Raw genomic sequence first — 72,089 nt, forward strand, 5'->3', positions numbered from 1 at the left:
GAACATTCATTCACCAGATCTTGCTCCCCATTGGTCATCAGTTGCCTCATGGAACATTAACACCTTCGTTTTTCCAGGTTGTGCATAAGCCTGAGGAGTCCTAGTGCAGAAAGGGAGAGATGCACAGTGCTGTCAGTTTGCACTTGTGTGAAGCTTGTTGCCATAGCAATAGCTAGAGTAAAAGGTGTGCTGAGATGATGAAAGGCAGTGCACAAGAGGTCACTTTCCTAACATGCACAGAGTTAACTGTGCCCCATAAGACCTCCATGCTGCCAAGTACAGACCTCTCTCACACAGCACTTGTCTTGTTGCATTGATGATAAATAGTTTATATATTGAGTATGAACTCCTTAGCACTGATGACAGGGTCTTGTTCACCTCAGTGGCATAGTAACTAACACACAGCTATAGTCTTAGGATCTCTCAATGGAATGAAAATTCAAGTTTTAAATGAGTGGGTAATGTTATAGCAGTGAGTCTATTTCTCAAGCAGTTGATTGACTGTTCAAATGAAACCTTATAATAGAAAGGAATGCAGTACAAATAAAAGGAAAATAAGTCAGACAGCTGAAAACAGTTGACATTGATAAAGATGTGATCATTCGTGATCATGCGGAAAAGGAACTATTTTAATAAAATTATCGGTTGTAGTTGGTGGGATTTTTTTCTTAAAAAACCAGACCTCCCCCCAAAATCACATATATATTACTGACCTCTCCATATATACAGCAATCCTAAGTAAATTTCAGTGAACTCACATTGCTAAAATCTATATTTAATCTCACTAGATACCTACAATAACTCCCCAGTTCACTCAGAACAAAAGCTAATTGTCTTTACAATGACAGTAAACCCCTACCACATATGACCCTGTTGCCTGTCTGTCTTCCTCTACTACTGCCCCCGCTGTTGCACACTTCTCTCCACTTCCCTGGCCTCCAATAGGCACATTCCAGCTTGCAGTCTTTGCACTGGCGGTTTTTTTTTTCACTTGGAGCTCTTTCTTCCATTATCAGCTTGGCAAACTCCTTCACCTTTTCTTTCCTTTCTTTTCTTTTCTTTCCTTTCCTTTCGTTTTCTTTCTTTTCTTTTCTTTTTTTTTTTTTTTTTTTTTTGAGACAGATTTCACTCCATTGGCTTGGCAACCTTCTTCATCTTTTCTTTTTTGTGACAGAATCTCACTACATTGTCCAGGCTGGAGTGCAGTGGTGCAATCTCGGCTCACTGCGACCTCCGCCTCCTGGGTTCAAGCAATTCTCCTGCCTCAGCCTCCCAAGTAGCTGGGACTACAGGTGTGTGACACCATACCCAGCTAATTTTTGTGTTTTTTTTTTTTGAGACGGAGTCTCGCTCTGTCCCCCAGGCTGGAGTGCAGTGGCTGGATCTCAGCTCACTGCAAGCTCCACCTCCTGGGTTTATGCCATTCTCCTGCCTTAGCCTCCTGAGTAGCTGGGACTACAGGTGCCCGCCACCTCGCCCAGCTAGTTTTTTGTACTTTTTAGTAGAGACAGGGTTTCACCGTGTTAGCCAGGATGGTCTCGATCTCCTGACCTCGTGATCTGCCCGTCTCGGCCTCCCAAAGTGCTGGGATTACAGGTGTGAGCCACTGCGCCTGGCCTAATTTTTGTATTTTTAGTAGACACCGGGTTTCACCATGTTGGCCAGGCTGGTCACAAACTCCTGACCTCAAGTGATCCACCAGCCTCGGCCTGCCAAAGTGCTGGGATTACAGCATGAGTCACTGTGCCCGGTCACTCCTTCACCTTTTCCAGACTGACCTTATGTCACCTTTCCAATAAGGCCTACCCTGAATCCCCTATTTAGAACCTATAGCCCTCAACCACCACACCAAACTCCTCCTCTCTTTAGCCTGTTCTTTTTCTTTCTTTTTTTTTTTTTTTCCTGGCACTCAATCACCTCTAATAAATGTATAATTAATGTTTTTATGTCTCTTTTTTATTTTCTTTCCCCTCTGCTAGGAATGTGTGTTTCCACCAGGGTAGGAAACTTTGTCATTTTTATTCATTTATTCATTGGTGTATCCCAAACATTCATAGCAGTGTCTGGCACAGAGCGGGTGCTCAATAAACACTTATGACATTGACTTGCGTATCTTGACGCTCTGGAGGTAACAATGTGCTTCATAATGTAGAGGGTGTGTCAGTCATCCATTCCCCAAACACTGACTGGGCACCTACAAAGGGCCAGCATGAATAACTTAGACACAGTCTTTGTTTTCAAGGAGCTCCCAGGCAAGTGTGGACACAGGCAGGGCCACCGATGATTATAGTTCAGAGTGATGAGCACTCTGACACAAGCATGCACAGTGGCTGTAGGGTCACAGAGGAGGGAGGGGTATGCATGGTTAGAAAGATAGTAAGTGAGGAGACTACTCCAAAGCTGACTTTTCTTGCAGAAAGGGAGCTACCTAGACAATAAAGAGAAGGGCTAGACTAGGTTTTGTGCTCATGCATTCTTTTTGTGTTTGTATATACATATATTCTACCATGCATGAGCTATAGAAATGGGAGACAGCACAGGTTTACATTGTTCAAAAGTCTTTTAGAATCAATACAGAATGAGCTGTTTTCCTAAGCTTAGTTATTTGCTTTCTGCCTCCCTTCATTTCCCCTAAAAATATAGGCTTTAAATAGGCACTAGAACTTCAGAGCTCTCTCCCTCATCCATGGGAAGGGGCTTTGGGACTCTATTTATGTTAACAATTTTCCCCTTCTCCATCAGGTTTTGTATTTTTATCAAAATCATGCTCCAATTTCTTGTCTTTATTTTTACTTGTTTTTTAAAAAATTATAGTAAAATACTCATAACATAAAATATATCAACTTTATCCATTTTAAGTATACAGTTCAGCGGCATTAAGCACATTTACATTGTTGTATTACCATCACCACCATCCACAGGACTCTTTTCATCTTACAAAACTGAAGCTCTGTAACCATTAAAACTAACTCTGCATTTCTCTCTACTCCAGCCTCTGAACTATAATTCTATTTTCTGTCTCTAGGAGTTTGACAACACTAGGTACCTTATATAAGTGGAACCACACGTTACTTGTCCTTTTGTGACTACACTGTTTCACTTAGCACAGTGTTCTCAGGGTTTATTCACGCTGAAGCGTATGTCAGAATTCCCTTTCAAGACTAAATAATATTCAATTGTATGTATATGCCACATTTCGTTTATCCCTTCATCCATTAAGAGGTAATTGGATTGCTTCCACCTTTTGGCTACTGTGAATAATGCTGCTGTGAACACTGGTGCACAAATATCTCTTTAAGTTCTTGCTTTCCATTTTTTGGACATATACCCAGAAGTGGAATTGCTGGATTATAAGGTAATTCTATTTTTAATTTTTTTGAGGAACCACGATACTATTTTCCATAGCAGCTGCATTATTTTACATTGCCACTGATGCACAAAAGTTGTAATCTCTTCAGAGTCTATCCAACACTTGCTCTGTTTTGTTTTTTTGAGAGTAGCCATCCTAATGGATATAAGCTGTCAGTTGCTTTTAAAATCTTATCTATCCATAGTTTTTCTCATTTAAAGTATCCATTGATTGTCTGTTTATAAAATAAGGTTTCTGTTTTTAATGTTTAAAATCCTGGCCTTATTCTTTCCAGTTGATTCCTTCACTCATTCAACAAACAATTATTAAGTGACTACTGTGTGTCATGCTAGGTGCTGTGGATACAATGAACAGAGGTGTGTTCCCTGCCCTTAAGAAGCTCATGGCTGGGTGTGGTAGCTCACACCTGTAATCCCAGCACTTTGGGAGGCCGAGGCAGGTGGATCACCTGAGGTCAGGAGTTCAAGACCAGCCTGACCAACGTGGTGAAACTCTGTCTCTACTAAAACTACAAAAATTAGCTAGGTGTGATGGCCGGCACCTGTAATCCCAGCCACTTGGGAGGCTGAGACAGGAAGAATCACTTGAATGTGGGAGGCAGAGGTTGCAGTGAGCCGAGGTTGCACCACTGTACTCCAGCCTGAATGACAGAGTGAAACTGTCTCCAAAAAAAAAAAAAAAAGAAAGAAAGAAAGAAGCTGGTAACTGGGGCCAGACAGATCTATCAGAAAATAAGAACACAGAAGCATTACCCGTGGAACTAAGGGAGGAGACCACCCTTCATATCGTCTTATGCCCAATTTCTGCCTCCAAAGAAAGAAGAAGTGAAAACTAAATGGCAGAAATGAAATCCACAGGTAGACAGCCGGTGCCGCACCCTGGGCCTGGTAGTTAAAGATCGACCCCTGACCTAATCGGTTGTGTTTTCTATAGATTACAGACATTGTATAGAAATGCACTGTGAAAATCCCTATCTTGTTTTGTTCCAATCTAATGACCGGTGCATGCAGCCCCCAGTCACGTACCCCCTGCTTGCTCAATCAATCACGACCCTCTCACATGCACGCCCTTAGAGTTGTGAGCCCTTAAAAGGGACAGGAATGGCCCACTCGGGGAGCTCAGCGCTTGAGACAGTTGTCTTGCCGATGCCGGGGCCGAATAAACCCCTTCCTTCTTTAACTCAGTGTCTGAGGAGTTTTGTCGGCGGCTCCTCCTCCTACAAAACGAGAGAAGGACACAGACCAATCGGCACAAACTGCAGGTCAGATGTAGCCCATGTAAGTGTTTGTTTGATTCGACAGTGTCTTTAAAAAATTTAAATTGGTTTTTACAAATTAATTTTTATTTCTGACTTCTCTTAAAAAACTCAGAAGATCCAGCAACTCTGAGCCAGAGTTCCAGAATGGCAACAGTAGGCCAGAGCTGAGTCAGAACCAGCCCTTTTAGCAGGAGAGAGGAAGCCCTGTGAATGGGGACGGGCTGCAAGTAGGGGAAGTGGTAGGGATGTCAGGCAGAGGGTATATTTTGATGGTGGTACATGCTTAACTAACCAGCCAACCATATATAAACCCATATGCATTCCAACAGACCCATTCTTCTGTTTTGCCTATAACAATGTTCAATAAATGTCTGTGAAATGAATAAAAACATGATCAAAGAATTTTACTCCTGGAAGAGATCATTTTATAGGTCATTTAACCATCAGAAGTCTAAAGAGGCTGAGTAATTTGCCCGATGTAACACTAACATGAGTCTGCAGTGGTTAACAGATTGTACTAAAGGCTTCGGGGAACACAGGGTAATTATACAACACAGAACAGTATAGTGGGCTTCTGTCATTCTGCCTGCTTGACATCCTTTTCTCCTCTCTGAAAATAGCACTCTTATTTTGCTTAGAGGGCTACAATTCCTTCTTTTTTCATGTGGCCCTGGTGGAACTGAGTCCATCTGGCATCAGGAATGGCATGAGATCCAGGCCCAGTCAACCATACCCATCCACCTGGAGCTATTGGGAAAGAGGTATAATTTTTCCATGGGGGTTGCTGAGAAGAAAAGATTAAGTCTGAATGATGCTGTTGGTACCCAATCTAAGACAGCATGATGTAAATGAAAAGATGATAAGTTACATTACCTTGGGTAAATTGCTTAACTATTCTGAGCCTTGGTTACCACATCTGTAAATGGAAATAACAATATCTACTTCAAAGGGCTGTTGTCTGGCTGGAAAGAAATAATGTATGTAAAATGCCTGGCACACAGTAGGAGCTCATTAATGCTGGCATTCTTTCTTTCCCTTCCAGATAATGTCAGATGGATATAGCATTACTGTAATTAAAATGTAAGAAGTGCATTGGCAGACTTTCCTTACAACATATTGAGAACAGCTTTTTCAGTAGCTACCTTATGTGATTTCAGGGAATTGGGGAGGGAAAAGAAAATAAAATGCAGCTTGCTTTCCTGGAACAATTCAAGCCATACCCAATGCCTGCCAAGTGTAACCCATAAGTTTATGTCTGCATCCATCTATTATCTCACCTCTATATAGATAAAGTGGTTTTCCTCCCTACCCACTAGCTATTGTATTTTTAAAATGGAAACGCTTTTGAATCCCTGGCAATCATGTAGCTGACAGTTTGGATCATAACATAATAATAACATTAGGAGCAGTTGTATGACACTTCCTGCTTTGAAAGCATGTTACAAATCTGAGCTAATTAGCATGAATGCTAACATGCCAGCTTTTTATGGATTAATATTGCAATTATACTTTGCTTTTTCAATAAAAATACAGTGATTTTTTTTTTTTTACTCAAAATGGGAGAAAACAAGAAATAAATAAGCGGCCTTCCCAATGGATTCAAACACAATGTAGTAGAAATATGAGACAGACCCTTTATTGACTGAATGTTCCTCTAACAACATCCGTGAGGATTTACAGGTATGGCATCTCCTGTTAATTTTGTTTTAGGATCAACAAAGGAAATAGAAGGTATTGATGGTGGCAGAAAAGGAACTTGTAAAACTGAAGACAAAGTTCCAACCTTTAAAATATACTTTCTACTTATTTCTAGACGAAGCGCCTTGAACGAATCAGAAAATTGCCTACTTATAATTTATTCTTAAACAAAATGAGAAAATACCAGCTCATATGATATTGCGAAATATCGTATTCTTTCCATTGTAATATGAAAATATAATGCAGTAAATGTAGAGTCAGAAAGACTTGGGTAGGAGTCCCAGCTCTGATAGTTACCAGCTGTGGTGACTCTCTGAATCTTGTTATCCTCACCTCTAAAATGGGGGCAATACTACTTACTTGGCAGGATTCCTGGGAGATCCAAGGAAGATTCTGCCTTATACAATATCTGGGATATGACAGGTGATTATATTAGTCCTGACCCACCCTTTCTGTTTATAACTCTTCTTCCTCCTCTTCCAGTCTAAAATTATTCTGACATTAATTCAGTTTGCAGGAAAGCAGAGTACCATAATGCATAAAAATGTTCTTTCCTATGTAAGTGTTATGTATTTTAAAATATACAATTCTCTTTTTAAGGGGACTAGGAATAAAAAGTTCATTTTGATGAGAAAATGTATGATCATCTGAAAACGTTCCTTTTAACATAATGTTAAACTGAAGAGATACCTCACTTGGATTTGGCAAGTGTACCAAATCCCTTGGTTCTGTGTACAAAATTAGTAAAAAGTGATGTGACTAGGTATAAAGTAGAAAGGTTGCCTGGAGCATACTTAAAAAGCCTATAGACAGATGTGTGGCGCAGGGAGATGAAGAGAGGTTGGTCAATAGGTTCAAACATCCAGTTAGACAAAGGGAATAAACTCTAATGTTCAATAGCAGAGTAGGTAGCTATAGTTAACAATAATGTTTATTTCAAAATAGCTGGAAGAAAGGACTTGAAAAGTTCCCAGCACATAGAAATAGTGAATACTCAAGGTAATGGATAGCCTAAACACCCTAACTTGATCATCACACATTCTATGCAGGTAACAAAATATTACATGTCCCCACAAATATGTCCAAATATTATGTATCAATACTTTTTTAATTGAAAAAAAGCCTGGCTTATTCTCTCAATGTATAAAGTGGTCAGATGTCAGGAGGCTGACTCACTCTACCTAAAATGCTTGCAAGACTGATGTAGGCACCAGCTTGTCAAATTTTTCCTTGCTTTTAGAATCTTAACTGCCACATGTCTATAAAGCTCACATCAGTATGAACAGTCCATTCTCTTGTTTTATTTATTTATTTATTTTTTGAGGCAGAGTCTCGCTCTGTCGTCCCGGGCTGGAGTGCAATGGCGCGATCTCGGCTCACTGCAGCCTCCGCCTCCTGGGTTCAAGTGATTCTCCTGCCTCAGCCTCCCAAGTAGTTGGGATTACAGGCACCCATCAGCATGCCCAGCTAGTTTTTGTATTTTTAGTAGAGATGGGGTTTCGCCATGTTGGTCAGGCTGGTCTCAAACTCCTGACCTCAGATGATCCGCCCACCTCGGCCTCCCAAAGTGCTGGGATTACAGGTGTGAGCCACCAAGCCTGGCCATTCTCTTGTTTAGTGAGAAAATAAATCACAAAATCTGAAGGTTGCTTTTTGAGTGTGGAATCAGAACAAGGAGAGTTAGAAATGCTTCCAGTGTAATGGATTCATGCCGTTAGTCATGGCCTTCTGGAACCATTTATTCAACAAATATTTATTGAGTGCCCACTATACAGCCATCACTGCTGTGGGCCATAGGAATGAAGTAATAAACAAAACAAAGTCCATCCTTTCACAGAGTTTATCTTGTCATAATATAGGTGGTCTGGCTAATGGGATGGAAAATATTAGAATCTTCCTCCACACTAGAACCAGAAATTTGTAACACTATAGCTTCCTATTCCTTGGACATTGCTTGGAAGTGCGTTGACAGCATTTACTACTGTGAACTTAGATGTGTGAATTCATTTGGGCCTGAATGTCTTTCCATTTATTTGTTTACTTGGATAGCTCTGCTCTGATGAGGTGATCTCACCTTTTAACTCTGAAGACAATCTGTTGTTTTTTATTCACAAGTTCTGAGGGTCAACTATCTATAGATCCAAGAGCTGAAAAATTGTTTATACACACACACACACACACACACACACACACACACGACAGTCTAGTGTGGGAAAAAATAACATTAGCTTTGAAATTGGCTTTGGTTTGAATTCCTGCTCCATTAATTCCTAGTTCTATGTCCTTCAGCAAGTTAGCAACCCCTCACAACCCCTTTTTATTGCTTTAAAAAATAATAATAGAATTAATATATTAATATGTTTTTATGGTTAACGTTCAAACTTCGTTTTATTTTACTGATTGTATTAGGGTTTATACTACATTTTTTTTTTTTTTTTTTGAGATGGGGTCTTGCTCTGTCTCCCAGGCTGGAGTGCAGTGGCACAATCTCGACTCACTGCAAGCTCCGCCTCCCGGGTTCACGCCATTCTCCTGACTCAGCCTCCTGAGTAGCTGGGACTACAGGCACCCGCCACCATGCCTAAATTTTTGTATTTTTAGTAGAGACAGGGTTTTACCGTGTTAGCCAGGATGGTCTTGATCTCCTGACCTCGTGATTCGTCCACCTCGGCCTCCCAAAGTGCTGGGATTACAGGCATGAGCCACTGTGCCTGGCTATACTACATATTTTTAACATATAACAGTAATAGCACTTTCAAGTGATATTATATCACTACTTGTAGAGTATATGAACTTTACAATATAGCGTTGTAATTTCTTCCTTGCAATTTCTTTTTTTTTTTTTTTTTGAGACGGAGTCTCGCTCTCTCACCCAGGCTGGAGTGCAGTGGCCGGATCTCAGCTCACTGCAAGCTCCGCCTCCCTGGTTTACGCCATTCTCCTGCCTCAGCCTCCCGAGTAGCTGGGACTACAGGCGCCCGCCACCTCGCCCGGCTAATTTTTTGTATTTTTAGTAGAGACGGGGTTTCACTGTGTTAGCCCGGATGGTCTCGATCTCCTGACCTCGTGATCCGCCCGTCTCGGCCTCCCAAAGTGCTGGGATTACAGGCTTGAGCCACCACGCCCGGCCTCTTCCTTGCAATTTCTTCCCTCCTGGACTTTACATTACTGTTGCATGTAGTCAAATTGTTCCTTGCTTTTAGAATCTTAACTGTCACAAAGCTCACATCAGTATGAACAGTCCATATAAGTACATATATATAACATATATATGTTATAAATCTCACACTATGTTATTTTTGTTTAAACAGACAATTCTCTTTTAAAGAGATTTAAATATTAGGAAAAAAATCTTACATATGTACTCATGTAGTTACCTAATTCCCTATTCTCTTCTTTCTTTTATGTAGATCTGGATTTCCATCTCATATCATTTCCTTCTGCCTGAAAGATGTCCTTCAACATTTCTTGTAGTATAGGTAGATTGAGAACGAATTCTTTCAGATGTTGCATATCTTTAAGAAGCCCTTACTTTGTCTTCATTTTTGAAAGGTATTTTTAATGAGGTATAGAATTCTCAGTTGGCTGATTTTTTTTTTTTCCTTTCAGTACTTTAAAGACGTTGCTTTACCCTCTTCTTCCTTCCATTCTTCTCAACATGAAATTTGCTGTCACTCTTATCTTTTTCTCTCTGTAGGTAATGTGCCTTTTTTTCTTTTCTTTTTTTTTTTTTTTTTTTGAGATGGAGCCTGGCTCTGTCACCCAGGCTGGAGTGCAGTGGCGCGATCTTGGTTCACTGCAACCTCGGGTTCAAGTGATTCTCCTGCCTCAGCCTCCCAAGTAGCTGGGACTACAGGCATGCACCACCACGCCCAGCTAATTTTTGTATTTTTAGTAGAGACGGGGTTTCACCATATTGACCAGGATGGTCTCGATCTCTTGACCTCATGATCCGCCAGCCTTGGCCTCCCAAAGTGCTGGGATTGCAGGCGTCAGCCACGGTGCCCGGTTACCTTTTTTTCTCTGGTAAGGTTTTCTCTTTGTTACTGGTTTTGAGAATTTGATTATGATAGGCCATAGTACGGTTTTCTTTGTTTTTATTTTTTTCCTGCTTGGGGTTCCTTAAGTTTTCAGGATCTGTGAATTTATAGTTTTCCTCAAACTTGAAAATGTTTTCAGTCATTTCTTCAAACACATTTCCTGACCTCCCCACCCTCTGCTTTTCAGAGACTCCAACTGCATATATACTAGGAAGCCTGAATTTATCCTATAGCTCAGTGATTCTCTGTTTATTTGTAATATTCTTCATTTCTCCATGTGTTTAATTTTGGCTTGCTAATTTTGTTATGTGTTCAAGTCCACGAATCCTTTCTTCTACAATGTCTAACCTGCCATTAATCCCATCCAGTGTATTTTCATCTCAGGCATTGTAGTTTTCATGTCTAGAAGAACAATTTCATTCTTTTTGTATTTTCCATGTCTCTATTTAACTTTTTGAACATGTAGAATACAGTTATAGTAAGTATTTTAGGCTGGGTGAGGTGGTTTATGCCTATAATCCCAGCACTTTGGGAGCCTGAGGCAGGCGATCACCTGAGGTCAGGAGTTCAAGACCAGTGAAACCCCACCTCTACTAAAAGTATAAAAATTAGCTGGGCGTGGTGGCGGGCACCTATAGTCCCAGCTACTCCGGAGGCTGAGGTAGGAGAATTGCTTGAATCTCGGAATCAGAGGTTGCAGTGAGCCAAGATCACGCCACTGCACTCCAGCCTGGGCACAGAGTGCGACTCCATCTAAAAAACAACAACAACAACAACAAAAACTGTCTTGATGTCCCAGTGTAGTAATTCTAACATCTGTGCCACTACTGGGTGGGTTTCAGTGGATTTTTTTCCCCTCATTATGGGTCATATTTTCCTACTTCTTTGCATGTCTGGTAATGGGATGCCAGGCATTGTGAATTTTACCTTGTTTAGTGCTAGCTATTTTTGTATTCCTATAAATATCCGTGTACTTTTAGAAGAAGAGGTGTATGCAGTGAAGTTACCAGGAAACAATTTGATCCTTTTAGGTCTTGTCTTTAAGATTTGTTCAGCAGTGCCGGAACAGTGCTTTACCCAGAGCTGAGCATTCTCCACTACTTGGGCGATACCTTTGTGAACTCAACATACCTGAGACAAGTCTCAATCAATTTAGAAGATTTATATTGCTGAGTTTAAGGACGCACCCATGACACAGCCTCAGGATGTCCTGACAACATGTGCCCAAGGTGGTTGGGGTACAGCTTGCTTTTATACATTTAGGGAGACAGGAGACATCGATCAATATGTGTCTGGAAGTTGGGACAGCGATGGTGGGGTAGGGGGTTTCCAGGTCTTAGGTAGATAAGAAACAAAAGGTTGCATTCTTTTGAATGAGCTCAATTCCCACTTTTAAATGAGCTCAGCCTCTCACTGAATACAGTTTAGACTGGCTCAGCGAATCTGCATTTTTATATAGACTGGCTCAGTGAACCTGCATTTTTACATTAACAATAGGGCAGAGGAAGCAGTCAGATATGCATTTGTCTCAGGTGAGCAGAGGGTGACTTTCTGTCCCACCTGTGAAGAGGAGCTATCAATTTACATTGCCAGGGTGAAATTCAACAGAACTGTTTTGGATAAACATCTTGAGGTCCACAAGGAATTTCCTTGTGGGCAAATTGTGAAGGAGATATGTAGCTTTTTTTTTTTTTTTTTCTAATATTTGCAGCTATCTTATTTAGGAATAAAGTGGGAGGCAGGTTTGCCTGACATAGTTCCCAGCTTGACTTTTCCCTGGGCTTAGTGATTTTGGGGTCCCGAGGTTTATTTTCCTTTCACACCCTTCAGATTGTCTACCTGAATCATGAGGATTTTTCAGTCTGGCCAGTGGGAATAGATACTATTCCTGGCTCTGTGTGAGTGCCCAGCATTGCACTATGCCCTCTAGTATTTTTCCATTGCTTCTTTCTTTAAGTTAGAAACAGGGGTTTTTATTTTGTATTCCCCAAGGTCTAAAGTGGTACTTTCAAATTTTGACTGACCCATGTTTTCTTCAGAAGTACAGTAAAGGAAAGGGTTCATTCTGGGCTAAGTGCCCCTATTCCGAGATCCCACAGCAGTTTGTAGGTTCTCCATCATGAAGCTTATTATTATGATTATTACTATTTTAGCAGACATCTGTAGCAGACAGACACGGAGCTTGTTACATTGTTGTGGAATTGTTTTTTTTTTTTTTTTTTTTTTTAAGACAGGGTTTCACTCTTGCCGGTGCTAGAGAGCAGTACTTCCCAGGCTCAAGTGATCTGTTTTATTTCATTTTGTTTGTAGAAACAGGGTCTCACTATGCTGCTCAGGCTGGTCTTAAATTCCTGGGCTCAAGCAATCCTCCCACCTCAGCCTTCCAAAGTGTTGAGATTGTAGGAATAAGCCACAGTGCCCAGCCTGAAATTGCACATTTGATTGACTTTATGAGGGCAGAGACTGAGTCAATCTCATTCAGTGCATCAGTACCAAGCACAGTAGGAATGCTACAAGTTTAATGCAACACTAATTCTGAATTGTTCATTCTGCTTTCAAACTCCTTGGTGAGAAATGAGTCTTTCGACAAGTCCTAGGGTTGCAGGGTTATGGGGAATTTTAAACAGTAGACCAGGCCTCTGGAGTTCATCTGCATGTGAGCTCATAGCTCTATCCTGTTGGAAGGAGTTAGACCTAGACCCTTATGAGCCATTTTCACATAAAACCAATGGACCCAGTACATGGTGTGGGGTGTGTACGGGAAAGCTTTATGCCAGTGTCTCTGTTCAGGGGTGTTTTGAGATGAATTGGGCAAATCTGAATTCTGTACAGGTCTTTCCTTCCACATATATTTTAATGCCTACTGATACCTGGCAGTGGACCAGAAACATCTTTGCTTCTGCATTGCCAGAGATGCTGTTCACATGGTATTCTGCATTATGCTCTAGAAAGCACCATTCTCATTTGATGTGATGTATATCCAGATAGCCCTGCCAGGGTCCCCATCCCTGCCTGCTATGTAAAATCAGTGAAAAGCATATCCATTTTACATTTGTTTTGATGATTTAGCCCATTACGTCTTTTTAAGAAACCCTAACCCTGCTCTAAATTAAATTTAACAGACATCTTCAAGTGCCTACTCTGTGTCAGGCATGGTGTTACCAGAGGGACTGGTTACTGGATAAGCCCACTGACAACAGAAGTAACACCCCCATGGTGGCCTGAGAATGGGCCCTAGCAGTGTTTGGTTTCTGAAGTGGGCTCTCCCTCTTTACAATTCTTTCTCTCCATCTTTTGCCATCATATTCAGAGTACAGCCTGAGAACAAAGGTGAGATGGGACAAATTGGGAAAAGTGTGAGAAGTGAGGTCATTTAATTAATTAATTCATTCATTCCTCTGTTCAATATTTATTGAGCATCTGCTATGTGTCATACACTATGCTGAATATTGGTAGCAGAAGGACTAGCAGACATGGTCTTTGTCCTTAAGGAATTCACAGTCCAGGGCAGGAGGCAGACGAATGAAAAATTACAAGGTGTGAGTGGCAGATGCTAAGGCAGGGGAATGCAGAAGGGCAGAATCTAATTTCTTTTTTTTTCTTTTTTTTGAGACGGAGTCTCGCTTTGTCACCCAGGCTGGCATGCAATGGCGTGATCTCGACTCACTGCAACCTCCTCCGCCTCCCCAGTTCAAGCGATTCTCATGCCTCAGCCTTCTGAGTAGCTGGGACTACAGGCCCCCGCCACCACGCCCAGCTAATTTTTGTATTTTTAGTAGAAACGGGTTTTCATCATGTTGGTCAGGATGGTCTCGAACTCCTGACCTTGTGATTCGCCCTCCCCGGCCTCCCAAAGTGCTAGGATTACAGGCGTGAGCCACCGCATCTGGCCGTCAGTATCTACTTTCTTGAGAAACTTTAAACTAGACAGAAGTGGGGTTTATCCTCCAATTTCTAACAACGTGATTTCTACATGGTGAGCACTCAGTAGAGAGTCAACAAAGCCTGGATTCTGTTCCTAGCTGTCTTTGAAGCTACGTGTCCTTGGGCAGTCATTTCAGCTTTCCAGGCCTCAGTTACCTCACCCTGTAAAGTATTAATTGGTGATATTAGCTTTGCCTGCCTCACTGGAATATTGTAAGGATTAATGGTCATGAGCGTGATTTTTAAATTGCAAAGACATCTACAAAATAAATTACACAATCATAAGTTATATTCTTAAATATTTGTTGAATTTTAAAATAAAAGTTGTTCAGCACTTAGGTGAAATGCTGAACGACTTCACATAAGGGCTGCACGGCCCTTTTCTTTAAAAAACAGAGAGACAGAGACTTAAATAACCAGCAGGTATGCAACCTTCACAGTTCACAAAGCAGGTCTGGCTTGACTTTTTCATCAGCCCAGAAAGATGTTGCTGTTATCCCCATTTTATCAATGAGAGCAGTGAGATCCCAAAGAATTTGTGCAAGAGCGGAAGCTCTTAAAAGCCCAAGCGGGCCCGGGCCTGGTGGCTCACGCCTGTAATCCCAGCACTTTGGGAGGCCGAGGCGGGCGGATCACCTGAGGTCGCGAGTACGAGACCAGCTGGGCAACATGGTGTAACCCCGTATCTACTAAAAATACAAAAATTAGCCGGGCGTGGTGGCCCGTAATCCCAGCTACTTGGGAGGCTGAGGCAGGATAATCGCTTGAACCCGGGAGGTGGAGATTGCAGTGAGCCGAGATCGCGCCACTGCACCCTAGCCTGGGCAAAAAGAGTGAAACTCCGTCTCAGAAAAAAAAAAAGCTCAGGCGTAGGCCACTTCCCAAGGTCTCTACATGTCAACAAATTAGAAAAGACGAAGCCCCAGGCCTCTGGGGGCGCCTTTGCTCTGGAAACCCCGCCTCCCGGCAAGGGAGGGGCTGGACGACGCTTCAACCCCGCCCCGTGACGCGTTAGGCCCTGCCCCCGGGCCATTTTCGTCTCGCGGGATCTCTCGGGAGGATAGACGGGGTCAGGTCCCATCATGGCGGCGGAAGAGGCCGATGTGGATATCGAAGGGGACGTGGTAGCGGCGGCGGGGGCACAGCCAGGGTGAGGCTTACAGACCGGGTCTTTCTGGGGCGGAAAGGGGACTGGATTCAAGGAGAGGGCCCTGGGAAAACTGCAGGTACGGCAAGGGAAAAGGGAACAGAAGACTATCGCCTGGGCCAGGGTCTCCTGTGGGCCTGGGAGGCGCCGCGCCCGCCGGCTTGTCCCGAGCCCAGCTGGCAGGGGGGTTACCTGGAGCTCAGGTACTCCTGTGTCGCTTTCACCTTTTGCCGGATGCTGTGAGGGCACCGATTTCGCCTACCACATTGCGTTTGTTTTACATTTAGATTCCTTCTTCCGTTCCCTCCTTTTCAGGATCTCCTCAACTGTAACTAGAACAAGAGCGGCCACGGACGAGACCTGAGCACAGGGACTCTTACTCTGTGGCTCGCTAGGCGTGTGACTTTGGGCGAGTCGTTTCATCCCTTCCACATGGGGATAGTTGTAAAACTTCTGAGAGGCAGCTTGACTTAAAGGGGCCAGGTTTTAGAGTTGGACAGTTGTGGGTTTTCCTTCTGCATTTGCTCGCCCTACCAGTTAATAGCAATGTGACCTTGGGCAAGATACTTAACTTGTCTGAGCCCCAGACTGCTCGTATTTAAACTGAGAGTCATGATATGTGCCTCATGAAATTGTGAGGATCAAATGAAATGATTGTGAGATATGCTTAAGCATACAGTAGGTGCCCTCTAAATGTATTCTTTACCATCCTGTTACCCTCGGGGACAGTACTGTGAGAATCCAGTGAGGGATCACATTTTTTAAAAATACCTCTTCCAGCAGAACAAACAGCCCAGTGTGATTTGACACGGAACCTCCTTTGACTCCTTGCTTTCTGAATGAAAAATGAGTCTCCTTTTTTTTTTTTTTTTTTTTGTATTTTTAGTATCGATGGGGTTTCACCATGTTGGCCAGGCTGGTCTCGAACTCCTGACCTTGTGATCCGCCCACCTCGGCCTCCCAAAGTGCTGGGATTACAGTCGTGAGCCACCGCGCCCGGCCATGAGCCTCCTTTTAAGTCATGGAGTCTAGCCATGGAGTCTAGTCATTTAGTCTAGCCATGACTATACTAGCCAGGAATCAGAAGACCTGAGTTCTAAAGTCAACCATCTATGTCTATAATTGTGTACAATTTCCTTAGAATTGTATTAGCTTGAACCATATGAAATTGCCAATATTTAGACCATTTTTTTTCTATAAAGTGGCAATTTCATGTAGTTCAGCTTAATATCAGGGCCTCTGTGAACTGGGGAGAAGTGCTAACCCAGCGCTTGAGGTACTAACATAGTGTGTTTAGAAGTGTATCATGAACTCTAAAGCCCTATAAAGACGTGAGGGGTAATTAAACTCATATGGTCATTGTCCCTCAAAGCTTTGCAAATGAGTAAGGAGCCCTTAATAACAATACTTGTTGACATTCATGCAATGTTTAAATCTTCACCAAGTGCTTTTGCATGCTTGATTTAATTTACTTTTCACAACAAGTTAATGAAATAGGTTGGCAGGGATACTTATCTGCAGTCTAGAAAGAAATGGGCTGGCCTTAGAAACACTAAACATTGATCACCTGAGGGCGTTGGTGGTATGCTTCTTCCATAGATTTATCTTAATTTTTCTGATTGTGTTTAATTTTTCCCACTTTTCTTTTTCTTCCTATTTTAGTTGAGGCCTAGGTCTACTCACCAGTAGCACTCGTGGTAACAAGCAGGATTACAAAGGTTATTGGTTCCTGGTGATGGTTACAACCATTGTCTTATACAACCCCAGGGAGTATCATTAATATTATATTCTGGTAAATAGTGCCCAGTGGTGTTGGAGCTCCAATCATATGGAATTTAGTGTAATGGTACTCTCTGAAGTATGTAGTTACAGTTGATGATAGCATCTGTGAAACCCTTGAGGATTAATTTAATAGACACTTGTAAGCACTTGGTAAGTGCTAGATGTCAAAGTTAGAAGGTGGCATTGAAACTTTTTGGTTTCTCTTCTACTTCTACCATTCTTTCTCATCCTTCTTTTCTTAATGTTCTTTACATCCTGGTGTTGCAAGGAGTTTTCTCATCGGACTTTTATTCACTGACCACACAGTCCTTCTCAAGACTTCAACTTCTCTTTGTTAGGTTGAATGATACGAAGTTTTACCAGTGTTCAACCATTTTTGACTTGCCAGCTGATGTTTCCCAAATCTGTTACCAACCCAGATCTCTCTTAAGTGACAGATCCATTTATCCAGTTCTCTGAATCTATCTGTACTTGGATGTCCCACAGGCACCTCAGTTTCACCTTATAAGTTTTCCCCACCAAATCTGCCTCTTCACTGTACCCTAGTATAGTAAATGTCACGTACACACACCCAGTCACCCAAAGCACAGACCTAAACTTCACCATTCCTTCCCTCCTTCTACTCCTCTACCCTATCAGTTATTTAGGGCTGTTGATTCTGTCTAAATATCTTCTTAACTGTATTCACTTCTTCCTGTTCTCACTGTCCCATAGCTCTAAGTTATTGTCACTTTTCTCTAGTATTTTTATAATCTCTCCCTCTTAACTGCTCCTTGTCTTCTTGGCCCCCTTCTGTTCTATTCTGAAGTTAGAGTAATCTTTCTTATATCCAAATCAGATCATGTTACTCTCTTCACTCCCCAGTTGGTTTTTTGATAAAAATCTTCATTTTTTAACTTCCAGAGATCTGACTGATCCACGCCCCACCTACCTTGTTCATTCAGTCCAACAAATATTGATTGAGTACTTTCTACATGCCATGCACTGATATATAACAAAACCAAGTCTGTGCTCTCATAGAACTAACGTTCTTGTTAGATGACATAAACAGCAGTCTTATACGTATGTCAGATGGAGATGGATGGAGAAAGATAAAGGAGGGGAGGTGAATGGTTTGTCAGCTTTATCTTTTACATTTATCCAGGAAAAGTATATAAGATTGGAAGCTACAGGACCTCAGAGGCAGTATGAATATACTAGAAGGACTGGATTTGGAAAGTGGGAGAAACAACAGAATTGGGGCAGATTAAATGGGGGTTGTGAAGAAAAAAGGGCAGGCTTGGATTTTTGGCTTGGATAACTAGGGAGATGGTAGTGCCACTGAGTGAGATGGTGAACAATGGAAGAGTAGCAGATTTGGGAGGAAAGGTGATTTCAAGCTTTAAACATGCTAATATGTGGTAATCAGGCAGATATCCAGAAGTAGCTACCAGAGTATGAGTGTTGCTGATTCTTCTTATTGAGGAATAAAAAGATTTCTACAGTGAACTTGAAATGATAGTGGTTCTACTTTCTGAACTCTTGGCAGACCTAGTTATTTGAGCAAAGGTTTCCTTGAGCTAATACAAGTCTCAGAATCCTTTATTTAGCCTTCCTGGTAGTCTCTTCCAGGTCATAGTTGGCATTTAAGATTAAGCCTATTTGCCATCAACAATTGAGAGAAATGATTGCTTTTAGAGAATAGTTCATTAGTCCCACAATTTATTATAACTACTGCCTAATTAAAGATTCAAATTTATAAGCCTGTTGAAAGGTTTTTGCAGTCTTAGAGATGGAAAATTCTTACAACTAGACTAGGTCTAGAAAAAGTCAATAAGCAAAATATTAAATTTATATCATGGATTGAGCCCCCCAAAACTTATTCAGCCTTTTCAAATATGGGGTAAACAATGTAACTTTAAAGAGTTCTTATGAGCTTAATGAAAAGAGTGAGATAATTAACAAAGTTTGATCTCCCGTGGACATTGAAAAGCCTCCAAATAAAATTAATTTTTTTTTTTTTTTTTTTTTTTTTTTTTGAGACGGAGTCTCGCTCTGTGGCCCAGGCTGGAGTGCAGTGGCCAGATCTCAGCTCACTGCAAGCTCCGCCTCCCGGGTTCACGCCATTCTCCTGCCTCAGCCTCCCCAGTAGCTGGGACTACAGGCACCCGCCACCTCGCCCGGCTAGTTTTTTGTATTTTTTAGTAGAGACGGGGTTTCACCGTGTCAGCCAGGATGGTCTCGATCTCCTGACCTCGTGATCCGCCCATCTTGGCCTCCCAAAGTGCTGAAATTACAGGCTTGAGCCACCGCGCCTGGCCAAATTAATTTTTTAAATTGTATGAGTTGTTATTAAAACCACGTTTTTCTTATCTATTCACTGTACTGCCCTTTGAGTATTTTCTGTTTTGGTTCTGTCATCTAGTTTTTGTTTTTTTTTTTTTTCCCATTTTATGAGTGGTGCTATTGATGGTGATTTTTATAATTTAGATACAGCTAAAAGGTTTAATCACAAAGTTGAATTCCTGTATACACATGGGTACTGGTACTAATCAACTGAAACTGCATTGTTGGTTCATAGTCACAGAGCACGTTGCGATTGCTGCTTTGGGGTATTGTTTTCCTCATGAGATTGTTTATTCTTGAGAACCAAAAGAAGTGAGCAGTCAGACTTGATGTTTCACAGTTGAGATGGGGTAGCTTAGCGCTACCATGTATTTCACAGGCCAAAGAGGTAGAGCAGGCATTTCCACGATGTTAAATCTGTTTGTTAAGGGGAGAAGGGAACTAAGCAAATGCTTAGTTCTGTGCCTAAGCTTCTGTGCTGTGTGAGTTACATTCATTAACCAGTATGATTTTCACTTATATACTCATTTTCTTAATTATTACAGAGGTGACAAAAATACAGCATCAGTTTTACAAAAAGATCACTATCTTGATTCATCTTGGAGAACAGAGAATGGCCTTATTGTAAGTATTTTATAAAAATATCAGGTGCATTAAGCTGTTATTTATTGCCTAGAGTGCTGCTTTTTTTTTTTTTTAAACTTAGTGCTAGTTCTCAACTATCACAGATGTAATATTTTTCTTTTTTAGAAATTTAGAATTTTTCTTACTTTAGAAATAGAAACCTCCTCTTTTGACATTGAAAAATGGCCTGTTGAGGAACAGGATTGGAGCCCGCTAGATTTAGGTACAGATCCTTGCTGTACCACTTCTCAAATTTGTGACCTTCAGTTTCTTTACACCTAAAAAAGTGGTAGGTGGGCAAGGTGGCTCCTGCCTGTAATCCCAGTGCTTTGAGAAACCAAGGCAGGAGAATTCCTTGAGCCCAGGAGTTTGAGTTTGCAGTGAACTCTGATTGTGCCACTGCTCTCCAACCTCGGCAACAGTGTGAGACCCGGTCTCAAAGAGAAAAAAAAAATGGGATTATCACAGGGCTTATTTCTTGTAGTAATTACTTATTGAGTACTTATTGTGTGCCAGTCAGTAGGTCAGGCTTGGAGAATATGACTATAATGAAGACAGACATGTTCCTGCTCCCAAGAAGCTTATATTCTAAAAGGGAGTTAGATAATAAACAGGCAGACAGACTAGTAATAGATTTTGAAGGAAATAAGCAAGATGCTGACTGAGAGTACCAGAGTGGGAAACCTAGTTTAGATTTAATTGTCAGTGCGGGAATCTCAGAGGAGGTGAGATTTAAGTTGAAATTGATGGGAAAAAGGGCAGATGTGTGAACAGTTAAAATAAAAAATTCTAGGCAGAAGGAACAGCAACTACAGAAGCTCTGGTTGAAGGCCAGTGTCTAGAATATGGTGGGAAAGGGAGGAGTGGCAGCATGTGGCAAAGTTGGAGAGGCAGGCTAGAGTTCTGTCATGCGGGACTTATGAGTCAGATTATGCTAAAGGGTTTACGTTTTGTTTTAAAGGAACTGGGATATCATTGAAACATTTCTTATAGATTTAATAGAGATTAGCAATACATTTTTATAAAATTAATTTTGGGTACTGTGGTAAAGATTGGAGGGAAGTAAGAGTGGAGTTAAAGGGACCAGTTAGGAAACATTCACAGTAATTGAAGCAAGATTTGATGATTGGGACTTGGCCTGAGGTAGTAGCAGAAGAGATAGAATAGATGGATTTGAATTATATTTTGGAGGTAGAACTGGTTGATAGATTGGATATGGGCATCAAAGGAAAAGGAAAGAATCCACAGTGATTCCTGAATTTCTACATGGAATAACTTAGTGAGCAACAGGGCGTTTTGTAGAGTTGGGAATGCAGAGGGAGAAGCAGGTGGCGATAAGTGATGGTGAGTTCTGTTTTAGATATGTTGAGTTCTAGAAGCCAATTAGATATCCAAGTACAAATATTGGATGGGCTGTTGTATATTATGGTCTAGAGGTTGAAGAAGAGATATGAGCTGAAAATATTTAACCTGGAGCATTGAAAATGAGTAGGATCATGGAGATTGTAACTGAGGAAAAAGGAGAGTTAGTGGCGAGTTTTGGAAAGAGGTTAAGTGTCTAACAGAGCATCTGATGCCTAACAAATAATTCCTTTTTTGGGTGGCGATTATTACCTCATCCTGGGCAGGAGCATGAGTCTGGGAATCCAACAGACTCGGGTGTAAAGTCTCTGCTCTTCCACTTAAAATGCGAGTAGTGCTATAGTCGCTCCGGTAAAGTATTAATGCCTATCTGAGTGTTACTGTGGTAATCAAAAATATGTCTGTGTGCTCAGTAAATGGTGGCTGTCATTTGTAATCATTATATCATGTATTTTTCTTTAACAAAACAGAAGATAATTTCAAAAAGCAATAATAAAAAGAAAAATATATTCTCCTTTTTAATAGCCTTGGACCTTGGATAACACCATCAGTGAAGAGAACAGAGCTGTTATTGAGAAAATGTTGTTGGAAGAAGAGTATCCTTTAATGATGATGAGGAAAGTACAGGTTTCAGGGTGAAAAATCTATAAATGCAAAAATTACAAGAGGCCACTGTTTACTAGATGGATTTTATTCAGCCCCAGACTGCTATTATATAATATCATGTTGCCTATGTATGCAAAAAGCAGCATTTTATTCCTTGGGTTCTGTTTTACTGCTACATCTGAGATCTGATTGCATATTTTGAGTTTCACTAGCCAACTGTTTATGATATCTGAATATTGAGTAGAAATGATAGAATATTTAAGTCACTTTGAACCTTAAGTCCAAGCTTGCATTTTTAAAGTTATATAAGCTGAAACCCAGAGATGTTAATTTGTCCAAGGACACAGAGTTGGAACATGTAAAAGTTCTTCTCGCTTCATAATTTACAGGTGTTACGTGGGAGGAATCTAAATAAAAAGCACAAAACAAATACTATAGAACGAATATTTTTTTTCCCTACATTTGTGGATCCTTATTTATAGCTCAGTTTTTGTACACATAAAAGGAGAGGATTGAACAAAATGATTTCTGATTTTATGATTTATAAAGATAGCTAGTCATAGTCTAATAAGTAGTGGTTTATTAACCTCTTTCATCTTCATTTTATGGAGTTCTCCTCACTAAGCCAGAATTTCTCTGTTCCCACGATTTCCACTTATTGCCATGTTGATTTTAGAGTGTCTCTGTACCTTTAATTATCATAGGTTAACCCCATTTAGGCTTTCTTATTCTCTAATTCTCCCTAGACATTGCAGTTGTAGCCTAGATTATTGCTCTTCAGAGAAAGTCACATATAATTTAAAATTCTCCGACATCCTCATTTAACACAAAGGAAATTAATTTTAACTATATATTATATAACCTAAAATATTTTAAATATTCTCATTTTAACATTTAATCAAGATAAACACATGAGATAATTTTACATTCTTTTTTTTTTTTTTTTTTTTTTTGAGACGGAGTCTCGCTCTGTCGCCCAGGCTGGAGTGCAGTGGCCAGATCTCAGCTCACTGCAAGCTCCTCCTCCCGGGTTCACGCCATTCTCCTGCCTCAGCCTCCCCAGTAGCTGGGACTACAGGCACCCGCCACCTTGCCCAGCTAGTTTTTTGTATTTTTTTAGTAGAGACGGGGTTTCACCGTGTCAGCCAGGATGGTCTCAATCTCCTGACCTCATGATCCGCCCGCCTTGGCCTCCCAAAGTGCTGGGATTACAGGCTTGAGCCACCGCACCCGGCCAATTTTACATTCTTTGTTTTGTGCTAAGTCTTTGAAATCCACTGTGTTTTTGTTTTGTTTTGTTTGTTTTGTTTTTTGAGACAGAGTCTCGCCCTGTAACCCAGGCTGGAGTGCGATCTTGGCTTACTGAACCTCTGCCTCCCTGGTTCAAGCGATTCTCCTGCCTCAGCCTCCCAAGTAGCTGGGATTACGGGCGCACACCACCACACCTGGCTATTTTTTTCTATCTTTTTTTTTTTTTTGAGACAGAATCTCGCTCTGTCGCCCAGGCTGGAGTGCAGTGGCCGGATCTCAGCTCACTGCAAGCTCCGCCTTCCGGATTCACGCCATTCTCCTGCCTCAGCCTCCCGAGCAGCTGGGACTACAGGCGCCCGCCACCTCGCCCAGCTAGTTTTTTGTATTTTTTTTTAGTAGAGACGGGTTTCACCGTGTTAGCCAGGATGGTCTCGATCTCCTGACCTCGTGATCCGCCCGTCTCAGACTCCCAAAGTGCTGGGTTTACAGGCTTGAGCCATTTTTTTGTATCTTTAGTAGAGATGGGGTTCCACCATGTTGGCCAGGCTGGTCTGGAACTCCTGACCTTGTGATCCACCTGTGTCGGCCTCCCAAAGTGCTGGGATTACAGGCGTGAGCCTCAGCGCCCAGCCAAAATCCACTGTGTTTTATACTTAGAGTACATCCTAGTTCATGCAAATAGTGTTTCCACTATTTGCTTAGAAGTCACACATGTGATTGGTGGCCACTGTGCAAGTCTAGATAAAACACAAGTAGTCAGTGGTTCACTTCTAGATATGGAAACAAATAACGAGAGTATCTGTTCTCAGCACCTATTCCTAGCATGGTACCTGACATATACAGTATACAGCCAATAAATACTTGTTAAGTGAAGAATATCTCAGGCTAATCTTAAAGTATTTCATCAGACTAGTTTTAAGAACTTTAAGAGAGAAGTTCCCTGGTAGATTTGATCTAAATGTTTACTATTTTTATTAAGGTAGAGAAGATCCTTGGATTCTTTTCTGTAGGCTTTAGAAATGTGAAAAATTATTCCAAAATTGCCTTGGACAACCAACCAAATTTATCTTTTACATTCTCCATATGCTTTGGAAGAAAATATTTAAACCAGGGTGTCCAATCTTTTGGCTTCCCTGGACCACACTGGAAGAAGAATTTTCTTGGGCCCCACATAAAGTACACTAGCGATAGCTGATGAGCTAAAAAAAAAAAATCGCAAAATAATCTCATAATATTTAAAGAAAGTTTACGAATTTCTATTGGGCCACATTCGAAGATTCTGTTCTGGGCCACATGTGGCCTGCAGGCAGAGGGTTGGACAAGCTTGATTCAAATGTGGAGGCTGTTTCTTCTTGTAGTCACTTCTAATTGCGAAGACAAGGGAACTATTAATAACATTTATGTAGCACACCTTTTGTATGAGTGATGTAAAAATTACATGACTGTAATATTGTTTAAAAAGTTTCCTTAATAATTACACAGATATTATTTATCTAAAAAATCACTACCGGAAAAAGTCTGGCTTGATCAAAAGGAAGATGATAAAAAATACATGAAGAGGTAAAATCAATTTATAATATTTCTAAAAGTGTGGATTGTATTTTTTGAAACCTCACATGCTTCCTTATTTTCTTTTTTCATGTGATGCAGTCTGCAGAAAACAGCAAAAATCATGTATGTACTTGTATTTTATATTTCTAAATCTGTTTTCATTAGTTAAAAATTATGGAAGAATTTTTTTTTTTTTTTTTTTTTTAATTATAGTTGGCCTGTGGAAAAGCCCTCTTGACCTTGGGTTATACAAAAACATAAAGTAGATATAAAAACAGGTTTTTTGATAAAGATGTTGGAATGGCACAAGTATAATTTTATCATGTTATTTATTTGCCAGAATTTCTTTTACGGCCCTACATAGGCAGTTCTATCATATTGTGAAAAATATGGTTGTCTAGGGATTTATGGGGAAATTTTGAGAAGCTGTTATGTAATATATTGGAATTGACTTGATTTCTTTTATTCTGTCAGTTAATTTTCACTTATTTTCAACAAAATTTTCATTTGGATTTGTGACTTTCAAAAATTATCTGGAGAAATTAACTATTTTAAAAATATCCTTTCCCTATAATTGAAAAAATGTTATTTAGCATTTATGAATTTGGAAGTTTATGGTCCCTTAAAGGGTGGGTTTGCATATTTGCAATTGCCCAAGAGGTTGAGTACTGAGCAGCCTTTTGCTTTTGTATTTTGCTGAATAAACAACGAAATGAAATTAACAAAAGGATTAATGGCTTGCTTAAATTAAATTAGTGAGCTTCATCAGTTTTATTTTCAATTCCTTGAGATAATGAATTTTAAAAACAGTAAATATAATGCTGTAGTTTTTTACTTCTTTCCTATCTTAATATTTACATGGATTTACATGAAAGAACTAAAGAGAGTATTTGTGGAACCGATTTAAACTCTTACATGCCTTTCAGGATTTGGGAATATATTAACACCTGCTGCTTTGTATCCAGTCTAAGGGAGCCTGTTTGTTTGTTATCACATTGACTTCCTTTAATGTCTTTTAGTGTTATCCTCACTCAGACCCAAGGATTATGTCTTTTGGGGCTCCCATCATCCTGAGCTAGAGACACGTGACAGGGTAAATCTCTGCCCCCAGGTAGAGGCTGTAGCCTTCTTGTTTTGTTTGTTTATTTTTAATTCCTAGACTCAAAGTATTGAATTTAGCCCATGGCAATCTATAACCTTTAGTTACATAAATATGGAATGTTCCATTTCAGAAATTTTTTTTGCAATTCCTTTTTTTCCCCTCAGGGTACATTCTCCTACAAAACCAGCCAGTTACTCAGTAAAGTGGACGATAGAAGAAAAAGAGCTGTTTGAACAAGGGCTGGTAAATAGAGCAATTTTAAATTTTTAGTAAAATAATTCTAGAAGCAAATATTGGTAAAGTTATAAGGTTAAATTAATTTATAGAGACCTGAATTTTCTTTTTAATTACAGTTTTAACACCTTTAGTTCTTCTGTAGTTAGAGTAATGATGTTTATAGTGTAGTGCAAGAGAATTCCTTTTAACTTAGATCTAAGGTACTAAAATACTAAAATAGATTTAGATCTGTAGTTTTCATTCTTTTGGTATTTAAAAAAATCCAAGAAATTGAGGTATATCTGTATACATGACACCAACTACCTGGATTAAAAGGCAGAATTATTTAGTAGTCTCTTTTTTTTGAAACAAAACAAAAACTTGTATATTTGACACTGTTGGGGGTGATCAGCTGAGTTTTTATTCAAATTCGGCATTGTATACACTGTCTAAATATTTCAGCAACTGTAAATGAAGACCAGAAACTTTTGTGTGTGAATGTCTATTACACTGAAATCCATTTAAATGTTCACAAGTTGCATAATGCAAAAGATATGTATTCTGGTTTCTAATTCTGAAAATACCCCTTAATATGAAGAAACTTAAAAAAAAATACTTAGGATTTTTTTTTTTTTTAATTATTTTACTGTCGAGATTAGTTTATATCTTTTCCTTTAAGGTGCATGTTACCTAGTAGTGTTCTAAGTAATTTTGAAATTATGTGTATTTATACATTACATATATAGAATATTTGTATATATTAAATTTATGTATGCTAATCGAAGTATCATTAACGTTTCTACAGATGATGAGAATAAAATGTTTGTATTTGTATTTTAGTCAACACCATGACATCTATATACTGTATGATATTCTTATATAAATATATAAACGATCTTGAGGTTTTTATCTCTTCAAGACTTTTTCCTGTACTGATGATTTTTTTAATATTGATATTTCAGTCTGTTGTGTGATTATCATTTATATGATCTAACTTTAATTAATCATTTATTTAAGATTCCTGACAACTTTGGTGTTTTGCCTCTTATCAAAGAGCAGATACATAATGTTAGGTTTTAAAGGGAAGATGAGGGTTAAAGAAGGACACACACATACAGAAGGAGGGCAGCTCAACAGCAAATACAGGCTTTATGTCCAGCATAAAACCTACAGAAGTGGGGGACCAACCTAATGCCAGAGCCTGCTGCTGCTTATAGCCTGGGGCAATTTATAGGTATGGGCAGAAGAGGTCTGGGCAGCAGGATATTGATAAGATATTCCCGTCATGAGGCAGATCTGGCCCTTGTTCCAGCAGGATGTCATCGTGGTATTCTGGGTGTATTTTGGACCTTTGTCGAGCAAGATAGGATAGGGACGTTTCTTTAGTTGGGCCTTTGTTTGTCTCGTGGTCAGGTGGTTAGGCAGGATATTTCTCATGGCCTGAATACCTGTGAAATGTTTCACTTTGACAAAGGTCTGCAAAATAGCAGAGAGCTTACAACATGGTGCAGTTTGTGCTAACACATACACACATACATACGCAAACAGATTGAGTTTAAGGTTCATTTTTTTAGGTTGTTATTTTTTATGTTGGTGGTACTTATGGGGACTACATTTGCATGGTTTAAAATTCAAAAGGTTCCTAAAGTTATAGGGTATTAAGTCTTCTCACACTCATCTTAGCCTTCAGTTCTCTTTGCCTGGGGTAAGCAGTGTCTTCTTTGTGTTTTCCTCCAGAGATGTTTGTCCATATATAAGTAAATATGTGTTTATTTATATAGTGATATAGAGACGTCTGTTTACATTAAGGGAGATTTTAAACTTGGAATGTTTGCTTACACAACAAGCATGGAATTATTGGTTGTATTCTCAGCTTTTTTTAACCCATTGATAAAGTTTGCTTACAGACTGAATTCTCTCAGGCTTGGGAGTAGGAAATTGGGTGGTACTGAATGATGAGGAAAGGCTTTTTTCCTTCCCTTTTTTGGGCATGGGACTCTCCCTTTGCTCTATTTTGAAACTGGTGAATTTTTCTTTGCTCTTTTTTTTTTTAACCTTTTTTTTTTTTTTTTTTTTTAAGAAACAGGGTCTCGCTATGCTGCCCAGGCTTTGAACTCCTGAGTTCAGGTGATCCTGTTGCCTCAGTCTCCTGAGTAGCTAGGACCACAGACACATGCCACCATGCCTGGCTTCTTTGCTCCTCTTGTTCGTGTTCTTTCCCCAATTTTTCTAGTACCCAAGTCCCTACTCTTCTACTAATCATACCTTAATCCAGATCTGTCCTGTCTCCACAAATGTTCCATGCTACCTACCAGTGTTACCTATTTGTCTTCATCCCACAATAAAGATAAGTAGTTCTTCAGTAAAATTGATCTCAGCTAGGTGTTAAGAGCAATCTTAATTAATTAATTTATATTTACTAATAATTTTCAGAAGTTCTTTAAGAAATTGTCCAAATGTCATGTTTTCTAATGAATATCAGAAATTTACTTAAATTAAGGTTTATCATTTGGGCCAGATCTTTGAAAATGATTTGCTGCTGTAAGGCATGACTGCCTGGGCTGTAAATCTGACCCTAGGGCCAACTTTCCTAAGTTGTGGCTAGTTTTTTGTTTTTTGTAGTTTTAAGAATTCTAAAAATTTAGAATTATTGAGCTACGTTAGGAAGTAGAGAATATCTTAAGTTGGGGATATTGCAAAGAGGCTTTACATATTAAATTATAGTTAGACTTGATACCCAACAATCCCTTTTAGCTGTCAAATTATGTGTTCCTTTCTGTACTTGAGAACACTCAGGAGCTCCCTCACATTCTCATTTTTTTCCCTCCACAGCTTCAGTGTTATGAGGTACATAGCCTTTGACACCAAGATGTGGGAGGTGTCAGAAGACATTAGTTGGAGGGTAGGCAACATAGTGAGACCCCATCTCTACAAAAAATAAAAAATTAGCCAGGCAAGGTGGTGCGTACCTGTAGTCCCAGCTACTGGAAAGGCTGAGGTGGGAGGATTGCTTAAGCCCAGGAGGTTGAGGCTGCATGAGCCGTGATCACACCACTGCACTCAGCCTGGGCAACAGAGTGAGACCCTGTCTCAAAAATGAAATAAAAACCGACAAATACATTAACAGGGAAAACTAGAGTTTATTAATGTGTGCAACATATACACATGCAAGAGAAACTCTGATGAGTAATGAAACGGGTAGTTAGAACTTTGGGGCTTATAGCATCTTAACAAAGAAGACATTTGTTGCAGGACTTCCTCATTTGTGATTTAGTCTTTTAGGTCAGTTCACTGTGATACCTGACAGAGTAAAATCTGCTGCAAGACACCTAATGGATATTGCAAAATAGGGAATCTGGGTTAAAAAAAAAGTGTTGAAATTAGCACAGAACATGTTCAGTCGATCATATAAATGGAAAATGTAACCTATCCCCCTTTCAGGCACTTATTTATTTTAAAAAGTTATTTTAGATTTGGAACATCATAACTTACAATATGAATTCGTACAGTTAGGTGATATCTTCATTTAGATAGGTATTCTTTTTAAAAAGTAGTTTCTAAATCATTTCCATCAGTTTTCAGTAGTTCAGATTCCAAAAGAAGAATGTAGGCTTTGATTTTAAGAGCATAGTCTATATAGAAGACTTTATCGTGTGCTTCAGAAAATAAAGATGTATTTTTTTAATTTTTATTTTTTAATGTGGTAGGTGCTTGGACTATTCATAAGTAAATCAAAAGCAATTTTTTTTTCAATTTTAATAATACAGGCTAAATTTGGCCGAAGATGGACCAAAATTTCAAAGCTAATTGGAAGCCGCACTGTTTTACAAGTGAAGAGCTATGCAAGACAGTATTTTAAAAATAAGGTAAGCAGAATATCAATATCCTAGTTAATAATGATAGTATTTAGAAAAAACAAAGTAAGCAGAAGTATTTCTTTCATTCAGGCATTAAGGTCTTACTGTTAAAAGTTTTTAAAGTATTTTATACCCACATAGTACTATACAAAACCTCAGAACATATCTCAGTGTTTTGAGTATTACCATTAAATAGATATCATGGTACTCTATTTAATTTTATAAAGTTAAATGGACAAAATAGTTATTGCTCAAAAATATCCTATAAAGCAAATTGTATTTCAAAGAGAAAACCTTAGAGATCTTATCTTAATGTTTCCTCTAGAAAATAACTTTTCCTTTTGAAATATTTGCATTGTAGAAACTTTTAAGAATTATTAGAGCTTAGAGGAGGTAAATGCTATCCTGATTCTAAAATCTGTTAAATAGCAATGAAATTTTTACAGTTGTTATGAAGAATCGTCTGAAACTTTAATAAACTGCAGTGTTAAGAAAGGTTTGTGATCTGGTTCCTTAATGTTTCAAGTAATTTGTGCTATATGCAACCATGTCGTTTTGATATTTATAAGTTTTTAATATATCCTCTTTGAAGCCTAGGAACATAATTATATAAAATTGGTGAGTGACTTGAGTGAAATTTGATATTATCTTTTCATGTAGATGATGAGTTCTACCCTGTATGTAAGATTTGTTTCAGTGTTATCTAGACATAGGTGGTAACTAATGGAATGGATTCATCATACATCGATTGTATGCTCCATTTTTCAGCAAGACAGAAGCATTTTCAAGGCAGCTCACCAAGGTTTAGTCAATACCTCAGAACAGAATAAAGCTTAACTTGGTTATTCTTACTCTTAGGCTTCCAAGATACATGCTGTGTATCTTGGAGTGCCAGTTTCACTCAAAGAACTGGGGTAGAAGGATACATTTTTCATGTTGTAACAGAGATTAGTATATTATGAAATCAGTGCAAAATTTCATCTGAATTTTTGAAATTATAGACAGGATACTTAAACAGCAGGGATGTGAAAAGCTGTTTCAGGCAATATGTCCAAATCTCTTTTTCCCTCCTGCTACCCTTTTATACTCTACATAATAAGCCAGTTAACCTCAAGTATTTAATCCTGGAATTCCGTTGCGCTACAGGATCTATAAATAACCTCTTTCTGAGAGCTGTCATATCCTTTATGTATGTTAGTCATTTATAAGACTTTTTAAAAACTTTGTATATAAGGATTTTATTTCATGTTATATTTGCTCATTCACTTTCATTATCTTTTATTGTTGTTGTTACATTACCAGATATTTATATCTGTAATAGCAGGTATGGGAGATAATTTTATGGCTTAAAATATAATCTCTCTTTTTTTTCAAGTATCACATTAAAATATCATCTCTATATTATAAGCTCATTAAATAAGCCTGCAAAAGACGGTTTGTTTCTGTTGTCCCTTGTTTAAATGAAAGGTAGTTTTAATGTACTCAGTGAAGATGTCAGATTAAGGATTATTTTAGCATTGTAAGAAACAATCAGCTATGGTATCAGATATTCTGAGAAATAAGCCTTTAAATATATTTCAATATATTGTACAATACCTTAGTATGATAGTTAATTTGTTTAGTCCATATGGTTGATCTGAGCCAGGCTGCTGTTTTCAACTTAATATTGAAAAATAAGTAGTAGTTAAATATAGGTCATGATTATTTGATTAATACAAATCACCAGACCCATGAATTAGTTATATAGTTATAGAAATTTTAAATGGTGATCCTTTACATTTGAAATGCGGTTATAGTCTCCAGTCATACCACCCTGAATACACCTGACCTTGTCTAAAATGCACTTGTAAACCCTTTAAAGAAAAGCACATTGAAGGTATAATGTACCATTTACACGTACTCAGTTTAATAACACTGTATTTATCCTTTTTTTGTGTGTGCCAGTGATTAAATTTTTAAATCTTAATATTATGGGGATTTTATTTTGATATTTAATAAGGTCAAATGCGGTCTGGAGAAAGAAACACCCAATCAGAAGAACGGCCATAATCTTCAAGTTAAAAATGAAGATAAAGGGACAAAGGCATGGACACCATCATGTTTAAGGGGACGTGCTGATCCCAATTTGAATGCTGTAAAAATTGAAAAGTTATCTGATGATGAAGAAGTAGACATCACAGATGAGGTGGACGAGTTGTCTTCTCAAACACCCCAAAATAATTCTAGCAGTGATCTCTTCTTAGACTTTCCTAATAGTAAAATGCATGAAACCAATCAAGAATTCATTGCTTCTGACAGCCAGGAAGCTCTCTTTTCCAAGCCTTCCAGGGACTGTCTTCAAAATGAAAAGCAAGATGAAATACTTTCAAGCTCAGAAATTACACTGTGGACTGAGAAACAGAGCAACAGTGACAAAAAATCAGTCGAATTAAATGACCAGAAATTTAATGAATTGATTAAAAACTGCAACAAGCAAGATGGAAGGGGAATAATAGTTGATGCCAGGCAGTTGCCTTCTCCAGAGCCTTGTGAAATTCAGAAAGATTTGAATGATAATGGAATGCTTTTTCCTTCTTCTTGCCAAGTGGTAGAGGAAAGTCATGAGGAAGAAGAGCTTAAGCCACCAGAACAGGAAATAGAAATAGATAGAAATATCATTCAAGAAGAAGAAAAACAAGCAATTCCTGAGTTTTTTGAGGGGCGCCAAGCTAAAACACCAGAACGCTATTTGAAAATTAGAAATTACATTTTGGATCAATGGTAAATAAATTATATTTTATATGTTATTTTAAAACCTGATATTTTGAAGTATTTTAATTAAGCCTATACAGAATTTAGAATTTTGCTAGTAAATCTAGAGATCACTACAGTAGGGAAGATTTAAGATTTCTCGTAATGAATAAAAAGTTTTGGTAAACATTATCACCTATAACTCTTATAACCCATCTTTTTGCCTATTCATTAGATTGTGGGCCTGGAATAAAAGGGATAGATTATTGCTTTTTGAAGCAGTCTCCTAGAACAGTGTTAGGAAGATATAGAGAGAACACCACTGCATGGGAAAAGGGAAATAATTCCTTCAGGTTTATCATGTGCTTTGAGTACAAAGAAAGAAAAATTTGATGACAGCAATAGTATTAAATGTGGCCAGATTGCAGAAACATTTCTCCTAAATAGTGATCTTAAAGTGCTTTTAACTTTGAACTTGTGGCAATAATGTGCTATTAATTTCTTCATCCAGCTTTATCAGGATACAGTTTTCTGATAGTTGAAGCTTATTCTCTAAATTGTCAGTACTATTTATTTGAATTATTTAATGAGGGATAGGGAACAAACCCCAAAATTTCCCCCCTTATTAGCCTAATTTGAATTTTTAAAAATAGCTTAATTAAACCATCATTAAACATTTATAATTGCTGGCTGGGCACAGTGGCTCATTCCTGTAAATCCCAGCACTTTGGGAGGCTGAGGCAGGCAGGTCACTTGAGGTCAGGAGTTTGAGACCAGCTTGGCCAACATGGTGAAACCCTGTCTCTTCTTAAAAAAAAAAAAAATATATATATATATATACACACACACACACACACACACACACACACACACACACACACACACACACAGCCGGGCATCGTGGCAGGTGCCTGTAATCCCAGTTACTCAGGATGCTGAGGCAGGAGAATCTCTTGAACCTGGGAGGCAGAGGTTACAGTGAGCCAAGATGGTGCCATTGCACTCCAGCCTGGGCAACAGAGCGAGACTTCATCTCAAAAAAAAAAAAATCGTAATTGTTAATACTGTTTCAAAAGCTATCAGATTGTACAGGGCCATCTTTACAGAGAGCTTCCTAGTTCCTTGAGCAGGGGTTCTGCTTTGTCCCTTGTTCTCTTTTGTATCAAAAGCCTTCCTGTCCTACTGCAGTAACTTTCTGCTATAACCTAGAAGGGTTACCAAAGGAAAGCAACTTGCTATAATAAATCAGTAACCTTCATTTTACCCACACAATATAAGTCTTTGGTTTTTAAAGAGGGCTGTATTCTAAAAGGAGGAGGTTTGTTCTTTTTCTTGACTCTTAGTTATCTTACAGATGGCGGAGGTGCTGAAAGTACAACATGTGGGTCAGTGTGGCATCATAGTATAAAGAATACTTGTAAGGAACAACTCCTGACTTTACGTAGTGCTTTACAGTTTTTAAAGAGCTTTCCTACATCATCTTACTTGTTTTTTTGAAACAATCCTGTAAAATATGCAGATGGTATTATGTTTATTTGCTAGAGAATGATTCTGAGATCAGGAGAGGTTTAGGGACCTGCCTTTGATTATACAACCAGTTATTGACACATGAGGACTAAAGTCCTTCATGTGTCTGTAAATCACTCTTTTATTCTACATGGCCTAATTCACACTATTGATAAAGACTAGTTAAATTAGATTTCTATTGGTATCTACTTTTGTTTTTGGAAATAAGAGGGCAAATGGCCAAAATTTAAGGACCTTGAAATAATAACTAACTCAAAAATGTCCATATTGGCCAGAAGCAGTGACTCACAACTTTCATCCACGTACTTTTGGAGGCTGAGACAGGAGGATTACTTGAGGCCAGGAGTTCAAGACTAGTTTGGGCAACATAGCAAGACCCTGTCTCTATAAAAAATTTAAAAAAACTCAGGCGCGGTGTTGTGTGCCTGTAGTCCTTAGCTACTCAGGAGGCTGAAGCAGAAGAATCACTTGAGCCCAGGAGTTCGAGGCTGCGTTGAGCTGGGATCATGCCACTGTATACTAGCCTGGGCAACAGAGCAAGATCCTGTCTCTTAAAAATGTCCATATGAATGATCACTGTATTCTTGTTACTTTAATCAAATTCTATATTTGTTACTTTGAATTTTGAATTCCAAATGAGGCAGATTAATTTATATAGGTACTATAAATTATATGGCAGTAGTTTCCTTAGTCATTTGCCTTGGTTCATGAAACTGGTTAGGTATTGCTGTTTCATTATGGTTATTTAGCAGAACACTGTGAAAGCAAAATTGTTTTGAACAGGAACTCACATTTGTTCAGAAATAGAAGAGAGTGAGTGGTTAGGCACTGGAGGTGGTGTTTAAAAAAAATAGAAGAGTTAAAGTTTTAAAATAAGAAGCCTGCCAGATTTGTTTATAGATAAAGATCCTTTTCATAAAAGCAGATGCAGTTGATTCCCTGGTTAGGGGAATATTTTTATTAAAATAGTAACCAGTACCATTACTGAATGCCTCCCGAATACCATGTACTATATTTAAATCATCTCCAATCTTTTTGACAACCTCGTTCTCACTTTATAGATAAGAAAAAGGAGGTTCACAGAGGATAAAAAACTTGTTCCAGGTCACACTAGGTAAAGGGGATATTGGAGTCTGCAGTCTTGACTCATTATTTTCACACTTCCATCTCATGGCCTTGACCCTGACTTTTCACTCTGCCTTGGATGTTCTTCCCCCATATTTTGGCAAGTGTTGCTTTCTTGTCTCGTTGAAGTGCGGGCAAGGGAAATTAGAGGCTTATCTAAAATATCTCACATATCTCCTCCGTTTCATTCTCTTGCTCTGTATTTTATTTTCTTCATAGAACTTGCTACTACCAAAAATACTACATTTTTATTTGTGTACTGTCTCTTCTCCCCTCAACCCCCATGATAATGCAGGCAACATGAGGGCAGATATTTATCTGTTTTGTTTGTTGTTGAATCTAGTTCTTAAACAATGCTCAGAATATAGAAGGTACTCTGTTAGGGGGAAAAGATTGAACATATGAACCATCATTATTCCATGAACAGATATTTTTAGAGTCCTTACCATTTGTTCAGTACTGCTAGATTACTGAGTTCTGTTTAAAGCCTTTTACTTTGAGTAGTCTTCAGTTAGCTCAGTCTAGTTTTTTTCAGACTCCTTTGGTTTCTTGGTAGCCATACTCTTGCCTGCTTTATTGCCTTCATTTGTACAATTTTGTTTCCTTTTCTTGCAAGACACCCTGAAATCTCAACATTTCTATGAAGTTGTGATACACTCCCACATCACAAATTATTTTTACCCTCTATTCTGCTTAGTGAGGCCTACCCTAAACACCCTATCTAAAGGAGTCTATGCCTGTTTGTCCCAGTCTGTCCCCTTGACCTTCTTACTTAGCCCTGTTGCTACCTGAAAGTGTAATATATATTGTTCATCGATTGTTGACAATCCCTCCCTTTAGAATGTAAGATCTGTAAGGTTAGAAATTTTACATTGTTTATCTGTGTATCTCTAGTGCTTAGAACAATATATTTATGGAATAAAATAATGATCACGTGAGAAATACCCATGTTATATGAGATATCTGAATACCTAAATTTATAGTATCTATACTTGAATCCTGATTCTTTCCCTTCCTTAAGTAAGTGCCTTACTCTGACCCTCTTGTTTCCTTATTTCCAAAATGAGAATCTACCTTGTATAGTCATAAAGATTAAGGATATGTAACTCAGCACAGTAATCTGGCATAAGCACTCAGTAATTTGTTTCTACTAAGTTTTTTATTACTCTAATTTTATGTTGTACCATCTAGCAAGGCACATTAAGTATATTCAATAAATACATGTTTTATTATATAAACCTCTTGTTTCTTTCATAATCTTTGGGAGTTTCTTGATTCCCCTTTGGAATCCCTTATAGTGTCTGTTTCTGTTTTCCACTGAGAGTAAGCACTTAATATTTGTTGTCATCATAATTAAAAACAAATATAAAACGTTTAAACATTTATAAAATAGCTGATAATTGAAAGACACTGTTAAGTAAAATAAGAGTAGATGAACCTAAGTAATGTATTACAAATTGGAAACTTCTAATACTAAATCTTTTCTATATATTATCAAAATGCTCTTTGTAATTAAAGATTCAGTTTGTATCTACATAAATAAATTTCTGACTTCAAGGTCCTGGGATAACTGGAATCTATGAATTTACCATTGGGGAAGAAATATTGCTTGTAAAAAATTACACTAATAAGTTATTGTATTATTTAAGGACATTTTATTTCAGAAAAAAAGTACATGGGTATTATATATTAGTATTGTATTTGTTACACATTTATACATTGAAAGGGGTTAAAATGTAAAGATATTTCAATATTTAAAATTTTCCCCAGAAATCTTTTTTCATGTTTTTATTTATCCAAAATAATTGTACTTCCATCTCTTAATTAGGGAGATATGCAAACCGAAATACTTAAATAAGACCTCAGTACGTCCTGGCCTGAAGAACTGTGGGGATGTTAATTGTATTGGACGGATTCATACATACCTCGAATTGATAGGAGCAATCAATTTTGGATGTGGTAAAAATAAAAACTCAACATCTTTTACTTGATATTTTTTATCCTTATAGCACCTATTCATTTCTATGATGGTTAGAATTCAAGTAGTTCTAGGTATATAGAATTCAGAGATGCTTTAACATTATGAAATAAATGTTTTACTAAGATTTTACTGTTGGTTAAACTGTACTTTCATTTGACCTACAACGAAAATTGAGAGTATAATTTTAAAGCTAAAATATTCAATCTAAGTAATAGAAATAATTTAAGAATACAGTTCTTTAGCAGATAAAAGTAAAATTATTTTATGAAAAGTCTAAAAATAGCCCATTTAATTTGCAAATACTGTATTCATGCTAGAAATACTGCCTAGCAATGTTTAAATAAAGGAAATAATTTGTGAGCCTCTACACTTAAATGTAATAAAAGCGTCAAAATATTTTTCATGGAAGACAATTTCTTGTACCTTAGTTTTTTCAAATTGAAAGTTAATGAATATACATATTTTAAGATATATTTTACTCTTTTTTTTTTTGCTCTGTTGCCCAGGCTGGAGTGCAGTGGTGCAATCTCTGCTCACTGCAACCTCCACCTCCTGGGTTCAAGTGATTCTTTTGCTTCAGTCTCCAGGGTAACTGGGACTACAGGCGTGTGCCACCATGCCGGGCTAATTTTTGTATTATTAGTAGAGATGGGGTTTCACCATATTGGCCAGACTGGTCTCGAACTCCTGACCTTGTGATTCACCTGCCACAGCCTCCCAAAGTGCTGGGATCACAGGTGTGAACCACCGTGCCTGACCTCTACTCTTTTCTTGAATTAACATGACACAACCATTCATAGCTACAAAGTTATAAGGTACATAAAACCTTGTAACCCATGGTTTAAGAATAATATATTCTGTGTTTGTCTATGGAAGTGAGACCACTAATCAGAAAATTTTTTGTCAGATATGATTTTCTTTTATATTGAGCTAGACAGAATTTAATTTGGCCTGGAATATGTCCTTCATTTTAGTGTCTTTGTTTTCCCAAAGCCTTGAATATTGAGACTAGCTTTTCAGGAAAACTAAAGGATTTTTGCTTCCTCAGCCACCAAAAGAAAAATTATATCATGTTTTCTGTATTGGACTGCCAAAGTTAGTAAAAATTAAATTACCCATTTTCCAAATATTCCATGTTATTGAGATTTTCTTATAACAGCATTACTTTTAATTTGAGGGCTGCTCAGTAGCACATCAAATATATGATTGTGAAATAAGAGTCATAGAAGCTCCACTATAGTCAGTGTACATGTGTCTTTCTATTTAACAAATGAGTTTCACAAAATAATAGATGGTTTTGTCTTTCCTGAATTCCAATAGAACAGGCTGTGTATAATAGGCCACAAACAGTTGACAAAGTACGAATCAGAGACAGAAAAGATGCAGTAGAAGCATACCAACTTGCCCAGCGTCTGCAGTCTATGGTAAGCAGTCATCTCTCTCAGTGATCTCTCCACATTGCTGCTTACTAACTATTTAGTGCGGTTTACCTACTTCTCTTGAGCTGTTTAATAAATGGCCATTTAGTAGAAAAACATGTTTCCTCTTGTATTTCACCTTAGCAATTTGCTTTTCTTTGTTTCATTCAATTTCATGTTGCTTTCTAAGGCAAAAACAAACCTAAAAACCCTTAAAACGTGCTAGCAAACTTGATGCAGAAGCATGTTTTCCTAAAGTGGTCTTGGGATGCTTTGTTTTAATTTATAAATCTAATGTGTCTTTTAAAAGTATATAGTTCAGTTTTTTTTTTCTCTCATTTATTTTTCTTTTAAAATTCTTAAGAATCACCTTTTTGGAATAACTAGCCTTTTTTTTTTTAATTCTTAGAGTCAGTTTTATAATATTTTAAAATTTGTAAATCATACTTTAAAAATAAAGTGACCTGCTAGGAGAAAAAGAAACATCTTGTGAGAAAAAACAAAAAAAAATGTGATCCAACACTCTTTTTTTTTTTGAGACGGAGTCTCGCTCTGTCGCCCAGGCTGGAGTGCAGTGGTGCGATCTCAACTCACTGCAAGCTCCGCCTCCCGGGTTCACGCCATTCTCATGCCTCAGCCTCCCGAGTAGCTGGGACTACAGGTGCCCGCCACCATGCTGAGCTGATTTTCTTTGTATTTTTAGCAGAGACAGGGTTTCACTGTGTTAGCCAGGACTTAATGATCCGCCCGTCTCGGCCTCCGAAAGTGCTGGGATTAGAGGTGTGAGCCACCGCGCCCTGCGGATCCAACACTCTATAAGGCAGAGTCATAATATGATCTTGTTAGTTTTACTAATGGATTAAATTAGTAATAGGTAAGATATGAAAAAGAAAGTATAGGTGCTAAAATAGCTGTTTTTTCGCATTTAGGCTATAAAACATTTCTATCTAAATTTACTGTCTTAAAGGATGTTATCAATTAGAGTTGCTGGATATGGTGCTAGTCATACACTATCCTTTGGGAACTGGTCCATTTTACAGGCGTCACTATTGAGATTTGCAAAACTGGATTTTAGTAATGTAGTCAACCAACTTTGTAATTTTTCTTTTTTTTTTTTTTTTCTGAGGCAGAGTCTTGCTCTGTCGCCCAGGTTGGAGTGCAGTGGCGTGATCTCGGCTCACTGCAAGCTCTGCCTCCTGGGTTCATGCCATTATCCTGCCTCAGCCTCCCGAGTAGCTGGGACTACAGGCGCCCACCACCACGCCCCAGCTAGTTTTTTGTATTTTTAGTAGAGACGGGGTTTCACCATGTTAGCCAGGATGGTCTCAATCTCCTGACCTCATGATCCAACCGCCTCAGCCTCTCAAAGTTCTAGGATTACGGGTGTGAGCCACCATGCCCGGCCCAACCTTGTAATTTTTCATTATTTGATCAATTAGGCCATCTCCTTTCTAAAGCTGGAGATAGAATTATTTTGCTTCTAGTTTTCAATATTACACCTCTTGCTGTGTGTTCTTGCAGATTTTCTACCAGAAGTGGTTGAAAAGGAAGCCATTTTCTTGGTGGTTCTTTTTGATCTTAAAAAGATTTTTGTTCCTACTCGGGAGTCTGAGACAGGAGAATCACTCAAACCTGGGAGGGGGAGGCTGCGGTGAGCCGAGATCACACTGCTGCACTCCAGCCTGGGTGACAGAGTGAGACTCCGTCTCAAAAAAAAGAAAATTTGTCATAGTGTTTTAGCTCCTACATGATGAAAGGAAATATAAAAGCTAAGAAGAAATGCTAGCAAAATATAGAAAATCATTACTGATTTTATTTTTTAAATAGCCCTCTGCTGCCAACACCCGGCCCACACCCTACCCACCTGGTACTGGTGCTCCTGCCCTTACCTCGCCATCACTGATTTATGATATTTGTAACCAGAGTGCTAACTATTGAACATAAATTAATAAAATTTAGTCAGGCATAGCCAGAGATTACACTATTTAAATTGATAGATTAATTGACTTTTAGATAATTATTGTTTTCATTTTGTGTGTTAATGTGCTATGATTTCTCCATATTAATCTTGCTACCTTTTGCTTTACTTTAATCTCATCGCAGCGTACAAGGAGACGTAGGGTCCGAGACCCATGGGGAAACTGGTGTGACGCAAAGGACTTAGAAGGACAAACGTTTGAGGTAACTTTGACCTTTCAAATGGCTCATCAATGAAAACTGGTTTTTAAATATGTATTTGTACATCTTAATGTCATATGTGTTGTACTTGTTTCATACATTAACATGTATGCCTTCATTCCCATGTTAATTTGTCTAAAAGTCACCCGTAAACACCAAAGTAGAAGGCATTGGTGGTGCAGTTAACTAGGAGTTTAACTCATTTCAGAACTTTGGTTCTCTGTCTCTGTATTCTTGTCTCTAACTCAAGATAAGAGTGTCAGGAAGTTGGTATGCCCAATTCGTTTCATTAAACATTTATTGGAAGAGGTTCTGATATACCAATTAAAATATTGTTCTAAACATTATAACAGCTAGTGCAGTAGAGTGAATAGAATGTGTGAATGTGTACATACTGGCTTTGTTACTTTGAGCAACTACTTAACCTCACAGAATCTCGTGCTTTTTTAACTTATGAATTGTGAGTAATAATAATACCTCCCTCAAAGGATTGTTGTCAGAAAAAAATGAGGTAGACTATATAAAGGTCCTAGTACTAGGTATTCAGTAAGCCTTGTGTGCACAAGGTGCTCCACAAACTTGAGTTGTCTGTCTTTCCTCCTCCGCATTTCCTGTCCCCAATTTCTCACCTGAGTACTATTCTAGGCACAGTAATTACTAATTATCCTTCCCATAAGGGGCTTGTATTTCTAATAGGAAAGACAAAACCTATGGTAAGTTCAATAAGGTTGGTCCCAAGAATTGTAAGTTTCTCCCAAAGGGTGTGATCAGGGCAGGTTTCATAGAGTATGTGGGGTATAATCTGATCTGAAGGATCTGCAGAAGAATCTCAAAATGGAGATGAAAACACTTTAGGCTGAGGGAACAAAGCTGGAGACATGGGAAAATACCAGATATACTCTGGAAAAGGTGCATAGTTCATTTGGACTAGGATGTAAGGCTGATCATAGAAATGGAATAAATAGAGATTTACTTTATTTTATAAACACTCATAAAGGGCTTCCTGTGTGTCAGACACTGTCAGTATTTTATAAACATTAACTCAATCTTCAAAATAATACCATGATAGTGGTATTATTGTTTACTTTTTATTATTACTTTTGTTGTTCCCATTTTTAAAGATGAGGTAGCTGAAGCATGAAAGCTTTAGAATTTGCCTAGGGTCACCAAGCTAGTAAATAACTGGGCCAGACATTCTAGATCCAGAATCTGTTCTTAATCATTACTCTGTACTGTCTCTCAGTTGTGAAAGAAAACTCAACACAGTAGAATATGGTAAGTATAAATGGGAAATGAAAGACTCAGGTGATTCTGAGGTTTTTGAACCTGGGTGACTGGTACCATTGACTGAAATGGGAAAATCAAGAGGAGTAAATTTTCAGTTTGGGATGGCCGTATCTTCTGAAACGATTTTTAAAAAATACAGTCCAGCCTTTCTACATGTTGGTAGCAAAAAGGAAACCCATCTATATCAGTTTAGTCTCTGTTGTCCTCACATGCCCTTAAATTTGGTTTTAAAGGACTATTTTTATTCTGCCTCTTAGTAGTTGATGGACTCCTTAATCAGTTGGCATTTTGTTTTAGCATCTCTCTGCTGAGGAGTTGGCAAAAAGAAGAGAAGAGGAAAAAAGCAGACCTGTTAAATCTTTAAAAGTGCCAAGACCAACAAAAAGGTATAGTGTTATATAAATGTGGTTTTTAAAAATTTGTCACAAATGGCTAGATAATGTATGAAAAAATATTCAATAGCTGCATTATATTGTTCACGTTAAGTTAAAAAAATACTGCTACAATTTTTTGGATTTTTTTGTTTCACTGATTATGAATTTGGGAGACCTTGAACAAACATTCTAAATTTGTTCAGATTCATTGAACGTATGATCCAGCATATGTTGTAAAGGGGCCTTGTTTAGAACAGGTTGGTCATTCAACTCTAGACACTATGGACAGGAAACTTCATGAAATGACCGAGTTTTCTTTGGGTGGTACTAATTGTTAGCAAGTTGTTGGCATGGTGGTTGTTTTCTAATGCATGTATAATCTAAAATTTGAACCTTTTAAAATTAAGGGTCACCAAATAAGTTAAATGCCCCAATTTTCTATTCCCTCTTCCTGCAGATGTGCCATTGAATAGACTGTAGTTTTGTCAGTGTACCTTTTTAAAAAGATACCCAGGAATGCCACTAGATTATATTTTTGCCTGATAAATGTCCTTGGGTAAACCTTAGGTTCTCATTTATAAAACAGTAATTAAAATAACACTGTTAGCTGTGTTTTAAGCACTTTATTAGCTCATATAATCTTCATGACAACCCTGTGCATTAGTTAATATTCTCACTCCCATTTTATAGGTGAGGAAACTGAGAGGCGTAGAGAGGTTTAATAACTTGCTCACACTGTTAAGTAGTGGAGCTGTTGATTTTAAACCCAAGTGTTAAGCTAGTCATACCCCTAGTCATTACATTATATATTCATACCCCTACCCCTAGTCATTACATTATATATTACCTCTTTAAAATAAAAATTTAAACTTACACAGTTGTCGTGAGACTAAATTAGATAAGCTATGTGAAAAATAGTCATCCATAAGCTGGGACTCCTCATCCAGTATCCAGATAATTGATTTTCTGCCTCTATATGTGAGACTTACATTTATTGTGATTTTCAAGTCGCTGTCCAAGGTCTTCAGGATCTTTTTGAGTCCAGATCCACTTTTCTTGTTTTAGCCTTTGTAGCACTGCATCATTAACATTTCAATAAGCTTGCCTTGCCTGCCATTAATCACTGATAGAAATGTTTAATTGGAAATGTAAACCTCATTGCATATATTTAAACAATGAAGACATTCATTCTTCAATCAGCTATATAGATTACCACAATTAACCCATATATCTTTATCTTATGCAGAAGGATAATCATAACAGATGTCTTGTTTAATTTCAGATAAAATATATTTTAAGTCTTTAGTTTCTAACAGATCATTCCTATGAATAGTGTCTATAATAAGGTCTACTGATCATGACTTTTCATGAACTCATTATTTTGCTTAGTCACCTCTTCACTTGGTTAAGGATCACAAATCAGCTGTTTCATAATTTTTTCTAGAATTTTACTACTATTCAACATCTAATTCGTCCTTTTCTGCAGTCTGCTTTTTTGTATTGTGAAACAAGCTCAATAATTGTCCATTTCTAGTCCTTCAATAACTTTCCCATTCTCTGCAGTTCCTCAACAAACATTGACAGCGGTTCCATATCCGTGGTTCTTAAGTACTCCAGGATGTTCTTTCTGTGCTATTTTCTCATCTATCTTGGCCTTCAGTTTCTTTTTTGTTGATTAAACACTTTCTAATTTAAAGGTCTTTCTTTATCCAACAAGTATCTTTGAATGTCTACAGTATATGTCAGGCACGGTTCTGATCACTTGGGATACATTATTAAGCAAAACAAAATGTTCTCTTGAAGCTAACCATCTGTGGTTGAATGAGAACGGAATTGCCCTGCTCTCTTCCAGTTGTGTTAATGCGAATGTATTCCTGTGTGTTTTTCTTTCCCTGAAGATAGCCTAAAAAACCTTTTTATTGTTCTTAATATAGTTTTCAAGCCTCAATTCTTTACTCGTCAAAGACTTTCTGATATTTCTCAGATTTATGTGTGCTTTTGACTTCGCTTAGGTTCTCCCTTTTTCACCTCTTTTTACTTTTTCACTTCTTGTTTTTTGGAGACAGGGTCTCACCCTGTCACCAAGGCTAGAGTGGAGTAGAGTGGAATGGTGAAATCATGGCTCACTGCAGCCTCCACCTCCTGGGCTTAAGTGATCCTCTCACCTCAGCCTCCCGAGTGGCTGGGACTATAGGCACACGCCACCATGCTCAGCTAATTTTTAAATTTTTTTGTAGAGATGGGGTTTCACCATGTTGTCCAGGCTGGTTGTGAACTCCTAGGCTCAAGGAGTCCACCCACCTCGGCCTCCCGAAATATTGGGATTACAGATGTCAGCCACAGCACCTGGCCACTTTTTCACTTTAATACAAGAGTTTATCATAGGACTAATACATTAATATCTTTACCAGAACCGTTTGTCATTCATTCATTCAAAAAAAGTTTTAAGTTCCTACTCTATTGTTGGCACATTATTGAACTGACAAGTGTTTTTGATAAACTTCCATCTTTCTTGAACTTTTTTGGGGGTCTCATAACAGATAATTATATTTTCATTGAACTTTTTGAAATCTCCTTTTAGTGTGGGACATATGTCTGATAGTTTATAGTGTCCTCTTTGAGTGTAATAGGAAATTAAGACAATGGAGTAACTTTATCTCAAAGTTCTTGGGTTTTTTTTTTGTTCTTGTTAAATCTAAAAGAACAGTGCTTCTTTCAAAAGGGTTTATGGAATCTCCTACAAAACTCTCCTAGTTTAATATTTTTCTCATTTAGACAGAATTTGGGTTCAGATTATTGATATACACTTTCAAATTTGCAAATGTTATTTTCCTAATCTTGTTGATATTGAAAATAATTTTTTTTCTTTTTCAGCTCATTTGATCCCTTCCAACTGATACCTTGTAATTTTTTTAGTGAAGAAAAGCAGGTACTATTTATGCATTAATGAATGACCCTAGACAATCCCCGCTTCCCCCTGTCAAACAGGAAATACTTACTCTTTTTCCATATGTGCAAGGCATGACTGAATCTGAGAGACAATTTCTCCCTGCTGGGGTTTTAAATCATAATGTTTTTTAAAAATCTAGTTTGTGCTGAGCTTTGGTTAGTGCTGAGAACTTGGTGGGGTGGATGAAGGAGAACAGGGTGGGCATTCCAGGTGGGGAGAACAAAATCTCTGTTTTTATGGTCCCCCGTTTTGTTTTGTTTTTTATATTTCAGGAGCCATTTCAGGTGAAAGTGGCTTCAGAAGCACTTTTAATAATGGATTTGGTAAGGATAATCTATTGTGTTTACTTAGTTATTCTGATTTCTACTCTTGTGTATTTTTATTGCAGGCGTAAGACAGAGTATGGAAGACGTGTATTTTGGATCTTAACTATCCTCTTTTACAAGGAATCTAAAAATAAGTCTTTTCTTTTGGAGAAAAGCCAAACAATTGCATGTTTCCATATTTTAGAGAAAATAAATTAATGTGAGTTTTTGCAGACTGTTTACCATCATTAACCCTACTTTAATTTTCTAATATCTGTGTCTGCCACCTTTTAGATCACTGAAACAAAGTACAACTCCTGTAATTTGGAGGGTTTTTTTGTTTATACTAAACTACCAGTACCTCCAACAGTTTTTGTGTTTGTGATGTCTTTGTGTAGAAGGATTTAGAGTGATTTTTACTTTGTATCCTTACATAGTACCTTCCTTGAATAGGAAGAGTGTATCTTCATTTTGCAATTGCAAAAGTAGAGTCTGAGAATTTTTAAGTGTTTGGTTGAAAGCTTCTCAGCCAGCAGTGAAGATAGACCTGAAATAGTTTCTGTGCACTGATCCTAGCATCTAGTTCCTCTCCTATGCTACTTTATTTTATAAAAGCATGATGACTGTACTTACAAATGACTTTCTTACAATAAGTGAGTTTTGTTATTTTTTTTGTCAGGTGGGTTTGTGCGTTTGGGCTAAGTCTGTCTTGTATTTTTTTTAGCATGCTCATGTTTCTATGGCAGAAGTGATTGGTCTGTTAGGAGGAAGATACTCAGAAGTTGATAAAGTAGTTGAAGTAAGTTCTCTCTTTTAAAAAATGTTTTAGTTATTTAGTCCTACTACCATACCAAATATTTTTATAGAATTCAGTGAATATAATTAAAATATATACTTTACCTATGATATATATGAGAATATGCAAATGTAGCAAGTTATCTATTCCCAGGAGTAACTTAACATTCCATATGCCGAGCACCTTTTCCTTTTTACCACCAAGAGAGAACATTGCCAGGCCTTGGGTCCTCATTACCTTTATTAGCAAAAAACTACAACTTTTAAGAGGCCAGAAATATGTACTAACACTTGTAGTTGAAAGTTTGTATGCATCATTCTGTTGAAATTGTTGTCATAAGTAACAGGAGTCATTGAAAGAATACCTTTGTACGGGTATTATGTGGGCTGACCTGGAAAACTAACCATTATTATGACCTTGTTTGAGTAGAAAAATGCATGCTAAGTTCCTAGCATATAATCAGACTTTTGGAGTATAAGTCATTTGCAAGTTAAAGGCGCCTATGATATTGTCAAATAAAAGTCTTGGCCTTGAAAAGTTTCTGTATCTCTGAAAGAATTAGAGTAATAGAATTAACAGGATTTTAGTATAATCATTTGAGGATCAATCGTTTATAGGTCTGTGCAGCAGAACCATGTAACAGTCTGAGTACAGGACTACAGTGTGAGATGGATCCTGTATCACAAACACAGGCCTCAGAAACCTTGGCTGTTAGAGGCTACAGTGTTATTGGATGGTATCATTCTCATCCTGCTTTTGATCCTAATCCTTCCTTACGAGATATTGACACACAAGCTAAATACCAGGTATTACCTGTATATTTATATTCTGTAAATGGTTGCACACCCCCTCAGTGCTCCCTTTTAAATAGATAAACTTTAAACATTTTTTGTATTTCATTTCTAATTTTCTTTATAATGGGGGTTTTATCTATTTATTTTTCTTTTTGTTTTTTTGTGTTTTTTTTGAGACAGAGTTTCACTCTTGTTGCCCAAGCTGAAGTGCAATGGTGCAATCTCGGCTCACTGCAACCTCTGCCTCCCAGGTTCAAGCAATTCTTGTGTCTCAGCCTCCCAAGTAGCTGGGATTACAGGCATGTGCCACCACACCCAGCTAATTTTTTGTATTTTTAGTACAAATGGGGTTTCACCATGTTAGCCACGCTCGTCTCAAACTCCTGACCTCGGGTGATCTGCCCGCCTCGGCCTCCCAAAGTGCCGAGATTATAGGCATAAGCCACCACACCCAACCAAAAAAAGAAAAAATTATGTATACTGGGGGTTTTAAAAGAACATACATTTTTTTTTTTCTGATTGAGAGATTGATAATTGTTTATGTAAACATTTAGAAAGTCAGTTATTTTATTAAGTACAGACAAGCCATGAATGTTACAGTGATAAATACTCCCAGAGCCTTTAAAAATTGATGGGAACAACTAGGACAGGTACTAAATATAACTGAAATAATAAGAGACATAATGTATTTTTTAATAGCTGGAGAAAAAGTTTTATTTTAATCTGGGATTTTACATTTGATATGTGACTGGGTTTGCTGTAGGGTATTTGTAAATTATTACTGTGTTGATAAGAATTACAGATGCAGGGTGGTGAATATAATTAGTGAATATATTCATGGCAAATACAGATTGTGTAGGCCATTTTTTTATTTTTAAGGGTCATTTTGGATTTGGTTGAACACATTTTTGCCTGAAAAATGTACAATGTGAAATGAATATTTAAGGCATTTGATTTAGTTTCAGTTGGGATGTGAACTTTTTTTGTTGTTTTTTTTTTAGAGACAGAGTCTTCTTACTCTGTCACCCAGACTGGAGTGCAGGTGGTGCGATCTCGACTCACTGCAACCTCCACCTCCCAGGTTTAAGGGATTCTCCTGCCTCAGCCTTCTGAGTACCTGGGGTTACAGGAATGTGCCACCACACCCAGCTAATTTTTGTATTTTTAGGAGAGATGAGGTTTCACCATGTTGGCCAGGCTGGTCTCAAGCCTGATCAGGCTGACCTGACCTCAGGCAATCCACCTGCCTCAGTCTCCCAAAGTTCTGGGATTACAGGCGTGAGCCACCGCTCTGGGCCAGATGTGAACTTTTTAATGCACCTTTTTGTTCCTGCTTTTCCTCATTAGATGTTTAAAATGTTAGTATGGATAAATATTGGCTTTTGAGTTTATGCAGTTGAAACTAATTATATTTTTCTTGTAATTGTAGAGCTACTTCTCCAGAGGAGGTGCAAAGTTCATTGGAATGATTGTTAGTCCCTATAATCGAAATAATCCCTTACCATATTCTCAGATTACCTGCCTGGTTATAAGTGAGGAAATTAGCGCAGATGGCTCTTACCGTAAGTTTTCAACAAAAATAACTTTATCCTATTTCTGCTCTCATTTATTTGACTCATACAAATCAAAAGATTTGCAACTGTGCAAAAGTATTTAATGCAAGAGTTTGTGCCCTCAACTAGGGAATCATTATTTGGGTGCCACCCTAGTGCAGCCACCCTCTTCCCTTTCTTAATCTCCTGCTATATTCAAGTCCCCACTTTTGTTACCATGGCCACTGGGCAAAAGGATTGAAATATGGGGAAAAGTTATGGCCAGGCAGTGTGTATGCTAGGCACTGGAGATACTGCAGTAAACAAAACAGTCTCTGTTCTCATGAAAATTTTTTTATAAATGCAGACTGGCTTTCTCTGTGATGGTATGCAAATGAAAAAAAAAATGACCACCAACTCCCTGTCACTTCCCAGTTTAGGGGTTAACAATGACTAACTCAATTTGTATATTTCGTTGCTCCCATTGTATCTCAGGAAAGAATTTGATTGGCATAGACCATCATTTGACTTGATTCCTCCGAGGTTTATGTCCACTTGTAGTCCAGTCATTTCTGGGTGGATAGGGAATTAGTATAGCAGACTAGGAAAAGGAAGGGAGTGTGGCTAGAAAGCAAATAATCAGAGGAAACAATAGGCTAAATAACTCTAGGATATTCTGTCATTACTACCACTGCTCTAGGTCAGGTCCCCTGGACGCTGCCACTACAGTTACCCCACATTGTACTCTTTCCCATTAGATCATGAGATCTTTGAGAATAAATACTGTATTGTACCCATTTTTCTATCCAGTTTCTAGCACAAGGCCTGGCATAAAGTAGATACTAAATGAATGAATGTTTAATAATTAATTTCTCTTCATTCTTAATGATCTCACTTGGATGCCTTATATTTTATAAAGACTTACCAGCACTGCCCCTATGTTATTTAGTATTAGTTGCTCTATTTTTTATGTATCTGCAACACTTTATTCCTCCCTTCATGGTCACTTTGTCTTTTAATGCAATTTATCTATTTAGCAAGTCCTAAACAAATTGTATGCCCGAAGAGCAGGGACTATGTCTTATTTGTCTTTTTCTCCAGTAGCACCTAATAAATTGCTTTGCATCTAGGAGGTGGTCAACACTATGTGGGTTTTTATTGAGTTAATAATATTGGCATTAACTTTAGTCTGGAATGTCCATTTTGAGCATAGCACGTAATACATAATACTCTTAAGCTCAGTACAGTTTTATAAAAAGAATCGCAATTGTTCTCTCTTTAATCATTTTATAATCTCACAGACTGCTAGGTTTTGATAATGAACCTCAATTCTGGTGGTGTCCAATACAATAGCAGTACATGTGACTTTAAATGTATGTTGATTAGAATTACATGAAACTTAAAATTTAATTCATGGAATTCTACTCTGGCCAAATGAAGTAACAAGAACTTGTCTGAAACTACCAAAACACTGGACAAAGTATATAAAATAATGGTATTTAAACACAACGTTGAGCAGCAAAGGAATGCAGTTGCTAAGATATGGGAAACAAATGAAAAGAGCCCGAAATTACCCTAGCTTACTGTTTAAGAGGGTTTTCAGATATGGCACAAGAAGGAGAAACCCACCCAGAGTCAGGCAGACTCAGTTAAGGTGATGGAGATAAGGAGACCAAGACAGCTGAGTTTGTGAGACAGCGCCCCAAGAGAACAGAAAACAGAATGGAGAGTGAACTCTGGAGATTTGTAGAAGGGTATCCCTGGAGTATTTGGCAAAATACAGATCAGCACATGCATGTGAAGAAACTAGCCCAGATGGGAAAGAACCACTTGAAAGCATTAGAGGGAACTATCCATGATGCTCCCGTGAGCTACCATTGGACACAGCTGTCTTGTAAATGACTTGTCCACGCTTAACGCTGCATATTAGATCTTAATCCTGGGTCTTTTGCTTTGCCCTTAGAAATCCTCTGGTGCAAGAATTAAGGTTTTCTAGAAGCCATGGGATACCTTGTGCTACAGTACTTTTAACTCAGGTCATATCTTTATAATATCTCTAATGGTTTAATGTTTTCTTTACTTGTGACAGGGAGGAAATATATTTAGTGATTAGTTTTCTTATATTTTAGTGGATAAAAATATTCTCTATAAAAGGAAACTTTTATTGACTTTAAAAGTACCTTTTTTTAAATTAAAAAATATTCTAAAAATACCAAATAGACCTGTATATGATTTGTGTGTGTGTTTTCATGTTTTTGCATCAGCATAGATTGGAAATGCATTATTTACCTTTCTTTATTTTCATTTTCAACTTTCACTGAGAGCAGGAGTCACTCTACTGGAATCAGATCCCAGCTCTGACATTTATTGCTTATTTTACCTTGGGCAGTTTACTCTCTCATTCTCCTTTGCCACATCTGTAAAATGAGAAAAAATTACTACCTTGCTTACAGTAGGTATATGGTTGTAAGGTGTGTCAGTAATATATGTAAAGTGCTTAGAAATAATAAGTTTTCAATGGATAGTTATGATTATATAGCTGGTATCCGTATTTAGTAAGTAATCAAAGCATGTCAAGTAAGTGATCGTTATCACCAAAAGGAGTTTGCTTAGTACTCCACGTACTATAATGTGTCACTCTTTAAGTTTTTGGAGAAGAGGAAAATTGAGCAATTAAATAAAAAAGATCAGTCATCATCATCAGGCTTGCTGTCCGCTGTCCTTCTTCTAAACACCTGAAAAAATACCTTTTTAGAGCATATTGACAGTTAAGCTATGCTTTATTTCATTATGAGGAAACAGTTGTATTTTTCCCTTTTTTTTTCCATGACTTCGGATTTGCTGGCATTTTATTTATTTGAAAAGCCTTATCATGGTAGAAACCCAGTTGAGAGGCAGTATTATGTAAAAGTTAAAAGCAGAACTCTCGAGTCTTACTGCCTGGGTTCAAATCCTGCCTATGCCTTTGTATCTGATTATGAGCAGGCTAACTTTTCTATGATGTAGTGTCCTCATCAAAAAAAAAAAAAAAAAGGGCAGGGGGCTGGGCGGGAATAATGGCAGCTACTTCATTTAAGTGATTTCACATAAAGTTTTAGGTGGCACATAGTACACATTGTAAGTGTTACTATGATGGTATCAGCCTTTGGTAATGAATCAGCTGAGCTTTTAAAAAAATGCTACAGATACATTTGCATGGGGCTCTTGAAGGATATGTGAAAAATTGCTAAGATAGCTCATTGTTTCGTATTTTTTCCTTTCTAGATGAATATATGATGTCCACCCCTTGGGCTTCTTTCTTTCCTCCAGAGTTTAGTGTAACAACTTTGACTCAAAGCAGTTGCTGCCTCCCTAGAGTTCATCCTATCCTCTTGTCTAGTCTTAGATTAGCTCTTCTAGGGAGGTGGAATGAGTTTGGGCTCAGAAGTGAGGCGAACCTGCTGGGTTTTAACATCTATGTCCTGCCACTTTGCTAGCCTAAATATGTTTTTTAATGTATCTCAGCTTCAGTTTTCTCACCTGTTAAAAAAAAAAAAAAGATATGGCATTGTTGTAAGCTTAATAACCTGTATATATGTGTTTTTTAAATTATCACTTGGATGGCAATGTGTCTCAGTTTGTCTAGGATAATCCTAATTTAAACCTGTGGTTCAGGCATAATTATTCATAGTACCTTCTTTCATTCAAAAAGTCTCTTGGTTTAGGTGATAAATTACATGATCATCCTATCATAGTGCCATGCATAGAGCTGTCATGTAAATGGCACTTCTACTCTTCTTTATTATTATTAATAGCTTGGCATTAATATGCTTAGTGGACCAAGTACAGTCAGGCAATAAATATTTAATGAATGCCCACTATGTTTAAAGTGCTGTTCAGCTGGTCTACGAAGCTGTGGTTGTAAAAACACTGAAGGGAATTTTAATTATAATTAAAAGGAGATTGGCGAGTTAAGAAATAGTTGATGAAAATGTGCTTCTTTATGCTTTCTAGGCTTACCTTACAAATTTGAAGTACAGCAGATGTTAGAAGAACCTCAGTGGGGATTAGTATTTGAAAAGACAAGATGGATAATAGAAAAATACAGGCTCTCCCATAGGTATGTACTGTAGTTTGAGATGGTTGCACATCTGCAGTGTTGCTCATTAAATTATGTTTCAGAGAAAACCCAAGTTAAATATAAAATTGTGATGTATGGCATCTGTGATAGTTTATTACGAAACTGATTAGTTTATAGTATTCGTTTCATCAGTTTGTTTTCATATTTCTTCCTACAGCAGCGTCCCCATGGATAAAATCTTTCGCCGGGATTCTGACCTGACTTGTTTGCAGAAAGTAAGCTGCCTTCATTTTAATTGGTTCCATTGTTCACAGATTCTAAAGCTATTTATCTCAATGTGTTTTCCCATGATGCCTGATACTTTGTGGATAATTTTCTGTATATTTTATTACTTTTTCCTTTGGAAAATTAATTTCTAGGAGATAATTAGTAATGTGTTTTGTTGCCCAAGCTTGCACATAGAAAAAAATACTATTTTAGAATAAATTTGTCAGTGTCAGCTGATAAATTTCTTAGCAGATTATTATTGTACACAATGGAGAACATTTTTCTCATTTTATTAAATTTGAAAGTGCCATGTTTCCATTTTAGCCTTAACAATTGATCATTTTTAAGAATGATGGTATAACTCTAACAATTACATTTAAATAGTCATTTTATTTAACTTTCTAGTAGGAAATAAGAGTTTTGAATTCTATCAGTTCACTTCTAGGTTTTGCTTCTGTAATGACTGAAGGCTAGTAGATTTGTAACATTTGTCTTATTTTTTTAAATAGCAGTTGGGGATAGAAAATTTAAACGTTAAGTTTCTTTTTAATATTTTTTACTCCTCTGTTATATCCACTTTTTTTCTGTGTTGTTGAAAAAGTATATGCACATTTCCAAGGAAGTAGACTCTAACTAGCATCCTCATTTTGAAATGGTAGAATCCTATGTTTTTATGTTCATAGAGTTGTGTGTGTGTGTATGCTCAGGATTATTTTGCTTTGTAAGTGTGACTACAAATGAAGAAAAGTCACAAATATGTCCAAAGTAGAAAGTGTCACATAAACAATCTCAGGTTTGTCTCCTTATGTAAAATCATAAAGGTACTAAGCTGAGTGTTCCTCAGCAGCAATTTCCTACATTCCAGCTCTATGACTATTAAACACAAGTTAATCTTCAGCCATTTTTAAGGAGAGTGTTTCTCATTTGAGCATTAGGAAATGTGAGGTCTGGAAAGGGAAAAAATCGTGATAGTAATGCAAACCCTCATACTTTTTCTGTATTTAAATATAAAACTTTTCTTTTCAACTAGCTTTTGGAGTGTATGAGGAAGACTCTGAGCAAAGTGACCAATTGCTTTATGGCTGAAGAATTCTTGACTGAAATAGAAAATTTGTTCCTTTCCAATTATAAAAGCAACCAAGAGAATGGAGTAACCGAAGAGAACTGTACAAAGGAATTGTTAATGTGATTATTTTAAAGTTAAGACATTTTAATCTTGACACAGTAGATCTTACTTTCAAAGTTATAACCTTGAAGTGATTGTGGTTAACATTGGCACAGCTTTGGTATTTTTTCTCTATTTCACAAAATTCAAACTTTGCCACATAAATCATGTGAAAAGGAAGAGATACAGATTTGCTTTTATACAGTGATGATCAGAGTGTTCTGCAAACCAGGGTCCACCACGGTGTTCTAGACCTTTACTGAGCGATGCTGTAGGCTGTGAAACTTAGGAGCCTGGTCGGCTTTACTGTTGTGTTCAGCTTGGGATTTGGACTATGTCTCTAAGTCATTTCTTCCCTGAACTAGTCACTTATGTTCCACTGTGGTATCTCATATTTCATTTAGAAGCACTTCGATTCTTTCCATATGTTCTGGTGAGATGTGTTGATGGTTATAAATGAGATATGGATGGGTGGTCACTGAGATAATTAATGTGGTTTAGAACTACTGATTAATAAATCTAACAACAGGAGGCCAAGAGAGGCATGACAAGAAAATCTTAAAAACAGGAAAAACCCAAAGGAGAAATGACCAGTTTTTAATCATGGACACTTGCTTCCATTTCATTGTATAGCAAATGCCATTTTCTCAGCTGTCTGAAAAATTTTAACTAATTTTACACACATAAAATAATTAGCTTCAATTGTGTGTCCACTTACATTAGTAGGTTTGATAAAACCTCATTTAACTGGAACATAGGTAATCATAACTCTCAAACTGTTTTTTTCTACTACCTACTATTAGGAGAAAGAGGCAAATGATAATAAAGCTGGAATAAATCAGAGATTTAATTTTTAGAACAAGCCTTTCAGGACATACTACATATTCAGCCCAGTTTCATATGCTTTCTGAATCTATAATGGAGGTCAGGGAACTTTTTTAATGTAAAGGGCCAGTTTGTAAGTAATGTTGGCTTTTCAGGCTGCATGTGATCTCTACAAGACATTCTTCTTTGTCTTTTTTTTTTCAGCCCTTTAAAACTATAAAAACCATTGTTAACTCACAGGCCTCATAAAACATAGGTTGCTGGCTATTATTCTCCAACTCCTGATCTAGAAAATTTTAAACATTAGAATTTTGTTTTACATTTGTTAAGCCTTACATCACCTTTAAATGACACCAAAACTCAGAATTGTGATCTGCATTTAAGCCCATTTTAAAATAAAATAAGCAGTCATGCTGCCTCATTTATTGAAATTCAATAGATTTCAGTTTATTTCTTAGTAGTCAGAGAATTGATTTATACCTATTCACCAAGCATTCTTACTAATGTTTCCTTATATCTAAACCAGATTCATTCTATATTTTTGCTTTGTTTGTAATCAGTAGCCAATGAAGAATAAGGAGTATTGGAAGAAGCAGTGAGCCAGGTTTAGGTGACCTGGTTCTTGTCTCAACTTTGTGATTTGGGGATGTCAACACAGTTTACTTTCCCTGAGCCTTAATTCTTGTGTAACTGAAGTCTAACTTAACTTCTTAATGTCCTTCCAGAACCAAAATTATATTTGTTCATTCTAATTGTTGGACTACTCATGTGAAGTTTATATTTTCAGTTAATACAGTTTCCAAATTAACATACATTTAAAAAAAGTTTCAGTTAATACAGTTTACAAATTAACATACATTAAAAAAAAACACACAGAAATTTTTCCATTTCTCTGTGTGCACTTAGGATAAACAATGAAGTATAGCTTATAAAACAATTCGTTTGAGGGCTGAGAGTGTAAGAGTAACTATACCAAAAGTCAGGAAACCTGAGCTCTTACCCTAACTCTGTTACCAACTTTGCTGTGTGACCTTAATCAAAACATATAACCTGAACCCCACGCTCACCAGTAAATCAAGGGCCTGAATTTTATGGCTTAGTATTCCCTTCCAGGCTCAGAAGTTGCATGATTCTGTGAAAGGCAGTTCTTGATTCCTTTGTACTCATCTTCTTTTTGACCTGTTTCCTTATGATATATTGGTGAAAAAATACAGAAAGTGTTTTATATTAGCTTTCTTGATTGACATTTCCCTATAATACTGATGAATTTGGGTAATGGAAAGTAATGGAAGTTGTTAAAAGTACTGCTCTCAAATCTGAGTTTCCCTGTCCTGTGTGCCAATGTTTAACCGTATTTGCTAATCTAAGCCATATTGTGAGGATCTCAAGGATGATACTTGTCAAGAGTTTGGGGCCTTGAGAGCACAATTTTCAAAGTAATATTTAGTATTTTCTGACTATAGAGTTCATTTGTCTTGTAAAATATATTTTAAAATTACAGAGAAGTGTGAAGTACAAATATCTCAGTGCTACTATTTAAAAAACGCAATTAGTGTATAAATCCTTCCCCATCTTTTTAACAGCATAATTTTAGTATGTTAACATTGGTTACTTTTTTATCTCTTCTTCCATCATTTTCCCTGCTTCCTTTTTCTTTTGTCATATTCTTAAAACAATTTTGCAACCACAGGTACCCACATTGCTGTCACTGCCAGCCTTGGGCTACTACCGAGGATAATGGAGCCAGGGCCTTGGAGAAGCACAGAGGAAGTCTAGAACTGAGGGGGCCTATGACACAGGAAGTTCAGGATGCAGGGTCTCAAAGGAACACCTGCCTCTAATGTTTACAGAAGTGAAGAAAGGACTAAGGGACTTAAAGACATGCAGGTGTCTTCATCCTGATTCTGTCTTTATTATTGCGCAATGGCTATAAAATAATGAGCTTAATTTTTTTTTTTTGTTTTCTGGGTTGGCTAATGGAAATCGACGCTAGCACTTCCCCAATATTAGACTTACCTAATTCCAAAGTAGCATTCAAGGAAAGAAAAAGCAGTGGAGCAGGATCAGTAAGCTCAGACTCTCCATCTCCATTATTTTAGCCTTGACCATTCTTCTCTAATCCTTTTAAATTATCTTCAGTTTCCTGTTCAAATTATATGGCTTCAGTTACAATTTGTTTGACCCTGTATTCAGAGCTGCAATATGATTGTTGTGGGCCCTAGGTAGTTTTGCCTTCTTAGACCCCTTCTTCCATACAAAATTTAAAGTGATATTTTACAATTGTGTTTGTATGAAATGAATGTATTAATATTTTAGATTAAAACATTTTGTTTAGTCTAAAAGTTCAGTGTTTTCTTATGAGGCTAAAAAAAAATTAAAATATTTTTCTGGGCTTCTAAAATACTGTGGGCCTTAGGTACTGTGCGTAATGGATAAGTTGGCACTGCCTATATTCTGAAGGGCATCACTGGAAAAATAGCAGTCATTATTCTGTCCCCTTCTCCCACTAGCACAGTTCTTGGGGAAGCCTTTGCCACCCCAAGCAAGAGCACTATAGTTTCCATGGTTATAGATCTATAGACTTGAACTTCCTTCCCAACCTAACCAAAACTCACGCGGGTTACTTGGGACCATTCATCTTCAGAAAAGATAGGAAGCAGTGGTTTCTTTTAGTCTTCAGATATTTTGTTCTGGTCGGTCCCTAATCTATAGTTTTGAAACTCGTGCCGCACTTGAAAGGGAAACATCCTACTACCTTTCTTTGCTCTCCATTTCCCACAAACCCTTTCCTTCATTGTCACTCCCTCCATTCTTCTCAGCATATAGATACAAGACCCTTCTTTCTATTATTTGTTGAGAGCTAGGCCTGTAGAATAGAGATGAACAGACCATTCATGTTTCCCTGAAGCTATTTAATGCTGCTCCCAGTCTTCTGTCCATACCATTCCTTCCCTGCCCCTAGGAGTGGGGTTAAGGTCTGTGACATGCAGACTGTAAGCACAGTCAGAATCTGCAGCTCTCAACCCAACAGAGACTGTGGCCTCAACATGCCAACCGGAGCAGGTCTCCTCCTCTGCATTACCTTCCTCCCATTTCTCTTGCTGAGTCCTGATGAGTTGAGCTGGAGGAACTAATAGTCAGGATGCCCTGGAATTGATGCTGCTCTGTTTTGTGCTCACAAAAGAGCCGTGTAACACATGACCACCTGAGTTGAAGCCATCCAGTCGCAAGTCAACAGACAGCAGTTGATGGAATTCTCAGTAGAAATTCAGTAAGGGTGCCCACATTTTTTTTTTCCACCTATACTCTACCAATAGCTAGATTGGTCTAAATCTAGAGTCACTTATATGGTATTTAGGAAAACTTGTTTTATCCAAGCACAAAGAAAAGCACATACATTTTTATGATCATCTGCTTCGTCAGGGTAAATAAATGATTTAAAAAGAATTTTGATCAGCAGCTCTAGTTTACCAGTACTTTAATATTAGTTTTCTTACAAATTAATATATTTTGCAATATTTCCAGAAAATCAGTGCGGGAGAATAATATAATTTAGGATATATTTCCTGACCTTTTCTTAAATGGCTTTATGTGCTATTCCCCCACATTCTGCTTTCTCTATTTTCTTTTTTATTTAACCTATAATTATACTTTCTAGTATATTCTGAGTCTGTCTTCTAAGCCACCTTACATTTTTCCTGGAACAAGAGAGGGAATAAATATGTTGTCTCTTAAATCAGGAGAAAATAAAAATATCCCAGGGGAGCTGTGATTATGCCAAGAGCTCTAAACAGAAGTTTGAGAAGGTAAAATTAAGTTATAATGTCTGAGTTGTTTTTATTTTCTTCCTTTGATGTTTACAAAGGTATCCATAAGAACTTTAATTTCAGGGAAAAAATGCCTGATTTGCTCTTTTTGACGTTTCCTTGTCTCTTAAGAAGTCAGTTAAATATTTTTCATAGTTTATATTCCTATTTCATAGATTACTGTAAAATGTGTTTAAACCTACGAATTATAAAATAGTATTTAGATTCTAGCATGAGTTAAATAGATCAATCATATATCTTTAGGTTTGTGGATTTGACATGTAAATTATGTGTTGTGTATAAGTTACTAAACATACTGCATGGTTATTGATAAACTTGTTGCTTGTTTTTTCCAAATGCTATCAGTGTTTGTGGACTTTCTAAAATTAGTGTGAATTTTGGAATGTTCTGTAATAAAATATAATTTCAACTATTTTGTACATTTAAACATGCCATGTTGTATATGTCTGTATTTAAAAATATTGTAAATATCTGCATTTTTAGAATTATGAAAGATTTTCCTCAAAAATGACAACTCTCCATACTTAATTGTGACACATTATAAAATATCTGATTTTAAGCTTTTGGATTTTATCTTGTTCTAAAAATTAAGTTTAAACATGCTGGAGATTCCATAAAAATAAAATTTTGAAAATAAAGTGATCATTTCGATTCTTTCTAAATTATTAGCAATATATACATTGAATTGCAAAAAAAATGCCACATATTAATTTATCAAAGATTTGTTGAGCATCTATTATACAGAACACTGTAGGGGAAGCAAAGATGAGGAAATCTTGGTTTCTTCCCACAAGAAGCCTTATCTAGTAAGTGGGAAAACAGATAAAGCCCAACATGAATAGCTAAGACACTAGGATGCAGAAAGACTCCCAGGGTAATGGATGGTTAAACAAATGAGAAAATTCCCTGGAATATGAGCAGTGAGATCAATTTCTGGGGAAGAGAAACCGCCTAATCAGATTTGGTTAAATAGCATCTGTGGGAGGATGCTCCAGAGAGAAGTGTTTAGCATAGATGTGGAGATAAGGAATGAAAATGGTGCGAGTTTTGGTTAAAGGGTAGAGTATATGACGATGTTCGTTACGAAAGCAATACACATTCTGTCAACGAAAGGCTATAGAAGGTGTAAAGGAAGTGAAAATCTACCTTAAAAGCAGTATTCACTCATTTATTGATCTTCAACTTTCCAGGCTGTTTGCAAAACCTATAAATTTTTTTAAAAACCCAACAGAACCATACTGTGTATCTTTAACTTCCGTAATTCTCATTGAGGACATCTTTCCATGTTGGCGCCTAAAGTCTATTCATCCTTTACAGTAAGTACATAGTATCCTGCAGTATATATTTTTCTTAATTTATTTGATCTGTTTTCAGATGAACTTCAGGTTGAATGATTTTTTCTTTTACACAGTTAATACTTCTCAGAAGAGTCCTAGAACCCTAGTTCCTAGATCAACTATGTACCCTTTAAATTTTGTTAGTATCTGCAGACAAATTTTTAATTCCTATAAGCTAATTTTCCTTGCAGTAGTACAGGCATATTCCATCTTGTTATAGAACCAGTTTGAACCCAGGCACCTAAATGATAAAAATTTAGGTGGCAAAGTACAAGAAATAGTAAATCCAATGCAGGTATTTCTGATTGGGTCGCCCTTCTGGGCTGCTTATCTTCAGTAGGTTCCTTTCACATTAGTGTTATCCATTGGAGGACAAGGGGAACGAGGAAGAGTGGAAGGTCACGCACCTGGTACCTAACTACTTTGGAAATACTTTGGCTTGGAAATACACATGGTTTTTGCTGTTCCTTTGGCAAGAACTAAACATACAGTGCCACCTGAATGCAAAGGGAGCCGCTAAATGGAAAGGAAATATGAATCTTTGTTAGTGACTTGCTATGTCTGCTACAGATGGCTTGGGTTGATTTTCTAAAATATTATAAACTCATCTTTACATGGCCTTTAAACTACTGTACTTGAGACCCCATGTTCATAAAGAAAAGTTGACATCAAATTTCTTTGAAACCAGAGCTCTAATATTAAAATGGATAACTTGTCCCCCTTAATTCAGAGAATTTTAAAGCTGGAAAAAGTATTGTTCAGGCTAACCGTTCTATATTTTAATAGGAAACAGGTTCCCAAAAATGAAGCAAGTTGCCCAGAGTAATAGCCAAGTTTATATCAAGATCACCCCTAGAAAGACCCCAGCTCTGCCACCTAACCCAAGTGCTCTTGCAGCATCCTTTTAGTGATTTCACATTATTTTTCAGTCTCATAAAGAACTACTCAGTGTTTTATGCGAGATTCAAATATTAATATATGTTTTAATTTAAAATGTAATTGTCTCTCTTAGAACTGCAAGATCTTATCAGTGCCCAGAACATGACTTTTGTGGAACAGTTGACTAAGGAATTACTATTAGAAGTGATATAATTAGTGAGACTTTATTAGCTTTATCAAAGATTAACTTTTTTGGCATTATCTAAGAGTAACAAACCCAAATCCTCGACGTTTACATGCATGTCCACAAAGCCATGTCCTTCAATCATCTTAGTGAAAATATTAATGTCTATGGCCACTAGAGGGTGCTCTGTCACAGTGTATCAGCACTGCCATCTCAGCCCAGTACTGTTGTCTTGCCTAAGAGGCAGAAAAGACTGCACGTGTAACGGAATTTGTAAGCACTAATGCATTCACTTTTCTAGTTCCTTGAGGTTGTATGATCTAGGGATGAGTTTCCTTGTTTCATGGTATCTCCAGGTTAACTATCTTCACTTTTGTTTATAATAGTAACAGCCATCCATTGATACATGTAATATCCATATATTATACGTAAATACAGTGCTAAAAATGCTTTACATACAGTGTCACGTTTAGTTTCCACGACAACCTTGCAGGAAGAATCTTACCACCCCCATTTTAAACTTAGCCATAGAGAGTGTTTAAGTAACTTGCCCAACGTCATGCAGCCAGAAGTGGCAGAGAGAATTCAGATTCATATATAATTCTAAAGCCAGCTCATTAAGCTATTATGTTATTGATTTCAGAGCTGGAAGAAACTTAAGGAACAATTTAGTTCAGTCTCCTCACCTTGAGATGGGAGAACTGATACCCAAGTCCAAGTCACAGACCCAGTCAAAGCCAAATTGGGAAGTCAAAGTGTGTGCATTCCTTCTCCTGCGGTCTTGGGCCACGCCTCATGGCAATCCTCGCCTTCTCTGAGCAACAAAAGAAACCCTGCGCTCATAGGTCCTGTGTCATGCCTTACCCAAACATGGTAGATGATACCAAGGGATTGTCTGTTACCCAGACAACAGAAGAAATGGACCTTGTGGATAGAAATTTTGCTCTGACATGGCTCTCTATTCTCTATTCATAAGAACCTCTTACATTGTCAAAGGGAATTAATCTTCCTGCTTCCAACAGGCCCCACTCCATCCTCTACACTGAAGCCAGAGGGATTTTTTTTTCTTTATGAAGCATAAATCTGAGCACATCACTTCTGTGCTTAAAGCTTTTTTTTCTTTTTTCTTTTTTTTGAGACGGAGTCTCGCTCTGTCACCCAGGCTGGAGTGCAGTAGCGTGATCTCGGCTCACCACAACCTCCGCCTCCCGGGTTCAAGCCATTCTCCTGCTTCAGCCTCCTGAGTAGCAGGGATTACAGCCATGTGCCACCATGCCCAGCTAATTTTTGTATTTTGAGTAGAGATGGGGTTTTACCGTGTTGGCCAGGCTGGTCTTGAACCCCTGACCTCTTGATCCACCCGCCTTGGACTTCCAAAGTGCTGGGATTACAGGCGTGAGCCACCGTGCCCAGCTGCTTAAAGCTTTTTAATGACTTGGCAAGCTTTCTGCACCACTCCTGACACGGAAGCACAGAAGACCCTTACGATGTACCCCTCTCTAGTCTAACCTGCGACTCCTGCCTTCAAATACACACACACTCCTCCTGCCTGTGCTTTTCACCCCAGCCACTCAGCCCATTTCAGCTGCCCATCTTGGATTAGACAAATCCGAGATGAGCAGCTTCACCCCTGCAGGCTCACCCCTTTCCCCATGCTTGGACAACACACCTTCCTGGTCCCAGCCTTCTTCAAAATTCAGCTTAAACATCACTTCCACCTGGAAGCCTGCCTGCCTTGAGTCTTCATTCACTCCAGATGGAGTTGACTGGGCCTCTCTCACACCCTGTTCTTATCTCTCTCAGCCCCAGTCACACTGCCTTCTGCTTGTTTTCTTTTCTTTCCTACTACTTCTAGGAGACGGAGCTTCTGAAGGGCTTGGACCCTGCCTTCTCACACTTCATATCCCCAGTGCCTAGTATAATACCTAGCATAGATTAGGAAGGCACTTAACTGATGGCAGCTTGATGAATGGATACATAATTGAATAAGTGAAAGAAAGCAAAAAGAAAGAATGGAAGGCGGATTCTTGGGGAAAAATTAGTTCTATGACAATCAGATGCTCGATTTCCTGTGAGGAGTAGAAAATAACTGAGACAAAGCTGTTTGTTCTGAAAAACAAGCCCCAAAGTCTAGGTGGGAGCTGAGAGCCCCAGAGAAACCGCATCTCTTCATTAGCTTAAGTGCAATGAGCACTTCAAGAGACCTGAATCAACTGATTAGCAAGGGCAGCCTACTGGAGAATACATCTATTCTCTTGCAATTTTCTCAAAAACAGGTGAGATTGTAACACTATAAACATAATTGCATTTTCTAATCAAAAGTGCAACAAAACTTGGGTAATTATGAGGCGGCAGCGGTGTTACCACTTTATTTCCTGAGTACTTTTATCCCTATGAGCTGGGTTGTGGGGGGTAGTAACTGCTCAAACATTTTCATCCATCACCTTGTGTTCTCTTCTGTGGGGTTTATACGTGGAGAAAACAAAATGAAAACGGAAAACAAAAAAACAGAAAAACAAAACAGGCAAAGGGGTAGAATTCATTTAAAGATGACTAAGGTGGCTTAGTCATGCTGGATTTGAGGTCCAGCAGTGGGATGGGTTCTGCATTCTCTGGGCAAGCGATTTTTCTGTCAGGCAAACAGGACTAGGTGCACCATCCGCAGTCCTGGCTGAGGGGAGCCAGGAGAGACTGGTCCAGCTCCAGCCTATACCCAAGCCCTTTCTCCACTTTGAAAGATGCCTGTGAATTGCACTTCTTTTCACCCAGGAAACCAATGCAGCCCAGCTTCTCGGCCCAGGGCCTAGTGCAGGACGATATGTCATACTCCGAGCAGACCCAGAATGCAGTTAGTTACCCCACCTCCTTAGGAGGGAGAACAACAATAGAACCAAAATAGCAACGCTAAAAAGCAGACCTTTGGAGCGCCTGGGGGTCTTTTGCTGTTGTTGCTGCAAAAGGAGAAGGAAAGGATTTTGCCATGCCCCTGGGGTTTACGCGTTCAACAGCCCTCCCTCCTGATCCAGGGACCCGGGACAAGCTGTGGGACCTGCAGGGCTCCATGTGGCATGAAGTTCCTTCTGGTTTTGCAGAGAGGCAGGGGTGTACAATAGGAGCCCTGGATTTCTGGTCAAAAGCTTTCTTGGTGAAATAGCCAGATCTGGACAGGAAGAGAAGAGAGAAGAGGCACTTTAGTCAGAATGTACCCCGCCAGCAGTGGCACAGTGCCAAGAGGTGTAGATTTCCATGGGGCTGGTGTGCATTGTGTGTGGCTAGGAGTCAGGGGCCACAGAATGGGATGTGGACATGGGGTCAGGTCCCCCAGGGTGTCCGATGCTATTTTAGAGAGGGGTGTATTCATATTCCTCATGAAAAGAGATTCAGGCAGTCAACAGTCAACATCTTCAAATCCTAAAATGAAAAGGTTTCTCTAAGCCAGTAGTATTCAGACTTTTATTTAGCTAGAAATCACTGTTGAAAACAAATCTTGCATTAAAACCAAGCGTACAAAACAAGTAATCACCAAAAAATAGAAAAAACCCAATTGGATATCAACTGATAAATGGATAAATTAAATGTGGTCTATCCATACAATGGAATATTCAGCCACAACGAGAAATAAAGCACTGACATATGTTACAACATTAATGAGCCTTGAAAACATTATGCTCAGTGAAGAAGCCAGACATAAATGACCACATATTGTATTATTCCATTTCTAGAAAACATCCAGAATAAGCAAATCATAGATAGTAAAAGTAGATTCGAAGTTGCCAGAGTCTCAGGTGGGAAGGAGGGATTGGGGAGTGACTGCTAATGGATACAGGATGTCTTTTTGGGGTGATGACATGTTCTGGAATTAGTGGTGACAGTGTCAGTTGTACAACCTTGTGAATATACCAAAAACCACTCCAGACACTGAAAACCACACTTAAAAATGTTGAACTTGATGGTCTATAAATTACATCTAGAAAGAGAGAGAGAAACAGACAGAGGGAGGGAGAGAGGGAAAGATGGAAGGAACAAAGCAGAGCCGATTTGGCTGAAAGGAGGAGGCACTGGGAAGTACAGTGGCCCTTATGGCTGGCCTTGTTTATTTCCGATGTCTGTCCAATCTCTCACCCAAGTTTTAAGCTTGGCTTCCAGATCCCTGGGGAGCCAAGTAGGAGAAAAGATACAGACACCTCAAAATTGAGCATGTAAACTTTTACCTAATCCTCTCATTTCCCCCCACTCCAGAAAGGTTCTGCTTCACTTTCTCTAGAGACTGACCAGGCAGCGACTGCCCTCTTGGGGGTGGGAGGGTCGGTAGCCTGCTAAGGAAGCAGGAAGCCACTAAGGGATAACTACATCTTAAACCCACTTTCTCTCTCTCTCTCTCTCTCTGTTTCTCTCTCTCTCTCTGTGTGTGTGTGTGTGTGTGTGTGTGTGTGTGTGTGTGCACGCATGTGTGTTTGAGACAGTCTCACTGTGCCACCCAGGCTGGTGTGCAGTGGTGTGATCTTGGCTCACAGCAGCCTCCGCCTCCTGGGTTCAAGCGATTCTCCTGCCTCAGCCTCCTGAGTAGCTGGAATTACAGGCATGCACCACCACGCCTGGCTAATTTTTGTATTTTTAGTAGAGATGGGGTTTCACCATGTTGGCCAGGCTGGTCTCGAACTCCTGACCTCAAGTGATCCTCCCCTCTCAGCCTCCGAAAGTGGTGGGATTACAGGAGTGAGCCACCGTGCCTAGCCTTAAACCCACTGTCTACCAGCTGTCATCATTCTATCCCCACTGGCATCCCCAATTCCAGATGTCCCTGGTGATACAAATTCTTGAGCTTTGGGGGTTCCACAAGGTAAATCAGGTCACTTCTTGGGGGTCTGCTTCTCCCAGTCTCCAGACCTGCTAAGTCAGACGCCATGCATTGATTCGTTATTGTCACGTCTCTCAAAACAAAGCCCCACTACTACCCTGCTGGGCTTGAGTGATGTTTCAGGAGGGCATGGAATTTCATTGTGCATGACCAGTCCTTTATCTCTAACCCAAATCCAGCATGCTTTTCTATATTTTCTACATTCCCTTTGATTAGCATATATTATTATTATTTTTTAAGAGACAGGGTCTCACTCTGTTGCCCAGGCTGCGGTGCAATGGTGTTACCATAGTTCACCACAGCCTTGAAGTCCTGGGCTCAAGCAGTCCCCCCACCTCAGCCTCCCAAGTAGCAGCGACTAAAGGTGTGCACCACCATTCCTGGCTAAGTTTTAAATTTTTTATAGGACGGGGTGTCATTATTTGGCCCAGACTGGTCTTGAATTCCTAAAGTGATCGTCTCGCCTCAGCCTCCCGAAGTGTTGAGATTATAGGTGTCAGCCACTGTGCCTGGCCACATTATTTTTATAATCAGAAAAGAAAAAGCAATGAGAGGGAGACAGATGGAGATTTTGGAGGTGGATTGGAAGGACCCTGGAGGCTGCCTGCAAGCCGGAGCGAGGGCCGGGCTGGAACTGACAAGACTCAGAGAGATGGCAGACGAGGTGCCGTTGGAAGAGATGTAGAGTCAGATTCCAGAAACAGGCCAGAGAGTGATCAGCCAGAGTGGAAGTTGCTCTGCTCTGCTCTGCTCTGCTCTTTGGGGAAGGGATTTGTCTTCAAGCCATGACCACAGGGCACATGGGGAAAGACCAACTTTCCAGTGTCCAAGTGGGCATGCAGTATAAGTGAGGCCTGACCCAGTGACCAAATGCCCACTGGCCTTGAAAACTGGAACCACCTGGCAACTTTCACCTTCCTACTCAGACTCAGCCCTTCTGGATATTCTGGGATCCGTTTTGACTTTAGTAGGGAAGGAGTGAGACATAGAATATCTTGGGCTCTGGAGTCTTTAGTATCTAGTCACCTCAGCCACAGATTCCTCTAGAACAGGGGTTTTCCCAAACCCCAGGCCATGGGCCAGTACCAGTCCGTGGCCTGTTAGGAGCTGAGCCACACAGCAGGAAGTGAGCAGTGGTGAGCATTACCACTTGAGTTCCACCTCCTCCCACATCAGTGGTGGCATCAGATTCTCAAAGGAGCGCAAACACTATTGTGAAGTGTGCATGCAAGGTTGTGTGCTCCTTGTGAGAATCTAATGCCTGATGATCTAAGGTAGAACAGTTTCAACCCAAAACTGTCCCCTAATCCCCGGTCCATGGAAAAATGATCTTCCATAAAACCAGTCCCTAGTGCCAAAAAGGTTGGGGACCACTGTTCTAGAACCCCCACCCCAATCCTAATAACCATCTGGTAGATAAGGCCCCACCTTAAACCCCAATCTAGCACCTGTCTACCCGACACACCTCTAAGTCCACATGTTGTTTCCTGCCCCTGGGGCCTCCCACCGGGACCTAAAATCTAAGCCAGAACCCAAGCTCTTCCCTGTGACCTGTTGCCAATCTTCTCTAACAGGCCTTGTCAAGTTTCTCCAGAGCCCTGCGCATCCAGAGCCAAAGTCCTGCTTTATCCAGGCACATTCATGATCAATAAAGCAGTTAGAATAGCCAACATCATCTTCACTTCACCCCGGAAGACCTGCGCTGATGACTCAGGGGTAAGAGAAGGAAACATTTCTTACTGGAGATGACTGTTCCAGAATTACCCCCAAATGAATTTCAGCCCCAAGGTTAAGCCCAGATCTGACCTGTCTTTCTGGAGCTCTCTGGAGCACATAAAAGCCTGATGATTTCTTCCTTATATCAATAGGTACAGTTTTCTGTCACCAATTTAGATCTAATTTAGGGAAGGCATTGTCTAGAGCTTGCCGAGCTGGTTTTGCAATGTAGATTCTGAGAAGAGATTGGATATCAGTCATAATAAATAAGATTGCATTTTCTCTAATCAGATATTTTTTGTTTTGTTTTGTTTTGTTTTTGAGACAGGGTCTCCCTCTGTCACTCAGGCTGGAGTACAATGGCACAATCATGGCTCACTGCAGCCTCGACCTCCTGGGCTCAGGTGATCCTCCTGCCTTAGCACCCCCAAGTAGCTGGGACTACAGGCATATGCCACCACGCCCGGCTAATTTTTGCACTTTCTGTAAAGACAGGGTTTTGTATGTTGCCCAGGCTGGTCTCAAACTCCTGGGCTGAAGGGATCTTCCGGCCTCGGCCTCTCAGAGTGCTGGTATTACAGGTGTGAGACACCGCACCCCACCTATATTGGTTCTGTATGAGTACTTAATAAAGCACTTTTATAATGTTAAAGTGATGAGGGGCTAGGGGGTCCTGAGTCTAGTGGGAGAAACGTAGAAGACATGTAAGAAAGACACCTTCCTGGCCATTGTTATTCTTATGGTATTTATGTCAGAATCGCCTGGGTTTAATCCACTTCTGCGACTGCCAGGTGTGTGACCATGGAAAATCTTTCTGTTTCTGTTTCCTCATCTGTATATGGGGTTACTAATAGTACCTAACTTGCAATGTTGTTGCAAGGATTAAATGAGTTCATACATGCAAATATATAGAACAGTGCCTGGAATGGAGCAAGTATTCAACAAATGTTAGCTACTATTAGTGTTGCATTTATTATTATTATTACTAGTGGTGGTGTTTGTGTTCTTATTTATTTATTTTTTTATTATTTTTTAGAGATAGAGTCTTATTCTGTCACCCAGGCTGGAGTAAGTGCAGTGGCGTGATCTCGGTTCATTGCAACCTCTGCCTCCTGGGTTCAAGCAATTCTCATGCCTCAGCCTCCCAAGTAGCTGGAATTACAGACCCGTGCTACCATGCCTGGCTAATTTTTGTATTTTTAGTAGATTCAGGGTTTTGCCATGTTGGCCAGGCTGGTCTTGAACTCCTGACCTCAAGTGATCTGCCTGCCTTGGCCTCCCAAAGTGCTGGGATTACAGCTGTGAGCCACCGCACTCAGCCACTCTTCTTATTTGGATATCATATCAGCAAAGTTTCAGTGTGGTAAATAGAAACCATGTAAATATTTTATGTAAGAGAGGATTTAATATAGGAAATTGGATGCTTAAAAAACCATTGGAAAGGGGTGCAGCTCTGGGTTCTACTCAAGGCTGCCAGAAATGACTACCAGATGATTCTTACTGTCCAACTGAGGGAACTAGAACCTCTGAGGCCACCACTAGGGCCTGCTGGAATTAAGAATTTACCACTGCTGCAGTGACCACTGTTGTTTCTGCTGCCTCGGAACACAGGAAAGCTGTGGCTAAGACCACCCAGGGATCAGGAAGCCAAGCTAGCAGCCCTTACCACCAGTGAGTGAAGGAGCCCTACAAAGCAGTTCTCCAGAAAACTCACATCTCCGTGGTCCCACTTGCTAGCATCCCCCTCACTCCCCTTTTACATCTCCTGAACATCTAAATGGCAGAACCCAATCAGCATGCAGAACTCTGATATTGTGGGGCTTGAAATGGTTTGTTTTCTAACCATTCCAGCTAGAGGAAGGAACTGGAATACAGGTGGAGAGTCGATCCACACAACCCAAAGGAGGCAGCTGCATGCGAAGGTCCTGCTAGGTGGAACACATACCTTCTGTAGACAGGACAGTGGAGTGCCTGAAGGAGGAATCGTTCCAAGATTTAGGTTCTCTGGGGGAAGGCAAGGGTCTCTTAGATCAGGTAACAACAGAGAGGGGACTCTAATAGCTGTCTTGGCCTTCACTATGGAGTTGGGCCTATGTCGTGAGTAGAAATATATCACTTAAGAATATACTGGAGAATATTCTTATAATGCTTGCTTTTCAACCAATGCACAAAAATCACAAGCCACAAGGGAAAAATATTGACACATTTAACCATATATAAAGCTAAACTTTTATATGATAAAAATACAAACAACAGGTTGAAAAAATATATTTGCAATTAAACAATTAAAATCTGTAATATATAAAGAGCCCCTTAAAGACAACAAGTTTGAAACATTCAATGGCAGCAGGTCACCTACATGCTTTTCCATAGACTGGTGTGTTGTACATGCTGTATCTTCTGTCAAAAGAGCATTTCACCTCTATTAATATCTTAACCCTCTTAGTAATGTCTCTTCTTGATACATTGCCTGATTTTCTGTCTGTGGTGGATACTGAGGTGCATGGCCAGATTGCCCTTCAGGGTTGGGGGCTGGTCTCTCCAGCTGCTGAGACAGCTGAGTCTTGTACCTCTGCAGAAAGAAGCCGCTTTGCCCAAGGTTACACCACTTCCCTGGAGGCAGCCTGTATCCAATGACTGGTAACTATAGGAGTACAAATACCTGGAGTCCTTGCCTCAATAGGACAACTCAGTAGAGGCATACCAGCTCCAGAGATGCTCATGGGATTGGCTATGGCCTCTGTTCAGCATTTCCTGTGTCCAAACAATCTTGCTTCCCTCACCCCGTACAAGTGTTGTTGCCAAGAGTACTTCCCAATAAAACTCTTGCATGCAGATCCCACCAGAGTATCAGAGTATGTCTGGGAACCTGAACTATGAAACTCTACTGTTGATGGTTTATAGATGTTTCCATAGTGATATGTGTCAATTCGTTTCATTCATCTTAATGGCATCCCATTGTATAAACATACTACAGTTTAGTTATTATTCCCTTTTGATGAAAATGTAGGTCATTTTCCAGTATGTGTGATGTCACAAACAGTGCTGCTATTAATACCTTTTTGCATCTCTCTGTGAGCATGTGTGAGAGTTTCTCTGAGATGTATACCTAGAGATGGAACTGCAGAGTCAAAAGGTATCTGCAACTTCAAGTTTACAGAGATTGCCAAATTTCTCTTTGAAGTTGTATTATCCATAGACACTCCTGTTACCCTTGCATCAGTGTCACTTGGTATCGTCAGACTTTTAAATGCTTGCCAGTCTGATGGGAGGGAAGTGATATTCGATTATTGTTTTAATTCTAACTTCTTTGGTGATTGGGGAGCTTGGGCATCTTTCATTTTTGTGGAGGGTAATGGCATATTCTTCTCCTGGGAATTACTTGTTCATTGTTTTTTTGCTCATTATATTAGGTTGTTGGGCTTTTCTCACTGATTTGCAGCAGTTTTTTATATTTGAGTTAGAGATCTTTGGTTGTTCCTATGCATTGCAAAATTATCTCCCTGTCTGCAGTTTCTCTGTTAATTTTCTTAGACTTCATTTCACATATATAAATTTTAAATTTTGAGAAAGCTGAAAATATTTTTATTATTTACATTATGACATATGGGATTTTGGGTGGGAGGGTCTAATTTCCTATACTAAGGCCCATAATGTTATTTTTATTTATTTTTTCCTCATGTGGGTACTAATTGTCTCATTTCATTTGTTGAATAGCCTATCCTTTTTTTACTGATTTTTAATGCCACCTCTAGCAAGTGTTAAATTCCAATGGGTACCTGGCTATTTGGGGCTCACTATTCTGTTCCCTTATTCTGTCAATTTCTATGACAATTCATCACCATTTTAGTTTCTAGAGCT

At 38.6% G+C, this 72,089-nt stretch overlaps 1 protein-coding gene across 13 annotated transcripts; it reads left to right on the top strand.

Annotated features, from left to right (window-relative positions):
- The first annotated feature begins 15,352 nt into the window (after positions 1-15,352).
- Positions 15,353-59,892, top strand: MYSM1 (Myb like, SWIRM and MPN domains 1). 13 transcript variants are annotated; one of them, XM_074005677.1, is made up of 22 exons: positions 15,353-15,440; positions 20,090-20,168; positions 22,056-22,126; positions 24,870-24,947; positions 25,038-25,061; positions 25,958-26,031; positions 26,205-26,283; positions 30,024-30,122; positions 32,113-32,873; positions 37,324-37,454; positions 38,797-38,900; positions 40,998-41,075; positions 42,657-42,745; positions 45,608-45,662; positions 45,956-46,006; positions 46,713-46,787; positions 47,402-47,590; positions 49,008-49,140; positions 53,104-53,209; positions 53,388-53,445; positions 54,468-54,622; positions 57,118-59,892. In XM_074005677.1, exons 9-22 carry the CDS (start codon positions 32,374-32,376, stop codon positions 57,266-57,268), a joined length of 1,875 nt encoding a protein of 624 aa, XP_073861778.1. In that variant the 5' UTR covers positions 15,353-15,440; positions 20,090-20,168; positions 22,056-22,126; positions 24,870-24,947; positions 25,038-25,061; positions 25,958-26,031; positions 26,205-26,283; positions 30,024-30,122; positions 32,113-32,373; the 3' UTR covers positions 57,269-59,892. The 13 variants fall into 13 exon arrangements, 10 of the variants coding, with proteins under 10 accessions (XP_073861778.1, XP_015290774.3, XP_045226127.2 ...); XR_012419612.1 differs by lacking the exons at positions 25,958-26,031; positions 54,468-54,622 and adding an exon at positions 51,074-51,146; XR_012419628.1 differs by lacking the exons at positions 25,958-26,031; positions 45,956-46,006; positions 54,468-54,622 and adding exons at positions 46,072-46,208; positions 51,074-51,146.
- Positions 59,893-72,089: the final 12,197 nt, after the last annotated feature.

This window comes from Macaca fascicularis, chromosome 1, assembly GCF_037993035.2.
Source record: "Macaca fascicularis isolate 582-1 chromosome 1, T2T-MFA8v1.1".
Lineage (NCBI taxonomy): Eukaryota > Metazoa > Chordata > Mammalia > Primates > Cercopithecidae > Macaca > Macaca fascicularis.

Coding starts and splice junctions, on each gene's coding strand:
- MYSM1 (XM_015435288.3), top strand. CDS start 15,373: ATGGCGGCGGAAGAGGCCGATGTGGATATCGAAGGGGACGTGGTAGCG. Junction 32,874..37,323: donor AATTACATTTTGGATCAATG/GTAAATAAATTA, acceptor TCTCTTAATTAG/GGAGATATGCAAACCGAAAT. Junction 45,663..45,955: donor TTTTTAGTGAAGAAAAGCAG/GTACTATTTATG, acceptor TTTATATTTCAG/GAGCCATTTCAGGTGAAAGT.